Source organism: Seriola dumerili, unplaced genomic scaffold (assembly GCF_002260705.1).
Source record: "Seriola dumerili isolate Sdu_G_001 unplaced genomic scaffold, Sdu_1.0 BDQW01000478.1, whole genome shotgun sequence".
In the NCBI taxonomy this organism is placed as follows: domain Eukaryota; kingdom Metazoa; phylum Chordata; class Actinopteri; order Carangiformes; family Carangidae; genus Seriola; species Seriola dumerili.
In genome coordinates, this window is record NW_019174733.1 from 5801402 (window position 1) to 5873490 (window position 72089).

General features: G+C 41.4%; 3 protein-coding genes across 6 annotated transcripts in view; 1 reads left to right on the forward strand and 2 right to left on the reverse strand.

Annotated features, from left to right (window-relative positions):
- Positions 1 to 13093: 13093 nt before the first annotated feature.
- Positions 13094 to 16012, reverse strand: LOC111235233 (zinc finger protein 37-like). Its single transcript, XM_022763630.1, has 2 exons — positions 15705 to 16012; positions 13094 to 15084 (listed from the first exon to the last, which is right to left on the reverse strand). The coding sequence occupies exons 1-2, from the start codon at positions 15883 to 15885 to the stop codon at positions 14090 to 14092; spliced, it is 1176 nt and encodes a 391-aa protein (XP_022619351.1). The 5' UTR covers positions 15886 to 16012; the 3' UTR covers positions 13094 to 14089.
- A 3668-nt stretch (positions 16013 to 19680) lies between these two features.
- Positions 19681 to 45572, forward strand: adss (adenylosuccinate synthase). Its single transcript, XM_022763629.1, has 13 exons — positions 19681 to 20096; positions 30066 to 30168; positions 32468 to 32536; positions 32639 to 32689; positions 32854 to 32920; positions 36028 to 36135; positions 37588 to 37669; positions 37780 to 37906; positions 39897 to 40051; positions 40876 to 41000; positions 41209 to 41306; positions 41715 to 41864; positions 42430 to 45572. Exons 1-13 carry the CDS (start codon positions 19908 to 19910, stop codon positions 42480 to 42482), a joined length of 1377 nt encoding a protein of 458 aa, XP_022619350.1. The 5' UTR covers positions 19681 to 19907; the 3' UTR covers positions 42483 to 45572.
- A 20116-nt stretch (positions 45573 to 65688) lies between these two features.
- Positions 65689 to 72089, reverse strand: part of zbtb18 (zinc finger and BTB domain containing 18) — a 10427-nt gene continuing 4026 nt past the window's right edge. For 3 of the 4 annotated variants that reach the window (XM_022763626.1, XM_022763625.1, XM_022763627.1), the window contains exon 2: positions 65689 to 70354. In XM_022763626.1, coding sequence (XP_022619347.1) covers positions 68640 to 70337 — 1698 coding nt within the window. In that variant the 5' untranslated portion in view covers positions 70338 to 70354 and the 3' untranslated portion in view covers positions 65689 to 68639. Of the gene's footprint in view, positions 70355 to 71691; positions 71757 to 72089 lie in introns of those variants that run through there. The other variant, XM_022763624.1, reaches the window with a different exon arrangement.

Here is a 72089-nt window from a genome sequence, read left to right on the forward strand (position 1 = left end):
GAGCAAACGGAGCGTGAATATTGGACTTACATTTGCCTGGTGGCCAGAAACACTACTCCAGAAGAATGATAATGTTGTGGGTATCTTAAAAGGTGTGTCAATGTTGTGTTCACAACTTGTTTTTACAGTCTTAAAATACCCAAAAAAATGTTTTTAAAAAATCTGTTATTGCAGGTTTAAAGGCACAATTTTTAGAAATTTCAATATTGGTTCCCCACTCTGTCTTCAAGCATCCAGGGTTTGTGTAGAAATATTTCCACTTATCGCATCTTTAAAGGCCCCGCGTACCCACACAAGTGTTTCCACTTATTCTGTCTGATTAGAGCTGTACCTGAATCTGAGCAGAGCTAGAAATTACATTATGACACCAAAGTCCATGTGCTAACATAAATGGTAAAGGTGAAAGCCACCCCACTCTAACAGCTGCTACAAAACTAAAAGGAGAGTGAGAGAGATGTCAGTCAAGCTCAGTCTGTGCACACCCACACAGAAGAGCTCCAGTCAGCCAACATAAAACACCTGTGAGGTTTAACCAAGGCTGTTCCTGGATTTTAAACTGTTTCTCTTTTACAAATGTGCTGCAAAACCGCTCTGAATGAAAAAAAAAGCACATTTATTGTCTATGTGACCTTAAGTTTGCTTTTTTTTTTACAGACTGAGGTAACGTGATTTCAGAGGCTGTCACCAGATCCCTCAGCTGTATGAGGACCACAAGCTAGTGTGATAACCTTATGATTAAGAGATGCTTCTGTCAGCGGCTGCGTGTGAAACGTGCCACAGTCCAAAAACCCCAGTGAGCATCACCACTCTGAAATGGAGGGGGATGGGTTCAATTCCACATTGAGATCCAATAGTTTACATCATTAGGTTACTATTAAAGACATTTTACTTTTAAATACTTTTGAATTCTTATAAGTTCTCACGTCCATTCAAAGTTAGAAGACTGCATTTCAGACACGGCTTTATTGTTTTCACAGTGCTGTTTTTAGTTGTGTACTGTGTCCCTGCATGGCTCCAGGGTCATTATACGACACAATGAAAGGTGAAACCTCAGTTTACACATAGAAACCTGCCAGTGGTTGGTATTTACAGATAACAATAAACAGAAAAGCAAAGTAGCCTAACATGTGGCAACAGGATGTCTCTTAAATCTATTTTTGTAAAAATCAGCTTATAGCTACTGTTTAGTTTGTTTAGTTTGCATAATACTTCTTTGAGTGAGGTCTGTCACTTTAGATTAAAGTTACACTGTGGGCATTTTGACCACTATAGTGGCGCTGGATTATTTCATATTCTACCAGCACAAAAACACACAGTGTCTATGTGATACACACATAGACACTTTGCAGCACACTGCAGAAGGTGTTAACATAAGCCCCTATTCCAATGGTCAAAAAAATCGCTAACATTGGGGTATTTATCGGCTCTGGCTCTGATAGAAAACAAAACACCTGGGTGAACACACAAATTTTTGCCCCTTTTCCTGCTGTAACATCTTTCAGGATGTTGGTGTGGTGGAAAAAGGGCAATATAGTGTATTAATGGTTAGTGGCGGCAATGTGTGGTAAAAGGTAGAAATGCAGGAGTAAAACAAGAAAGAGGACATCAAGCTGATTTAACAATGTGTTTTGCAGATGTTTTCTGAGGAAGGAAATTAATTCAATATGTTTCCAAGGCCTTAAAGGAGAACTCCACTGTCATGAAGATCCTCAGCTCAGTTTTGTAATGTCTTCATTGGGTCTGGAGGGACTTGCGAAAGTTTGGAAAAATATCTCAGCTAAACTAGAATCTGAATTACACAGGAAAAAACTGCCGTTGTACCATCATTTACAGAGTGTGAAAAAAGGGTTAAAGAAAACTGTTGATTATGGACAGATTGTATTTATAGCAATTTGCCTGGAACATGGCAGAGACTGTCCAGCCAGTTGCATAATTGTTATAATAGACGATCATTAAACGTCTCAGGGCGCAGAAGCTGCCAGGAATAACCAAGTGAGCTGACTATATGCTGATGTTAAGTTGTGGTTGCCAGCTAATGTCATTAACAAAACCACAAACCTCAAAAAAACTGTGTGAATGTCTGCTTGTGAATTTGTGTTCCTCAAAAATGACACAACAGCTGTGCTGTGATTTCAGCTTGACTTGTAAAATGATCGCTCAAAGAGAAAGTTAGAAGTGACAAAATATCTTATTTTGTCTCCCACACAGTGCACAGCCTCTGTCTGGGTAACAATCTGCTGCTGCCTCTCTATCACTGCACAGAGCAGTCACAGAGGGAGGTGTACGGAGGCAGTACTGGCAACTCTCTTCTATGGAAAGTAGTTAAGATTTGTCAAAAAAGTCACTAGATTTGTCACTCGGAGCTTATTTTGAAGAAAAGTTGCTGAAGGGGTCTAAAAAGTCAGTAAACCTAGCGACAAATGCATTAAGTTTGCAAAACTACAGGCTATAAATGCAGCCCCACCACTTCATAGAAACTGTTTGCGCAAATTCATTTTGAAAGAGCAAAGGCCGATGGAGAAGCTCCAACACTTGACCAGCCAATGGTGTAACCTCATGACTCAGTCATGTGACATTCGGCGGACCAACGGTGTAACTTGATCACTCAGTCACTCAGTGAGTCATGGACATTCGTGTTTATAGGGCTGGTCCTGCTGTTGCAGTTCAGCCAAAAGAACAACCCCACAAGTGGTCTGTGCAAGCGGCTGAGTAATTAACCTAAATACAACCTTAAGCACATTTTTATTATTGTTACCTTGACACTGAAGGTCTGGTACGCCAGCCGCTGGTGCACTCCTATCTGAGGGTAGGGACAAATGACCAAAATATCTTTTAGGTAGGAGGACTTGTTATAACTTTTGCATTTAATTTAACTTTAGTTAATTCTTTTTAAGATAGATTAGGGAAAATGTGTTTGATTTTTAATGCCATAGAACACAGAAAACTTTGCCAGATCATTCTGAAAGACTTGTGCCTGTAATCCTTTAAGTTTCAGGACCTCCACTCTCTGTGTGTGGTCTTGGCTCTTTCTCACACAACACAAATTACCCAAATACATCTCACTATCAAAAGCAAACGTGACGTTTTTAGAAAACCTTTCCAGCAAAGGCTAAATCAGCTGCACGTAGTCGGAGCTGGCCAAGAGGCTGAGGTCCTGGTGTAATTAATGTCATTCTTGTGAGCTGTCACATTAGCTAGACTCCATTATTCTTAGTAGCAAACTACCCAAGTGCACAGGCCAGACAAAGCCACACATACAACAATATCTTTGCCACACAAGTAACGACACCAAACAATACAAGCTCCAAACCTCGGCAACAAAGTAAACAACCACAGACACTTGTGACAAAAATGTGACCACAGCTGCAGCCCTGGGGATTACATTCATTATTTATGTCCAATGACAATGTCCAGTGCCAGAACAGGAAATAGTGTGACCTTTATGAGGTGGGGCAGAAAGTAAGGGTGGAGGTCAGGTCGGTGGATGCATGGGGATGTAGCACGTCACTCCTGCAGGAGTCGGTTCATAGTTAACAAGCAGTTAATGTTGCCTATTTATCAACCGTAACCAAAATTAGTTCCCTAACCTTAACCATACTGTAGCTGCCAGATATTGTAGAAAGCAAAAATGTTTACCATTGTATTTTGTTGATATTATATGTGACCTTCCTTTCTCATTGTTTGGGGTCTCACATAACAGAAGCAATGTAGTAGTTTTTGTGAAACATATCATCAGTTCAAAATTCTCAGTAAGTATCTCAGTGGCAGGAGGTCTCCAGGACCCCAGGCTCAACATTAGGCTTGAAACATTGGCATTAAATCTGAAAGAACAATGACACTTAAAGAATTTTTTGGAATCGTCCAACATCAACGTTCTTGTCTGTTTCAAGCTCTCAAATATGGGTGTGTCAGGACCAAAAGCCACCATATTCTCACACAAAGCTCAACAGGTACACAGCAATATGTTGCATGCCTCCTACAAAATACATGCAGTCCGAATTGAGAGACCTTCCCATTAACTGTGCAAGTGCTCCTCCTGAATCCAGTTAGCAGTGCAATTGATTTGTGTTATACAATACATGTGTACTTCATTGTGTGCAGGCAGTTCATTTTGTGGACAGTATGTGAACATCACCCAACACAACAACACTGGCACAAATGACAATATACCAATTTTTATTTTAAAATGGCTTAAAATGGCAAACATATGTTTCTGATTATTCCAAGGCATTTCCCTGAACCAGTATGGGGAAGTTATGTAATCTCTTCCCCTTTCAGTCTTCATGCAGGGAACATCGTGCCACATTCTTTTATTGTGTAATATATTGTAATTTCAACTGTGTAATATAAATCTTATCTTGATAAAAGCCAAACTCACCCCAGTTCACCTCTGCTAAACTCAACAAACTCATATGTGTGTGTGTGTGTGTGTGTGTGTGTGTGTGTGTGTGTGTATAAGATGCTTTGTTCAGGATGTAAAAATAAACCTAAACTTATTTACTCATTGAAAGTTAATGAGACTACATTCCAGTGTATTTAAAATAAACTGATCTATAGCAAGACTTATTTTCTGAAGAAATATGCTCTAAATATTTTACCTTCGGGATTTTTAAAGTCAGCATTTTCTTTCAGACATGCAGCTATAGGAGCTCGACCATCTCTTCCTCCTTATCCTTCCCTCCACTTTTTATGCCTCTGGTTGGTTTATATGTGATAAAGCCTCACACTGCAAACAAACTAAATATCTGGACAGACCATGTACACACACATGAAAGTAACAAATAGGCAACAAAATATCAGAGACCAAGACTTTATGATACATTATCTGAGAACCATGAATGTCTGTACAAACATTCATGTCAATCCATCCGATATATGTTGAGATATTTTAGTCTGGACCAAAGATTGGTGTGACCTTACAAACTACAGTCTGCCGTTGTCTACTTCCCTGCTCTCACTGCGTACCTCAGTACATCTGCTTGATTCATCAGTATTCATGACCTTGTGTTCCAGAGGGCATCTGGTTATAAGCACAATGACGCTTTTTGATGATCCAGTCTTGGTCACCTGGTTTCACTCCACTGCATCATATTACCCTGCTACATGCTGCTGCCCCTGTCTGGTTTTCAGATGGAACTTTCTAATTATAGTCGTCTAGTTGCCTCAGGACACAAGGTCCTGGGGGGAGATCAGGCGTTTGAGAGAGCTGCAATAAGGGACAGAGCAACTGGGTGAAGATTAAGGCAGCGCTGAAGGCTTAATTACAAAGCTACACTAGGTTCAGATTATACTCAAGGTGATGCTCCTACGACACTTTCACACAACACCGTCAATCTCTTGCCTGAGAGGCCAGTTACAAGACTTTCTTCTCTGCACCTCTTGAGAAGCTATGATCTGTTAATTAATCCGTTAATCTTTAAACCTTTTGTATATATGTAATGTCTTCACGCATCTGGAGGAGCTTTGTCAAGTCTGAGAAAATAACTCCTGATGATGTCATAGTGATGTCATCAGGGTTATACAGGTTAATGACATAAGATGGGGAAAAGATGAAAACAATAATACACTAGATAAACTTGAAGTTACAATTATCATTTACAACCATTTACTTAAAACAATTAAGCAATTGTCAAAACTGCCATCTGTTAATCTTCTAATGATCAATTATTTGATTATGGACAAGTGTTTCATCTCTTGCAACTTCTTGAACCTGAGCTGAGCTTCTTGAACTTTCTCCTGTTTACAGGAGTAGCACTGCATCACTGCCGGTGAAAACTGACATCAACAGAGCAGCTTTCTCAAAGCCCCAGCACCGATGATAAGCAAGCAGCTTCAGAAGTTTTAAAACACACTCTACCAACATTGTATCAAGCACACTGTGGAGAGTTTGAAGATAGTGAAGATAGTGTGTGTGTGTGTGTGTGTGTGTGTGTGTGTGTGTGTGTGTGTGTGTGTGTGTGTGTGTGTGTGTGTGTGTGTTTGTGTGTGTAAGACAGAGTTTGTGTGTGTGATACAGTAGTGGTTTTCACTCAGTGGGTGTCTATTCTCGGAGCTCTTTCATGCTGTCCCCTGCTGTGGAGTGTGTGAGTGTGAGTGTGTGTGAGGAGGATCTATATTCTCACACTGTCACCTGCTGAGATGCCTCAACTCAGACTGAGTCTGGTACGCACGGCAACTTTAGAGTCCAAAGCGAGGTCAGCTTTCAACTTCCTCTGCAGCTAACACAACACGGCAAGCTGGATTACTGACAGAGACATTCTGTCAGTAAGAGAATATCTCTGACCATTAAGGTAGCAGCATTCATGCATTTATACTGTCTGATATCACATATCAGGCACAGCTATCAGCGATCGGTCATAGTCACACATCCACTGGCACACTTTCAGCAGCAGTGATGGTCCAGTGACCTCCAAGCAGCGCACTGCGACTTAGTGACCATTTGACCTTGTCGTCGTTTCTGCTCCACCAGCTCTGAGAAATCGGCTAAAAAAAAACAAACAAACATCTGCATTATTTGAGTTCCCTAGCAGAGAATAACAACGCGCACATTGTGGATATCCCATACACGCCCCCCTTCCACCCCAGCCAGCCCAGTATTTTAGACAGGTTTTATCAGTAGCCTGAGCAGCGTCTTTTTTAGTTCCTATCGCCGACGTATGAGAAACAGACTTACCCTCATACAACCGGCCTGCGATGCCCTCGCATTTGAGCAGCACGTCGGTTCGTTGGCACAGATATTCATGCATGCATTCCTCTGTTTTTTCTGTTCTCTCATTCAGCAGCAAAACTCAACTCAACGCTGCGCATTCACGCAGTTGGCGCAGAGAGACTGGGGGGGGGGGGGACTGACTGGTCTGACTGGTCCAGATTTCGACAAAATAGCAAGGCACTGATTATTCTGATTAAATTTTTGGACTTTTAGAAATAAATCACCAGATTATAATCCTTGTAAAACATGCGTCAGAGTCCTAAACCAGATACTGGGTCAGAGAGAGAGAGAGACGACATAGTTACTTAAGGTCATTTCACTCACTGCCTCATTTCTACAGACTGCCAGTTCAGATGAACGGGAATATGATCTGACTTTTAGTTTATTTTACAGCGTGCTACGTTTTCCACATCATTCAAGTGGTACGGAAGTGGTCAGAGTGGATGGTGGTAACACAAAGGTCAGCACTTAGATAAAAGCTGACTAGGGCCTGCATCCTGCAAAAGGAAAGCACACTGGTTAAAGTTAGGGAAGCATTGTGGTGTCAGTTAATATTAATAGGTTAATAAAGAAGATAACACCTGGTAGGGCACTTACCATTTAGGCTTAGTCCTTACCACAGCGGCGCGGGTTCGAGTCCGACCTGTGGCCCTTTGTTGTCTTCTTAACTTTACTTTCTCTCTTTCTCTCTCGTCTCAGTCTCTTCTCGTCTCTCTCTCTCTCTCTCGCTCTCTCTCTCTCTGTCACAGTAATAAAGGCAAAAATAACTTTAAAGAAAGATAACACTTCTGTTACATATGACTTTTTCACTATGTAACAGTCGAAATCGTGAAATGTGCCTTTAAGACATGCTGTGTTGCCTAGATACGAGAGGAGCGGCGTCATCAAAACGCGCTTTTGTTTTCCTTTTGTTAGTTGAGCAGCGCACCTTGCTAGAAGTGGATACCTGTTAATGAGCTCATTAATTCTTGTCGCACCTTAACTCAAAGTTACCTGTGGCTTCTGTTTTGTTAATGTATGATAAGATAGAGCCGTCCGTTGCGGAAGTCCCGGGCTTGTGTGGAGGTGAGTTTTTCTCCTTCCTCAACACTCTCCAAACTGTTTCAACCTAAATACACGGACCCAAACATTTACAAGTATCAGACCAAGCCCACTGTCAGTGCTGTCAGTGCCTAAACACAACCATTATGTTAAAAAAAAAACCAAACCCACTAAATTCAATTTTGTCATGCTTTAGTTGCTATGAGCAGACACTGAAAGAGAAAATGAGTTATGCAATGAAATGAGAAAAAATAGTGGATGGAGAGCTTCCTTCTACATTTTTATTAAAAACAATCTTGCAGTAAATTTGGCCTTCCTCTGGGGTTCCCTATAAAAAAGAATGGCTGCAAGCTTGCATCCTGTTGCCTCATTCATGTTCCTGGTTGAAATAATTTGGTCAACCACCATGTAAAAATAAGGCAACAGATGACAAGTGAGGCTTCACATGAGCCAGTAATCAGATCTGTGAAGGACAAGTGTGTGTGGGTATGTGCTGGACGCCAAAACTGCAGCAGCAGTGTCACTCATTCTCTCTGCTTTTAATAGCCAAGCTCCTCCCTGAATGAAAGGTCCAGCATGGGATTTATATATACTGGGATTAGCAATAGAAAGTAAACAATGAGGCAAATGTATCATCTGGCCTACATCAAGGTTTTCCACCAAATAAACTGTCTTTGAGTTTATGACATGGATTGAAAATATACTGCAGGAATGTCATTAGATGGACAGGACAGTAAAATAAAATGTGTTTGAGCGTCTATCCAATAAACGCAAAAAATTCAAATCACATTCATATTCCTGCCTGACAATGTGTCCCCCCACATTTTAACAGATGTGTGAAATCAATGTGAAAATATGAAAGTAACTGTTGTAATGCTCTGCTTGTCCAAAACCCAGCTTGTTCTGTTTTTTGAGTGTGTATGTTTCCGCTTGTGGAGGATGTCTACCAGATGTTTTTTGTCCTCCTCCACACCAAACCCAACCCATGAGGACCATCCTGTTAGATCGCCTCCTCAAGTCATCTCCTTTGCACCAGAAACTCTTCTGGATTACCTCCATCCCCACCCAGCTGTACATTTGGATTCCTCTCAAGTACGTGAAGCTGGCTCAGTCCTGCGAAAAAACTCTACTTGGTGGGGTGGTCAGTAACTCAATGACCCAGTTATGCAACCAAGGGCTCGTGAAATTCCTGACAATTTGCTGAGTGCCAGCATAACTCTTCGTAACAGCGTCTGACTTCAAAATGGCACTATTTACGCACATAGCACACACATGTACACGCACACATGCAAAGAAATCAGTGTAACCCCTCTTCTCTTGAGTTAATCTGTGAGACACAGTCTGACCCACATAAAGAAAATCCGTCCAGTTCCCTTGAGTAAGTTTCACATAATTTGACTCCACAGAAGATTAACCTCTTGCCCTGTTTTTTTTTCCAGAAAAGTGTGGGGTAGTTTGCTCAAATAGCTATAGTCTGGGTCAGACAGCTCAGGATAGTTGGTTTGTGCAGGTTAGGCCAGCTGAGGATCATGTAAACAAATCATCTGATTAGATTTCAGTTATTGAATCCTCACTGAGGCTAGACATGAGCTGACATGTGGGAAACTCTGCCCAAGGACTCAGGGGTGTTTGCTGGTGATCCTGTGTCTTTAGGGGAGGTTGCATAACCAGATTAGGGTAGTTGGTTTTAGGTTTGAGGGTCACTGAGGCCTGATTAGCTCTTTAGCTTTACAATCTGAAATCTAAATCGCCTGAAGCAGCTTCCCAAACACAGAGATTCCTGAATGAGCTCCTGTTTTGTGTGAAATTTTGAGGCCACCTGGGAGTGATCCAAGTTGAGCTTTTTAGGCCGTCATGGTCCTTTGATTAGACCACAAAGTCATGGTGGAATGGCTCAAACCATGGTTGTGTGGATGTAATTTTGAAGCTGCTGTTTTACAAGATTGAGAAGTAATAAGCAGCAGAAATAAAGTCTTTGAACAACAGTGTGTCAAAGCTGGTGCAAGCAGGTTAATAAAACACAGGGGAAAGTTGCCAAAGCAAAGCAAAGAAATTAACATAGTAAATAAAGGCTTACAAGATTGTGAGGAAGTCCAGGATAAAATAGCAAAGACAGTCAAAGACAGGGAAACAAATCAATAAGGATTGATTGGCCCCTGTCCACACCGACCCCTATCTACAGGGGCCAGTGGACAGGGAGCTGAAGAGTGGAACTGGGGATCTAAGGGGAGCAGTCCGAGGGCTGGGCAGGGGCATAGCTGGGGATCAGGCGGAGGCAGAAACGACCTTGGGCATGATGCTCTGTGTTTGTGCTGTACTATTAACATGTGTTAGGTCAATGTTGCTTTGGTGGGTAGGGGTTGTGATGGGTCAGTAGTTGCTTCAGTGTGACCCTAATGTTGCACCTACCCCTCAGAATGCATTTTATTAATTTGATAGATTGTTTTATTTTTGATTTGTGTTGTTATGATATGATCTTCAGTTCTATCTTGATATACACTTACTTGATTCAATGATGTAGTAATTTTCCTTATTTTGAGTGGGCACTTAAATGCTCAAAGGGGGAAATTGTGGTGGAAAAATATTATGATCAGCAGTGTTATGCAAATATGTTCTGGTTTATACCATATATGGAGTTATTTTTCTAATAAATGTAAGGAAATGTGGGGTGGAAGAATTGTTGGCAAGAAGTGTGGTGCATCTGTTTCCTTTTTATCCATAAAAAACAAACTTGAGGGAAGAGGAAGTTGCTCTCAGCCAAGCACAGACTGAAGGGTTGTGTGCCCGCTTGTCAAGTGTGACAATAATACACAGAAAGACATGTTCTGGTTTGTGAGTCTTTATTAAACAAGAATTGCCACCACAAGAATGACCAGACTAGTGGAGGATGACCTGGAGACAAATGATGTAGGCAAGGCTTCTCAGAGAATGGCAACTTAGGCGGGATTGCTCTGGAGACCGGCACCATAGGTAGGGCCACTCTGGAGGTCGATGAAGAGACTGGAGGTCAGCCGACACCAGAAGATTCAGCTGTTGGTTGGAGCTGAGAGCAAGACAGGCAAACCACTGGAGTGCTGAGCAGGAGGCGGCCAGCTGGAGATCTAGCTGGGCGTTAGTAAAGACGGCTGACTGATGATCTGGAAGGTTAGGAAGGGTGTCAGCAGGAACTGGAACTTCTAGGGGCTCCGATTCGGAGGAGTCCTGAAGAAAGGGGATTGCTCGAGTCTTCAGGAAATGCTTCCTTCTAGGGGCTCTGACCCCTACATATCTTGGGGCAATAGCTAGGTGAGTTTTGAAGAAAGGTTTTCAGGGTCAGGATCCAATAGGAAGCTGGTCGACTTAGGAGCAGGAAGATGTAGGTGGCTAACTGGCTCAGAGGTAGGATTCTGACTGGAGGCTAGCCAACTGGGATACAGAGTGGAGGATAGCAGGCTTGGAAGCAGGCTGAAGGCTAGCAGGCCGTGAGTGAGCTGACTTAGATGCAGACTGGAAGATAGCAGGCTGACAGCTAGCCAACTTGGAAGCAGGCTGGAGGCTTGTGGACCTCCAGTTAGCCAACTAGGATTCAAGCTGGAGGTTAGTTGACTGGAGCAGGTCAGCAGACACTGGAGCAAGCTGCTGGCTAGCAGGCTGGGAGACTGGCTGGGAATCAGGGGTGCTAATAAAATCCTTTAGCCACCAACGCATGCTTGATATGGGAGCAGCTTCTTTGTACTCCCTACTAGAGCTTCTTTTGAACTCTCCATAAATACCCACAAAGGTATAAACCAAATCTTCAAACAAAACAACTGCTGGGTCCATAGTGGCCAGAACACACCGTCAAAGCCAGTGCAAACAGGGTAACAAAACACAGAATGACTCAAATGCTGGAGCACATGCAGTCCACTGATTTATTTAACAAAGTAAACAAACGCTTACAAGATGATGGCACTCCAGGGTCAGAAAACAGCAAGGCCAGTCCAAAATAGACAAGCAAATCCAGTAAGTGGTGGCAAGAATCCAAAATTCTGGAAACAGGTAAAAAGGGTCGATATGTAGGTAAGAGAGGTGAACACTAAGTCATGACGCATGCATTAACCAAACATTATGTTCTAGCAACTGAAAAGAGGTAACACAACACCATGAATACTCAGGGAACTTTAACTTTAACTAATTAAGTTATGACACACAAATACAACAGAAAATAGCGGAAAAGAAACCCACAAAAACAGGAAGTAAAATGACAGACAAATAAATAAATAAATTTCTAAATTAAACAGGAAGTTCAGAAGGAAGAGCAGATCATGACACTGGACCTGCTACCAGAATTTGGGGCAAAACATGGAGCCTGTGGTAAAAATCCTTGCAGGTGCAGCTTCTTCCAGTGCAGATTTGCATGATAACGTACTGTGCTTTGTTAATAACTTACACTTTTTAACACTCAAGGTCTGTGATAAAAACACTGTCAAATGGCAAAAAGTTTCTTTTTAATAAGCTTACCTCATGTCAGATGTAGTTTGTGTGGACACTAAGCCCTCACTGATTTGCTGGATAGATACATAGAGGCTCCTGCAGTGCCACCTACTGGTCAGTCATATTTTAAAGAACCAATCAAACTTATAGGTTAGGTCAGTTCATTCAATAATCATTTAAAAATACATTAAGCTATGCTAAAGAAAAGATAGATTTGTTTGTGTTTACAGTTTACAACATTTGAAGAATTTGCAGGGTGTGAATGGGAAGGGTTTTAATTGTGTCAAGTTTTTTGTCTCAATTGGACAGATTTGGTCATTGTGTAATACAGTTGGACCACAGACTCAGATGACCATCGGACTTCAGGAATGAAGACATGATGCCAAAACTCTGGTTTTCAGTACTTAGTATCACAGCTTTGGTTTTGGGCCCTCCTGTTATTTTTAGAATCCCTTAAAAACATGATATTTTTTAAAAATCCTTTGGAGCATTTGAGGTCAGTTTGACAGGGGTCACAAAAGGTCAGTAACCATTTTTGATTGTTTTTAATGATACTATAAACAGATTATCCTCTTTGTAGTTTGCATACAGCTGCCAGAAAAACAAGACATCAAGATGATTTTCTGAGGTCATAGCTTTCTTTTTAGCCTCTTTTAGCGAATTGTTTTGGTTTTATGCCCAAACATTAAACTGGTCCAACTGGTGTTGTTTCTTTCCCACCAAGAGAAAAAAAGAAACAACGATGCATCTTTAAATACTCTAATACAAATTCAGTTAATGCTTCCTATTCCAGTTTGTACTTGGTTAACTTCTGTATCCATCAAATCTGAGCTAAACATACAAAACAACTCACAGATTTACCATCATTCAAATTATGTCACTGAAAAGGAATAATGACAAAGACAGTGTTTATTCTCTTGATGTTGACAGCAGTGTTATTGTACACATTCCTGTTAGATGTTAATGAGTAATGATTTCCCATCAGAGCAAAGGTCATGTCAACAATGAAGAGGAACGAATGTTAAACCTCTTGGCCCGTATTTATCAATCTGCTAACAGTGAAATTTTGTTCTCAAGTGAAAGATGATAATACTTCCCTTTTACTCCCACTCACGAACTTATTAACATTCTTACTACTTAAAAGTAGTCTTAAAGTAAAGAGAGCTCTGCAGGCCTTCAAAGTTTGTTCAAAGTAGATCCTAGATGATTACGATAAAGAAAAAAAAAGTGAGCACACACCATCTGAGATGTGTTACTGTGCAATATAATATACATGTAATATCATTGGTCATGATGAATTATGTTAGGGGAAGCAATATCTACAATTTAAAGTTGAGTAGTTTTAGCCTACTATTTGCACTTTTTCTTTCTATTTGCATTTATCAGGGAGGAAAACAACACAAATAAAGCTGGTACTGGTTTACGTTTGTTATTACGTCTCATGCATCTTCATCATCTGCACCTGTCAGTTTGTTACTAAATTGTTCTTATGATTTTTAATGACAGAAACAAGCTGCAGAATTTGTTTCCCGCTCAAGTTTTTTAAATATTTCAGCCATTTTTAAAGGACAAAGATTTCACAGACACATATTTTAGTTTTTTAAAAAATAACAGCATTTTTCTAAGTAAAAGGATTTTTAAGAAGAATGAATGTATGAATATGGCAGATGTTGGGTAAATTGCTGTTTCCGATTGGCTATTCCTGCTCTGAGCATACACGTTAATAGTCATGTGATCACTTAAGAGTTGCTCCTAAATGTTGGTAAGTCACTTGATAAACGTGTCTTAGTGCTCACACTCAGCAGAGTTGGCTCTTTGGAACATTTTTAAGTGTAAATCAAAAAGTTTGATAAATATGAGCCCCACCAGATGAAAAAAAAAACTAAATTAATATTTCTGAGCGTGAGTCCCTAAGTGGTATTTTAGGTGTGTGCTCTGTAGAAACCCCTTGCCGCAGACATTACAGCGGTGTGGTCTCTCTCCTGTGTGGCTTCTCATGTGCTTCCTCAGATGTCCGCTGTGGGTGAAACTTTTACAACAGTAAGAGCAGCAGAAAGGCTTCTCGCCGGTGTGAATCCTCATATGTATCTTTAAATCACCTTTGCGGCTGCACTCTTTCCCACAAACGTGGCAGCGATGCAGTTTCACCCCGGTGTGGCTGGTCATGTGTTCGGTCAGAGCGGTGGTGCTGCTGCAGTGTTTCCCGCACACGTGACAACACCTCGAGCCCTTGTGTGATTTAAGGTGCACATTGAGACTTTCGGTGGACTCTAAGGTCTTTCCACACACAGCACACTGGAAACCCGCGTCCTTTAAATGCATGCGAAAAGCGTGATTGATCAAGTGATGACTGAGGGAAAAAGATTTCTCGCACAGATAGCAATGATAGTCAGGTGCGACTGAATTCAGATGAGATAACTCAGTGGACTCTCTGGGGCTGATAATGGAAGTCTGGTTTTGTTCTGTCTGAGTTCGGTTTGACATAAAACTTGCAGCAGGTCTTTCATTTTCTCGACCATCTTGGATCTGAGTTTGTGAAGAAGGGGACGAAGCGAAATGTAGCATGAACGCTACAGTTTTAGTTTCTTGCAGCTCCTGAAACTGCTCCTCGCTTTCACTGTTTTGAGTCTGAGGTTGCAAAGACGGTTTTGAGTCCTGCTGGTCGTGTTTCTCCCAGACAGATGACTGAGGTAGGTATAAGACATTAGCATTCTTAAACTCTTGAACCTCTTCTTGTTGCTGACTGGCCCAGAGCTCCTGATCTTCCTCTTTAATGCGTGGAGGCTCCCGGTCCGTCTGATCGGCGCTGAGGCTCGGCTCCCGCTCACAGTGCTGCTGCTCGGGGGGAGTTTCCTCCTTAAAGATGGACGACTGTGAGAGGTCTAGAAACAAAGATGGGAGAACTTATAACAAATGCCTCTTTCATTTTCTTAAGTCTTTATCAATTTTATCACAAAAGTAGTGACTGAATTTTGGATGCTGCCAGACAGAAGATGACCATGATAACAATATGTCGATTACGACTGCAACTACTATTTCTTTCATTCATCAAAATTAAATTGACAAATAGTTTGCTGTCAGTTAGTTCATGAAAGTTTCAATGTTCAGTTTTTATTCAAACGGTGTTAAAGAGATGTGGATTCAACTGTAGGATGATTTTGGAGGCTGTTGAACTGTATTGCATTATGTTGACAGGCATCCTTATTATTTTGTCCATTTAGTTTTAGCTAGATGTTCCTAATAAAGAAATGAGTGTTTACATATTTCATTCAATGTGTCATGATGACATTATATGGAAATAAAATACAGAAAGTATTGCTCTGCTTTTGATCCCACGAGTCTCAAAGGCAAAAGAAAAGTGTCTCTGAGGGGGGTGCTGTAAGTGACTGAATAAAAACAGCCCCCCCCCCCCCCCCCCCCCCCCCCCCCCCTCCGGGACAATGACAGGTGTAAATAATAACTGTGATAATAATAATAATGATGATGATGATGATACACAGACCTTCTTTGTGCTTTGACACAAACTCCAGCAGCAGACCTCTAAGCCGTTCAATCTCCTGTTTGGAGGTGGAAGCTTCTTCTTCATATTTCTCTATTGTTTTCTCAAAAACCTGAAATATTTCCTCGGCTGCAGCTGTCAGTCGCTCCTTGACGAAAGCCCTGAGAAGCAGCGGGGCAGACATTTTGGATATCACTGTTATGTGGATGTGAATGACCCCAACAGGAGGTTTTAAGGAGCCACTTCTCTGTGGTGCTAGCGGGCGAGCTCATGGACAAGCTACGGAAGAAGCAGTCACTCCACAGGGCGCATGTCAGACATCTGCTGCCTCCTGCAGGAGCTCAGTGGCTATACAGGTACAGATTTGAGGTAGTTGAGTTTTTTTTTTTCTTCATGCAATTATTTCATTTTCTGACAAAAATGTTGTACTTTTTTATTTAATTACATTCATCTGAGAGCCAAGAGCTTATATAGTGTGATGGCTTATTGTAGACTAATCAACAGATTAAGAATAGAGATTAAAAAAATGGTCAATTGGCAGAAAATGAAAACTAAACTACTAATACTACTAATTGTTTGAAGTAAGTTTTCATGTAAAAATACCATTTCATAGCTCCAGTTATTAAATGTGAAAGTTATTTGAACTGTTGGTTGGAAAAAAACAAGTTTTGTGAAGGTGTCATCTCGGGCTCTGGGTAGTTGTGACAGCATTTCACACTGTTTTCAAAAAGTTTTTACAAACCCATTATCATTTATTTATGAATAAGAAAAAAATATCAATGAAAGTATTCATTAGTTGCAGTCCTAAACAGAATAGTTCAAATTAGCTCCACCTCAACCAACTACAACAGTAAAATGCTACTTTCACATTAATGCACAAGTACTAATAATACAATGATATAATACATAACAGTATAATACCCAGGGTCATTTTTCTGCTTTGAGTGCTTTTCATATTTATACACCAAGATCGAATTACTCCCTCCACCACTATGTAGGCCCACAGTGTTTTTTAGGAGAGCAGTCAAAATGAAACCGGGAAATCTGGGGCAAAGAACAGATCACAGTTGTCAGACAACAACAAATAACACAAGTTCACAATCAAACAATAAGAAAAGTGACACAGACAGTTGGCAGGCCTGACGAACAACCTGAGCAAACAGTAAAGGGATTTACGGGACGGGGGGAACAAATAAAACAGTGATGCAAAACAAACAGTAAATACCCATACTCCTGTTTCCTTTGACAATTCTGTGAAGAACAGCTGAGCTGTAAAGGTTCAGCGCACTGTTGGTCTGTTGCCTGGATAAACACAGACACAGGTAAACAGGTAGATTTTCACCCAAGCTCTCACATGAAATCAGTGTTGCTTAAATATTGTATGACCTTAACCTTGACTTAGAGCACTCCTCAGCACACACATAGAGATGTTAGATAGATTTATCTGATCAAACCAAACTGGTGTGAAAAGTCTGTAAGACTGATGTCAATGCGTTAATAAAAGGCCCTTTTAATATTGGCCCGAGTCGTGACCTGTGCCCACTGCTCCCTGCACTCGCTCCTGTCCACCCACTCGACCATCTGTCCCACGCTGAGCTCAAAGGAGATGAAAGGGCAGTCGTGATGTGAGCTGTACCTGGCACAGTGCATCTCCAACTGCAGGAGGTACATGAAGGCACAAACAAGACGGACACGTCTGCAAAAAATAAGGAAAAAATTATGTTGACTGAGAATCAATGGATCGTCAAGCATTTAGCTTCTCCTGTTTAGACAAACAACATTTCGTATTCTCCACACCGAAAATCTGTGGTTTCTATTGTTTTATGTTTCATGCCAATGTTAAGGAAAGAGTGAAACCATGTCAAACTGGTTCAAGTGTAGATGCAACACATTTTGAAATAATGCTCTGCAATGTAAGCAAAAGGGCACTTGCATGCATTGTTGATTACCACCAGAGGGAGCCAAATAATTTAAAAAGAGCTTTAATAAGTGTGTTTGTTTAAATCAAATGCCTGCTGCCCACTGAGGGAAAAGTCTATTGCATGTTCAATAATATAAAAATAATAAAAAAAATTTAAACTGTGGTTTATGTTTGATGCAAGTGTTTGAAAATGTCAACCTTGACTACTTCAAATACTTTAATAAATATTGTCTTACCTTTACATATTTAGAGTTATTTGTTGCCTTTTCTTGTTTTATTGCTCAATGTGGTTTTGAATTGTTGTTACCTCCAATTTGAAAATGAACTGAATCTATGAACAGGTTAATTACCAGTGGCAGACTGTAACTAAGTACATTTACTCAAGTACAATTTTGAGGTACTTGAATGCTTTATACTCCTACTGCACTAGTGAAATACTTTTAAGTCCATTACATTTATTTCACAGAGATTCTTTTGAATCATGACTTCACATGTAAAACCTTTGATCAGTTTATAAAATAAAACGTATTATAGATTAAACTACCAACAGAATGAAGAGTTGTTGAAATTAATCGGCTGGCAGAAAGTTAATTGAAACAATTCAAATAATTGCTTAATCATCTAAGTCCAGTTTAGATTTAAATTCAAGTAAAAATGCTCAAAAGACAAAAGCTTCTCAAATGTTAATATTTGCCAGTTTCTCAGTTTTCTATGACAATGAACTCAAAATCTTTGTGTTTTTGACTGTTGGTCAGACAGAAAAAGCAATTTGAGTATGTGCACTTGGGCTTGCAGGAGTATAATGATGGGCATTTATCACATATTTCAGACATACATATTGTATATATACTCCTGGAGGTTTCCCATGTGTACAGAAAAAAGCAATGAAAGATTTGAAACTAGATAGAACACTATTTAACAACAAATCAGCATGATATAAATCAAATATATAATAAACTGTATAAACTAAATCAATAAATAGACTTATTCAAGCTAGATGGCCCGTCATAGCTGATATTGTACCTCAGTGGTGCAAATTTATTAAAAAAATAAAGAAAGAAAGAAAGAAAGAAAGAAAGAAAGAAAGAAAGAAAGAAAGAAAGAAAGAAAGAAAGATTTGTTTAATCAAATGATGTAGACACAAATGATTTGGAGTAAACTTGAGACTTTTGGGGGCCCTGGATGTCAAACTGGATGTTACAGTCATTGGCTGTAGCACTCCTCCACAGTGGTGGGAGTGTCTTCAGAGATCGTAGAAGCGACCAAGATGATTCACCTGCTATCTGATTCCAGAAACCTATCGGCTGCACAAAATTACAGTATTGATTACACATGTGGTGAATTTATCATTTTATCTCATTCTAATTAAGGCTGAAAGTGACTTACATGACTGAGGTGTAAAGCTGCAGGTGCTCAGGTCTTTCAGGGGTTTTTTTCTGTTCATATTTGGGGACAATAATATTAGACACTTGTACGCATGTGCGAGGTACTTCCTCGCGTCTAACGTTGCCTTGGAGTAAGCGCCTTCAGTGACTCTGAAGTCTGTTTACCATTCGACAGTTAAAGGGAACGTTAAGAGAAACTTGAATTACAACAGAGAGACCGATTCTCTGTTTTATGATCCACTTATTGTTGTGACAGGGTGTTAGACATCCTAATTAAAACCTAATTACTGTTTGAAACCCACCTTTAGATTTGTGAAACTTTTATTTTATTTATGAAAGTACTGCAACAGCGGCTTTCACTGTGTGTTCTCCATCCACACCACTAGAATAAAGATATCACAAATCTAAATAGTGTTTTAAACAGTTCTTAGCCATTCTGTGTTAATCTAGTCTAGGTTTGACAAATCTATGTGTAGTGGTTTTTGATCTGGTACAGCCTGAATGGGGAAAATTGTTTATTTTCACAAATAAAATGGAAAAAACTGTGTTTCAAACAGTGTTTATCATTTCTGGATTAATCTTGGCCAGGTTGTTTTTGTTCTAGACCTGGTCCAATGTGGTCTGGACTAGGGGAAACTGTGAAATTGCCCTTTTTGTGTTTCCACTAATAAAATAATGACACACACTCACACTTGCTGGGATGTGTGACACCCTTTCACAACAAGAAGTGGAAGAACCAGAAACGGAAGAACCGGTCGCTCTGTGTTGTCATTTGTTTCCCTTAACTGTCGAACCATAAGCCAACTTCAGCGCCCTCAGTCCTCTCAGCTGTCGTTGGTGCAGCAGCGCAGCACCGTGCGAAAGGGCGCACAAGTGTAGTCAGTCAGGGACCCAGCTGAAATGTCGGAAAGTGGGAGTCAGGAAGCCGCCGGGGCCCCGAACGGCAGCGGCAGCCCAACGAAACGGGCACCTCGACCGGACGTCGGCAACAAAGTGACCGTGGTGCTCGGTGCTCAATGGGGCGACGAGGGAAAAGGAAAAGTTGTGGATCTGCTGGCACAAGACGCGGATATGGTGTGCAGATGTCAGGTTGGTTAGCACTCGTGCTGCGTTCACTTGTTATGCGTCCGTCCCCGGTTAAGCTAGTTACCGGAAATCCTGCAGGTAACGTCCAGCGAAAAACGCCGCGTCACCCCGGTGTGAAGTTAGGTGTTAGACCCAGATAGCTAATGACAAGTCTGCTAGCTAACCAAAATCTACAGTCGGTGTGTTGTTCCCAGTGTTTTGCTAATGTCACCTTGAATTCCTGCTAGCTGCTTAGCTCTTCACACCTAAAAAACTGCGTTGAATCGTCTCCTGTCGTGTGCACATGACAAGGTAACTGAAGGTACCTTTTTCTAACTGAAGTGACCAGGTGCATCACTTCAGACCCGGCTTCTCTGGCCACCATTAGCGCGTTAAATCAGTTAACCTCGCTAGCAAAAAGATGGACTCGACCAATGTTGGCAGCAGGTTGGCTTTTTATTCACTGTGGCTGAGCTGTTCCTTACATGATAAGTTTAATTAATCACTGTCATATTGATATTATCCTGTACCATCTGGGTTTGTGGTTATTGCAGTACCCAGAGGCTGCATTAGCTCCAGCGCAGGTTGCCACCGCTGATAAGGCACCGTTTATTTAAGGGTTTATAAACCGCAATTAATGGTTGATAATCTCTTTACGAAAGCTTTTTATTTTTGATACAACTTGGCAACCCAGAAGTTATTCTCATTCATGGCTTATAACTGGTTTATAAAGCATTAAAAAAATCCCGTTCTGTTATTTGAATAGGCTCTCTTGCATCACTTTTGTGCTGAAAGAGGATTTTGCACAACCTGGCAACCCAACAGTTCCTCTGGCTTATAACTCATCTATAAAGTATTAGTAAAAGCTGTTTTAACCATTAAAAATCCATTAATTACAGCATATAAAGCTTTAATAAATTGTGCCTTATCAGAGTGGGATGTATTAAATTAAATTTGAAATATATTGTAGCTGAATTAAATAACCAGTGAATGCCTGTGCTTGTCCTCTACATCCACATCAATAAATATTGTTATTTTTCCCCGGAGTCCACTTCCACATTATTTTAAATATCACACTAAAATGTCACCACATTTGGAGTAATATATTGTCCAACTTGAGTTTGTCAGTGGCAACCACTTCTGTTCAGTTTGGCCAATTATTGACCAGTCTGTGCACTGCGTTTACACTAAGTCATGTTTCCTGATCCTGCAGGCTGCACTTGGACATACCCATATATGTACACCATACACAATGACCTGCTTTGGAGGGCCCATACATACACCACCTTATCATTTCAAACAGGCTGGGAGGGGGCATGTTGCAAAACATGACAACTGAGTACATACAGTAAGTGTTGATAACATACACTTGACTATTGCAGAGTGGTCAAGCAGTTGTTGCTTCTTGCCAAAGCAATCTGACACCAGGATGTAAGGCACATGCAATATGTATCAAGAGATGTGTAGGTGAATGTCCATCCGATGGCGAGTTGTTATTCACCTTCAGTGTTTCAGCACACATGACGATTTTATCTTATCAAGTTGTAATTTTCATTAATATCCATGTGACCCCTCCACTAACTCTTCGTCTGGCCTTGGTGGTTCAACTCCTGGCGCTTCGTGTTGAATTTGCACTTTGGTTTCCTCATGAAAAACGGTTGGATTGGAGGCTCTGAAACAGCACAAGTTGTTGTCTCGGACTTGTGGCTCTCTCCACTCTTTTCCCACAGTGTACTGAGAAGAGTCCTGTCTCCATCCCCCCTGAACAGGAAAAGGTGAGACAGTGAGTGAAAGCAGTATAGGGTGGACTGCCTAAAATGTTTAAAAAGCATCTGCTGCGATGGCCTAGAGCCACATACTTAAACCACATCTACTCCAAGAAAGCTGAAGTCCAGCCAGCTTGTAGAAGACTGGTCATATTTGGTAATTGATGTAAAACTGTTTACACTGTATTCATTCAACCTGTCTGGACTTAAAATGATGGTAACCTCACGTTTTGGCAGTTGTTAATGTCTGGGCAACGAAACATTTGTGAACAACTCAGCTGAGGTCACTTTGACCGTGTGTTCTTACTTCTTATTTTTGTTGCCTAGACTTCAAACTCTCACAGCTCTGTGGCTCTCAGTAGTTTCTATTGACGCTGCCTGCTGAAGAGTTTGTGCGTGTACTGTAGTGACAGACTCTCCCGACTGGGGAAACAAACTGATCTGTGCTGAAGCAAAACAGGCGACTGCAATGTTTTGGCGACCTCTCTACCGCACATTAGGTTGTCAATACTTAATGTTACTGCATTCATAATACAGTTTGAGTCAGCAGGAAAGCATTGGTTTCTATTCATTTCAGCATGGTGTGAAAATCAAATTTAGTTTATCTGCAATAGTTGTTTATTTGCACATCCAGCAGTTACAGAGAAACATTATCATTCATTTGGAGTCGTGTTTCTGGTCACATGATGAATGCAAGCTCAATATTTTCTCTCCTTTGTAACTCTATTTTGGTCTCCACCAACTCCTAAGGGAAGTATCTGGCTCTTTACCTGCTTAATGCTCCACTATGTTCACCAGCTGGTCTCTGACTGTGTCTGTCTTTTTAGCTGAAATCAGCAACAGTGACTCTGAGAGCAGTGAGAGTGAACCAAAACACTGAAGTTATGTGAAGGTAAAAAACGAGCCGAAACTCACCACAAAACTGAGAGGAGCTGCATATTCAGTGGATGATTCTCTGTGTGTCATTTAATACATTGTTATTGTAAAATATCAGTTATAGCTGAAGGTTGGAAACTCTCTTGAGAAATGGCATCCATTGAAGTTTACTTAATATGTTTTATGTTTTTGTCAGAGTTACATTGTAGTTGTGCGACAGATTGATTAACCTTTGTGATATCCATGCCTTGACCAGCAGTTTTGGCTTTTTTTTTTTCAAAACTTACCATTTACAATTAATCAATGGCGAATAATTGTTTGTCAAAACAGCGCGAGATTAATGTTTGTCAGTCGACTCAGGTCTGTAAATCTCTGCTGTGCAGCGCAGCGTCACAGAGCTCCTAACATGACTGTTGACCTTTAGTCTTAATAAACCAAAATGCCAAACTTCTCAAATATCAAATTTCTAATTGTGAACAGCCTAAATAAAATACAGTTTAGATTACTTTGTAAATCAGAAGCTCTTTGATCAAAGAAGTCAACAAAAGCAGGAATCTGAGCGAGGCCATCTCCAGACAGTCGGAGCTAAGAGCACATTTCACTCTGTACCAAAAAAAGTTTCGCACTAGAGCCGTAACAATTAGTGACTCTGTGAATAAATGAAATGTCTTTAGGTTTTTACATCTGCAGGTAGGAGTGTTGGTCAGACAAAGAAAGCAATTAAAAGCTGTCACTTTGGGCTCTGAGAAGTTTTTTTTAACTTATTTTTGACATGTCACAGACCAGATTGGTTAATCGAAGTTTCTGCCCTCTTTAAGATCATCTTCATTATCCTCTGCCTTAATTACACATCCAGTCTTTCTAATCTTCTGTCTGCTTGTTCTCAGTCTGTGGAGTTCAGAGGACTATTAGTTTTCTCTTTTAATAACAAGTTGACATAACCGAGATTTTCCTGGGCCTCAGAGCTTCCTTGTTTCCACAGTTTAAGGCAGGAGACATTTAAAAATACCCTGTGGTCCTGCACAGCGTCCCCTCCATACATTATAGTGTGTGTGTGTGTGTGTGTGTGTACGTTAGTTGGGGGCTTGTTGCTGCGTGAGTGAGCGGTGAAGTGCTGATAGTGTTGATCTTTTTATAAAATAGGCTTTGCCAGCAGTCTCGCTCGGTGTTCCTTACAGTCCAGACCTCTAAGATCCTCGAAGTCACAGCTGGGGTTTCAGTGGAACGAGGGGTGTAGCTGCAAACACATCTCAGCAGACTGATGGCAGGATCGTCAATAGTCATTATTGAGAAATATCATATAGCCGTATCATGCTTCACCATGTTCAAAAATGTAAAAGGAGATGGGACGTTTGTTCCCTAAAATAAACAAAATTTGTTTAAATTACAAATTTCTACATTTCTATCCTCACTCATTAATTTATCATTTTTAAAAGAAATCTATTGCATTGAAAAAGTATCATAGTTAGTTACAGCAGTCTCTACTATTGATAAATGAATGAATGTTTTAGAGGTGAATCAATTATTTGATTAAAAAAAATTGGTTTTCTAAGCAAAGATTCTCAAGCTCTAGCTTCTCGACTGTGTTTTTTGTCATACATCTGTTAGTCAATTGAATATTTTTGTGTTGGCTGGATAAAAAAACAGCAATTTGAATATGTTGCCTTCAGCTCCGGAAAAGTATAATGGGTATTTTTTAATATGCTCTGACATTTTAGAGTCAAAATAATAAATTAATGTAAAAAATAATCAGCTTTGGTGAACAAGCTATGTAAAGGAGACAGTTTTAAATTATCTTTGGCATTTGGCATTTGGGGTGGAAATGTCTGTCTGTTGGCCCTATGATATGGTGTGTGGGCTGATGTGACGTCTCCTCTAATCAAAAAAATACTGACAAGTTAAAATTATTTCTGTTAATTCTACTTTCATCTAACATGGGGAAGCGCATGTTCAACAAGATCTGGCTCGAGAGCAGTGCACTGTTGAAAATAACAAATTTGTGCCAGAAAATGCTCAAATTAGAAACTTTGGGTGTAAAGGCGTCAGAGTCGCATGGGAAGTCAAAAAACCATACAGCTGCCATAAAAAGCTACTAGCAAACATGCACACACCCGCAAACGCTTAAATGTTCACGTTGAATGTGAATAAATTCATTTACTTGGCAAGTAATTCTGGGACTCCACTTTTCCTTCATACCATTCATACTTTTTTTTTTGCGAGAAATGGCTCTTAAATTTCATTCATAATGCTCTTAACAAGGTCTTGAATTGAACTTGTTGAAAGCTGCAGGAAGAACAGCTGAAGTAGACGGGAACGCTGTGAAACAAGCTCATCAAGTTATATCTTGCCTGTAGGAGTAGCTGTGTGAGGAGGCCTGTCACGTTTACACTGTGGGTTTAGTCAGTGTTTTGTATTTGCCTGCCAGGAGCCACTTTATTGGACATGTTGTGTCATAATGATATACGGTTTCTTGGAGTCACCTATACCACACACACATTCAGGGCACTGGACTCGGGTTACTATGGAGATGTTTGCTTAAACCAAGGCTTGGTTGTTGCAGTGTTCGCCCCTTCACCGGACATTTTTGTAAATATATATTAAGTTCATAAGATGCTTCAAGACTTAATAGTGTGCAGATACAGAGCCCGGCCAATACTGATTATGATTTTCAGTATTTTGAGGGTTTAAAAATCTGATATATTGACTGATATTTATTTTTTAAACATAGCATGAATTCTGGGGGTTAGGGCTAAGGGGGTAAGCGTTACTTATGAAAAGGCAGCTTTAAACCTTTGAGACAAACTACATATATAATATCTTGGTGAAAATCTGACACGTGTTTCAAGTGCACTGACTGTAACTGTACTGACAAGCGAGTCGAGGATATATTATGTTATTTAGGCAGAATAAGTACGATGCAATACACTAACAGTTAATTAGCTGTAAAAGCTGCTGGTGGTCTTAGCGCTAGCTTCCCTGCCGTCAATAGCAGAACGCTGATATTTTGGCCTGACTGTCAGACGTTTGAGGTCGACATCTGTCCATCTTGGGTTTTAGAGGGATTTCTAACACTTGCTGGAAAACTTTCACCGCACTTAACATAAGGAGTTTTCAACCTGTCTCTCCTCTGTGTGCGGGGAGGGCTAAGACACACACACACACACACACACACACACACACACACACACACACACACACACACAGTGAAACAGAAAGCAGGAGGAGAGGAGAGAAACGTCACCGTAAATGACAGCAAAATGCAGGAGATACTCACACTGAGCTCATATGAAACAAGTGCTTATATATTAGGTAAATAGTGTAGATAAATTATTTAAGTTTTCTTAAATTTTTTGGGGGGGTTTGCCGCCCCTCAAAATAACTAAAGCAACGGTGTGGGAAACACTGGGTATAGATCAACCTACCAGAAATGACAGAGAAAAGACAAAAGACGCTTCAGTTTCTTTTGGAGTAAAGAGGTTGTGGTTGCCACCATACATCAGGGCTTGAACTTGAGACCTTGAACCTATTCAGGAGGCGGTTTCTGTTTTCACCATGGAGCCCTGCTGCTCAGAGACAAAGTGTTATACACAAAACATTTGTTTGATACCAGATAATGAACAGACATTCAGTCTGGTTGTCTTTGACACAAGAAAGGTCTGTAATGAATTGTAGTTGTAAAGTACATCTACATGGTGAATAGAGCTGCAATGATTAGTTGATTTAACCATTTTTTTTTCTGTTAAGCAAAAATGCCAAACAATGGCTTCTTCCAGCAGCTCAAATGTGAGGAATTAATCCTTTTCTTTGTGATACACTGATTTGTGACATTTTACGGATAAAGCAATTAATCAAGATCAGGAAATTAAATTTATAATTAAAATAATTATTGGTTTCCCTTTTTGGATGCAAATATATTATATCAAGATACAATCCAGTTTTCCCAAAGGAAATAAAACACTCACAAGAACAAGCTGAAAAGAAACAATACAGAACACAAGGGACAACACAAAAATCAACCACAGCAAGAGTTACTTAAAAAAAAGATCAAACCATAGAGTAACAGTCAATAAAACATGCAATTTATTTTAGAATAAGAGTCTAAATAAAAAAGCTTTTAAGTATGAGTTATAGTTTAAATCTGCAAGTAATCACCATTATTTAACTACAGGTTACTTCAAGTAATCATATAACATCCAGTGATTAAACTACCTGGGGCTGCAGCTAACAATTGGTTCATCACGTATTAATCTATTTATTAAACATTAGTATTCACTGGCCATCACAAGCTCTCAAAGCCCAGAGTGAGTTTGTCACGCTGTTTAATGGGCCTTTTGTTTTCACAGCAGACATTTTGACTCGTCACATTAGGAGAAGCACAGGTGTTGCTAATGTCATTAACGAGGTCTCCGTTCTATTCTAGTGCTGCAGCGCGCCGTGACAGTGTGACGACGAGCCAGTACGTCCAGTACCAAGAGCGGCTAAATGGAGTTCAGCCATCATTCATTTTATTATTTACACCTGTGCTTTTCCTACTGTGACATGTGGAAATGTCTTGTGTCTCTCCTGTCTGATGATCAATAAGCACAAAGGTGTTCAAAGGACAATATTAAATCACTATAGTAACCCTCGTATGGTATTTTTACTTTTTCTCAGGGACAGCGGAAACAATCTGTAATCACAACATCCGACTTATCATCACCTTCTTTTCATGTTTTCATCACCATACCAGTCGCCTGTTTACACACCCAGCATCATTATCGTTCACTCCCTGTTTCTGGCCACCTGTTGAATGTTAGTCTCCTATCGTCTCTGTTTTGGTTTCCACTAACGGCTGAGGGGAATTTCTGTGTCTTTAGCTGCTATCTCACCTGCTGGTTGCTAACTGTGTCTGTCTGCTGTGCGCTGCTGAGCAGGGTTACACAGCTTTTTCACTCTAAACATCAACAGCACTTGAGAGGTGTGTGAGAGGGAACCAGAGCAGTGACGTGACGAGCTGTGAAACCAAAACAACGTGCTGAACGCCGCAATGAAGCTCCACAGAGCCGAGGGTAATGATTATTAATGATTTTCTCTGGATCAGCTAATTAGTTAACTAATTCTAATGACTGGGATATTTTCAGCCACAACTGTGAACCATGTCTTCCCTTTCATACCAATGCCAGACCCATGTTGATCCCTGGGCAGGAGAAGGGTCACAGGTCCAGATCAGGTAGCATGTCTTGATCCTTTAAGAGCTACTAGATAAACTTTCATCAGCCTGTCATTCAGATTTCATACCAGACCCTTTGGTGAGGTATCTCTGCCCACTTATTGCAATCCCATCAACGCAGTGGATTATCATTGCTGCCATAGCAGTGCACAAGCCACAGTACAAGAGCAGGCGATTGAGTATCAGAAGTTGAGTTTCTCGTGATGGGAATAAGAGGCCGATCATGGGACTGTATGAGAGCTGGAGTTAGGTTCTGTGGGGGATGGGATGGATCGTAAAAATATCTAAAAAGGATAGGCATCTGCCCCCCACCCGCCAACCCCCCCCCCATCTGTTCCCCCCCTCTCCACCTTCAGGGTACTGCTGTGTCCAGGAATAACCCCCTTGTGGTCGAAGCACATGCTAGGCTTGATTTATATCCACAGGCTACAGCATTAGGAACGCATCCTGGTCACAGGACAGACTTGTTGAATTGGCACCTCAGGTAGTGAGCAGTGACGCAAGCTGCTGAGGCATGAGTGGATCTGCTGCTGCGCTATCATCATAGCAAAAAAAAAAATTATACTTGAAATACTTTCCTTCGCCCATCTGTCCTTTCCTTTCTCATCTCAGTTTTCCATATCATCCTCTTTTCCATCTGGATGTTTGAATGTTCCTGAGCTGCAGAGTGTAAACTCTGTGACTCTGAAACCTAAAGCAGAACGTCAACAGGAACAAAGCAGGGCGCTCATCTGAGAACTCATTCCCTCTCTAGGCCCCACTTTTGCATTTTTATCTGTCACTGTCAGCTGTGCTAAATCATGCGCAGGCCTGTATGCAGCATCCACATTAGCACCCAGTAAACACATATTGTCGGAGTTAAATACAGTCCTTAGTCTTTGCCTGTTGGAAAACTTTGTTCCCAGTGAGCAGCGCACATGTTCTCCTGTTGAAACTAAACTAATGTAAAGCCTGTGCAGTTGTTTGGCTGGTTATCACACAGAAATGGTATTACATTGACTCAAACTTTGTGCTTCACTCCCCTAATTAAGAAGCATGAAAATGTGATCGTCCTGGAGAAACACTGGATTAAATACATGATGTATGAATGCATGAATACATGATTTGGGCTGTAACAGAGACGCCATGAGGACTTTGGCTGCAACTAACACTTAGTTTCATCATTGATTAATCTTCCAGTTGTTCACTCAATGAATCCATTAATGGTTTTGTCTCTAAAAACATGAAAATTGCTAAAAATTTTCCCAGCTCAAGGTAACGTCTTCAGATGTCTTCTTTTGTTCAACCAACAAAGACATTCAGTTTATTATCATGTGTGACAAAGGGTTTGATAATCTGGAACCAGTTGTGGAACTCAGCATTTTAACTTAAAAGATTACTAAAGTTATTTTTCACTTTTGAAAAATAGTTGCTGATTATTTTTCTCTTAATCCACTAATGGATTATCAAGTAATTGTTGCATAATTATACGCAACAGAACTAGTAAGGTAATCTATATTTAATGTCTCTTGTTGTTTTTCTATCTGAATAAAAGGTAATCTTGTTGGTGGTGAGCCAGAGAGTTAACAATGCCAGTCTCATATTAAAATGCTAAATGTTGGAGTAGCTTGTTTACCAGCGAAGTGGTAACACATTATTCCTCTGATGGCTGGTGGCTTTCAGGCTGAAGTTTGAGAAATTCACTGACTATGAAGTACAGTTCATAGGGGGGCAGATAAAGAGTTTTTAATTTAATTTTTTAATGTATGTATGTGTTGGGAGCAGCATTCTTTTTAACAGGACATGTCTTTGGTTTTGGGACTGGAAGGATTATTTACATCATGTTCACAGAACCAACTCTGCATTTGACTTTTCCTCTGCTGACAACAGTTGTTAGTTAGTTTACACTTGAGCCAGACCTTAACTTGAGATCAGAGTGCACAGTGAGCAGGAGTCCCTAAGCAACAGCACCGAGCAGCAGACATACACAACTAACAGACAGTAGCCAGAGGTTTGTATATCTGCTTGTTGCTACTCGCCAAACTATTCAGCCTGTCGTGCAGCTCCGCCAAACAAAGTTGCAGAGCCCACATTGGTCTCACGCCTCTCTGCGTTCCTGTCTGTGTTTGTCTCTTCTCATCGCTCTCTGTCTCACCTCTGCAGGGCGGCAACAACGCAGGACACACAGTGGTGGTCGACTCGGTGGAGTACGACTTTCACCTCCTCCCCAGCGGCATCATCAACCCCAAGGTCACTGCCTTCATTGGTGTGTAATGCACACGGATGCAAGCACGCAGAAACACTTCAATTCACTCTCGCATTTGTGAGATCTACACACATACACACACACACACACACACACACACACACACACACACACATTTATACACTGTTCCAAGGCCATCTTCCCTTCCTATTTTCTTGATGAACTGATCGAGATTTCTTTTAGCTTGGCGCTCGTCATCTCTCTTACAGCCTCTATTTTGGCGGCTGCTACAGTGAGTGTGATCAGCTTGACTCAGAGCCAGACTGCAGGCTACGCCACATCCACTCATCTGCAGTAACTTCATTAGCTAATGGTGCCTTACTCTTTCTTTCTGGCTTCTATCCCTCCACACATCTGCATGCACTCTATAGCTGTATGATCCGTCGATACTTAATCATGTTTCTGCTTTTTCATCTTTGAGATGTGGCACATTAATGTTCCTCTTCAGGCTCAAACACAGATGTGCAGCAGAGTGCATCAAATGTGACCTGCACTTGGATCAATGGTGTTTCTTGTACTTTGCATTATTATTTTCATAGTTTTATTTTTACTTATTAATCTATTTGAATAGAGAGATAGGACAAATATTACAAACACACTAATTAAACGTCTGCACATAAAAGGTGCTGGCAGCGACACATACTGAGAAAAAGATGGCGGCACACTAAGCGCCAATGTTTTTATTACCAACACTTCAACCACACCTAGTCTTTCTCAAGCACATGTGTCAGATCCACTCTTGTATATATATATATATGGTGCATCCCACATCTGGTGGTAATCCACTGTGGATTGTGGTAATCGTCTTCTATTTAAACATTATACCTGCTTAGCATCAGCATGTTAGCATTGTCACTGTGAACGTGTTAGCATGCTGACGTGAGCATTTATCTCAAAGCACTGCTGTGCCAAAGAACTCTCTCAAGTCAGTGCATTCACTTTTTATTTTAAGTTTTATGTTTTATTTTGCTAATATGGACAAGTGCCACGAAGTAACAGAAAGATAACGTGATACAAACCCTGACCTGCACTCAGTCATTTTGACATCTTGTGTCATTTAGCAAAGAAAATCTAGATTACTTTTGCAGCAACAGGTGAGCATTTAGTATAATTCATATTTCTTGGTAGTCCTATTGATAAATATGTTTTTCAGTTAGACAGAAGAACAGACGAACGTTGATCATTTGCATTCATGTTATCACACTTAATTTATTGAGCCAGAGGGCAGACGTGTTTCTGTTTATTACACCATCACTCCTCTCCCGGTGTGTAAAAGCACATTCATGTCCTCCAGCGCTGTGCTCTGCTCTTATATCTGTATCTCCCACATTCACTCCTACAGTGCCACTGACAGAGGGTTTGTTGTGGGTTTTTTTTTTTTTTTTAAAGTCTTTTTCCACATTTCTTAATTTAATTTAATTTGATCAAAGTAATTACCACACCTCCTCCACTAAATGCAACCCAATTAAAAAGATAATTATGCCAGCTGTATGAATACTCTCATGAACGGGTCGGATCTGTCCAGCAGAGTTACAGCACCCGAGTGACAGTTTGAGAGTTGTAACTCTCAGAAGCCTTTTTCTGTCACGTTTTGACACTTTGTCACTAAAAAGTCACAAAATGGCATCATAGTTTTATTATGGAAATTCCACTGACTTATGATTATTTTCATTATTGATTAATCTGCTGAGTACTTTTTTGATTGCGTCTCTCTTAGTCTCTGACACATCAAAAGATAGAGAAATAATGCATCAATCAAATGTCTGAACCACAGATATGTTCAGTTTACAAGGATATAAGACAAAGAAAAACAGCAAATCCTCTTATTCCAGAGAATATTTGGCAATTTTCACTATTTTTGCTTGAAAGGTCACTGAAACAATTATCTAAATAGTTGCCAATTATTTTTATATCAATCAACTAATCAATTAATTAGTAAATGGTCTCATCTCCAATGAATATAACTACAAATTGGACAAGAATAAACTCTCAGTTTCCAGCTAAAACCTTTTACTCCACTTGATTTATCCGACAGCGTGAGTTACTGGTTAATTTGTAAGATTTTATATACAAATGATTAATGTCTAAAATATGAAGATTATGTAGAGACTGATTGGCCCAACAGGATATAAAGAATATAAAGACTATTTCTTTGGTGGAACTGCTCACAGCTCATTGATGCAGCTCTTAAGTAGATGTTGTTAGGCGGTTACAAACCAGAAAGCTCTGTAAATTATGTTCAATTATTGAGTATTATTTATGATCAGTATTCTTCAGTTTTATTTATTTTTTACCTCAGGCAATGGTGTCGTGATCCACCTTCCAGGCCTGTTTGAAGAGGCAGAAAAGAATGAGCGCAAAGGAAAAAGTGAGTGATGTGCAGTTTTTTAAACACACACTTCATAAAACATCATATGACTGTGCTTTCACGTGCAGCACGGAGACTTAAAGTGTATTTGTGTGTGTGTAGGTCTAAAGGGCTGGGAGAAAAGGTTGATCATCTCAGACAGAGCACATATTGGTAAGTCCTCCCAGATCCACCCCTGGACTTTTTTTTTTTTTTTTTAAATCTGTGTGTGAATGTTTGAATGGACGCATGCAAAAATGTGTGTGCGCGTGGATGTGTGAGCCCTGCTTTCTCTGAGGTGTGTGAGCGTGTGTGTCCCCTCTCTCCCGCCTCCGCAGTGTTTGACTTCCACCAAGCGGTTGATGGCGTTCAGGAACAGCAGAGGCAAGAGCAAGCAGGCAAGAAGTAAGAAACCTGTTGCTTTAAAATTGGCTGCAACACGCGCACACACACACACACACACACACACAGATCAGATCAGATCAGATCAGTTGTTGCATCTTTCTGGGGAAAAAAGGGTTGAGTCATTTTCCTGGATCTTGATTCGTGTGAGTCACCTCCAACGCCCTCTTCAACATCCAGTGATGTGCAAACACCTTTTGATAATGATCAAATATTTAGTTTGTGTTTGTGAACAAAACTCCAAAGAATGAAGCAGGTCATGGATGAAGAAAATAGATAATTTCTTCCGTTGCTCTGCTTTGATTTTGCATTGTTAAAGCATTCATGCTGTGATCTTACTACTTAATTCATTACAGTCACAGAGGCCATGCTACAACAACACTGTGCCATATATTATACACTAAAGCTGGACAATTAACATATAATAAAGGTTGTCTGCAAATGCAATAATTGTCATTTCAGCTTAGCAACTGGTTGGTGAATATAATTAAGAGTTAAAAAAAACTCTTAATAATGATTAAGAGGTAAAAGGAGAGTGAATGTTGGACTTGCTTTCACCAGGTGAACAGAAACACAACTCCAAATGAATGATAATGTTGCTCTGTAGCGGTTGGATGTGTAAATATACAACAGTTTGCAAAAAAAGTTCACTATATCAACTCACAATATCAGCTTGTTTCAGCAGGTTTGAAAAATGCTAATCTGAGTTAAGTTCTGCACCTTTTACACTTTACTGTATGATTCCGTTATTGGTTCAAAACAAATCCAGTAAACAACCAAAGTCCTCTGGTGGCCGGTCTCTGACACTTTTGGACCCCACTGTACATGAATGTCTTTCCACAGTGACACACATGCATATAATCTGAACACTGCTCTGCCTGGAGGCGTCCTCAGAGAGGTCAGAGGGCAAACAGAGTGTATCAGCCCTCGAGCAGATGGAGGTTATGAACAGAATAAACCAGATTTTTAGCCTCTTCAGAAAGACACATGTGTTTCCAGTAGTAAATCCAGGTATTCTATATTCTGTTTTATTCCACACCATTTCAAAGCAAAATTTTGTTCCGGTACATTATTCGCTCAGGCAGTGAACCGTACCATATGTGAGGAATGTTAAGCCGAGTCTGAAGGGCGTTCAGAATATTAAGCTCAAGAGAGACCGAGTGTATCCCTGTTCAAAGCTGGGTTGTCTTTACCAGCTCAGCAACCAAAGCCCCAAACACCCAGCCAGGTACTGTGTATGTGTGCGTGTGTGTGCGTGTGTGTGTGTGCATGTGTGTGTTAGAGAGACAGAGAGAATGCATTTTCACCAGGGTGCCTTAATGGCAGAGTCATTATAAGCTTTCAGCAGATTGCTCGACAGGCTGGGGGATTTGCAGTCCTGCTGCTGGAAGTCAGAGCAGAGTTTAGTCACACTGGAGTCCAGATTTATGGAATATCATATCAGTGCTTGAAAATATAGTGATCTTAGTTTTGTAAACTTGTACATTAAAGCTTGTACCTGTTAACTCTGTACCTGTTAACAGCTTTCGGGCGTAATTAAAGTGTAAACATTTTTGTGTCTTCCTGTAAACTCTATTTTACAAGTTTGTGCGTTGAGTTCCAACGTGAAGGTTTTATTTTATAAATTGTGAAAAAAAAGCTGCTGGCCACAATATAAGTGGGTTTTACAGAACCAAATGAAATGAGCATTTACCTAAGAACGCTTCAATGTTTACTGTGATGTAAATACAAATGATAAAATTCAGTGTACAAACTTGAAAATCAGAGTTTGCAGATTTGAAAATGATCATTTTGCAAGCGCTGACTTTAATGTTCAAACTTAAATGTACCATTTACAAAAACGTTCAAAACTCAAAAATAATTGGTCACACTCATAGAACAATTGAAACCAGCTCGTGTTAGTTGATGCATCACTCAGGTCATTCATAACACCCATTCTCATAGTAGCTGTAGAAACATAACACATACACAGGTGTAAAATATCCAACACAGAGGCTTTTACTCACTCAAGTCTGATCCTAATGGACAATATGTTCATTTTATATGTTATATTATCATTATTATTATTATTATTATTAAAGACATAATCAATTGATTCCATCTCTGCCCTGAGATCAGTGTCATTTCTGAAAGGAAATCATGTATGTTCATTTTAAAGGCACTCTGTATATTATATTTCATGTGTATATATGTGTCTGTGGATCCATTCCTTCTGTGACAAAGTGTAATGATGTTTTTTTTAAATTATTTTTGTTGCCACATTTTAAATTTGAAAAGTATGATGCAGTTTCTGTTTCATTCTACTTCCTACTTCTGTTCCACTACACGTCAGAGGAAATGATTGTTCTTTACTACATTTATCTGAAAGTTGTACTCTACATGAAAAACACACACAGCTGCTTACAGAATACAATGTGGGTTCCCTTAACTTATACTAAAGTCAATATCTGAATGCAGGACTTGTCATTTGTATTGGTACTTTTACATTCTGTAGTTTGCATGTGGGGTTGAGCAGATTGTGCCGCGCCAGGCGAGTTACAGGAGGTAAACGTTGACTGTGTCATATGTAAATGGTTAACTACTCTAGCATGTTATTTGAGTAGTCCGTCTCTGTTACGTGAAGGGACAATACTGTGTCCATAAAAAGTCGACTGAGTTTCAAGTGATATATCAGTGTGAAAACTTTTAGTGTCAAGGCTATAAAGAAAAGGTGACAGTGACAGTGTTGAGTATCAGCATCCGGCTCTTCAGATAAGTTTCTCTGTCACTTGTTTGCACACACTGCTCAGTTAACAGCTCTGTCCAGTTTAACAGTAATTTAATATAATATGCACCCATTTTGGTGCTGTGAGAAGGTGGATGTAATGCCCGCTGTACACTCTTACAGTCAAATCACAGCTCCAGAACACTTACATGAGCTTTTTGGTTCTGTAAGACTCTGCTTTTCCTTCAAGTTAAAACTCCTGGGTAATTACTGTTGTCTGGAGGTGTTCAAAAGTTTCACAATAATTAGGTGGATGACGTGATGAACCTTGAAACTGTAAAAAGACGTGTTGTAGATTGAGATCACATGCTAATGCTACGTCTATTTTTATTTTTTCCCTGCGCAGTCTCGGGACAACGAAGAAGGGGATTGGTCCGGTGTACTCGGCCAAGGCTGCGCGTAGCGGCCTCAGGATATGTGACCTGCTGGCTGACTTCACTCAGTTCTCTGAAAGGTCTGTTCCAGTAGCACAAGATTATATGTCGGGAGTTCTAATGAAATCTGCATCTGATTAATTAAAGTCTGTGTATAATGTAATTTTTTTATATGTCTTACCATGCCCCTTTCGATCAGTGAAACTTTTCCTTGAACCGAGGAACGCAGAAGCTGTGCCTGAATTTCAACCTTCACATTCCTATCTCAAGTTTTATTGCCTGTTTTAAGCAAAGGAACTTTTTTTTTTTTAACTCAGGAACTTTACCGGCATTTTGTCCAGAAGAACTCAGCTCTTAGCTCTGAGGTGTTCAGACCGAAAACAGCCCTACGAAATACGAGCCAAGAAGTTCCAGTTTGAGTAACAGATTGGTGAATTTAAAGGTTTATCAGATGCCAACACACTGAATAACACTTTGCAATACTCAAAGTCTTGCCAGATAATGTCATGTTGCAGACCTGTGTTTTTTTGTTTTGTTTTTGTTTTGTTTTTTTGCCGGAGCCCTCCGCTCTGGCATCCCCGCTGCGTCGCCAGACTGGCCTCATTCAAATGAATGACGGCTCTGAATTATTCCACTATGTAAGGCCATCTGATTCAAAACAGGTGAATCACCACAGGCATTCGGTCAGAGATGAGACTTGAGTAAATTATGGTTCAGTGCATTCACTGATGAAATGCCACCAATCAGCATACTCTGCTGTGTTATGTGCTGCTAAAGGAAACAATGGAAAACCTGTGACGAGTAGACCACAGGAGGCACATGTGTGGCAGTGGCAATTAAAACTGCACCATAAACCAGCTGCTGCTAAACATTTCTTACACAGAGAAAAGAACTTGAACCAACTATAACCTAAACATCTTCACAGCATGAGTAAAGTTCCTATCAGGCGTGGAGACTGTAATACACAGCAAAGAAAGAGGTGCAGACATTGAGGCGAGAGCAGCACTGGAAACACCTTTTATTATCTACATAAATAGTTCAGTCAGTCCTTAAAATGTCAAATCTTACATCAAAACTGATGATAAAGACAAAACTCACTCTTAGATGCACGTACACTACACAGTGACTTGGACTGTGCAGGTTACTAAGAGACTAGTTGAATAACACTAGTCACCTCTTCCACATCGCAGGCCTGACGTCGGTCTGAACGTGATTCTTAGGGTGTAGTTCCTGTCTGCTCCAGGGGTAGAGCTTTCTGTTTGCTTAGGAAATACCAGGATGGAGCTTGACTGACTTCTCAAACCAAACACCACCTTGCAGTGTCGTAAATAAGGGCCAATTTGTTCCAGGGTTTAATTCCTGGCACTTGTGGTTGATATGGGCCAGTGAATCTCTAAGAAATGGCATGAGATGTTGTTTGTGTGCCTCCTGTGTTTATAATCTCATTGCAACATGATGTAGAATGATATCATAACAGCCCAGCTGGTGCGATAAATAACAGTGAGAGGACTGATCAATGTCACCTGTTACAGGTATAAAGTCTTGGCCCAGCAGTACAAAGCTATGTACCCCACTCTGGAGATTGACATAGAGGGAGAGCTGATCAAATTAAAGGTAAGAAAAATGAAACAGAAAAATATTTCTCACATATACTGTATGTATATATATATTTGTCATTCAACATCATATTGGTCTCTTTGCAGTAATGTTTGTATGATTTTTAGGACTATGTGGAGCGGATCAAGCCCATGGTGAGAGACGGTGTGCACTACATGTACGAGGCTCTTCATGGTCCTCCTAACAAGATCCTGGTGGAGGGAGCCAACGCAGCGCTGCTGGACATAGACTTTGGTCAGTACATCGCTGTGTGTGCACGTGAGAGGGCGCATGTGCACCAGAATTAAGCACGCCTTACTACTTAACATGTTTGCTTCCGGATATTTTGCAGTTTATCCGTCTCATACTAAGCCAACATCTCTTTGCTAACCTGAGAATAAATGTCATTTCTACTTGCAAAGCGCTGTTCAGTGCATCTACAGTGACCCAGTGATGTTACCCTCAAACACTTAAGCTTTCTGATGCTCTTTACAAAAGCCTGCTTGGAGCTCAGACTAGGAATGATGGTAAGTTTGCTAACTGCTACTGACGTGCTCTGGCATCTGGGCTTGATGTGCACGCTCACAAGTTGAAACCACTCAATGCCACCTGACTGTGCATGAGCACGAAGGCACCCTTTATCAGCAGTCAGTCAGTCAGTCAGTCAGTCAGTCAGTCAGGATTACAGAGCCATCATTAAATCCAGAAATATGGAAGCATGACAGCTGTGTTTTTCCTCTCAGATAATAACACACCAGACTAAATTTACTAATCTTTTACACGTTGTAGTGTGTGACTGTAACAGTCCAGGACTGTCATTACTGAAAGCAGTGACAGCACAGAGCAGATTAAATTACAGTCGAGGTTCATTACCGGTTATTATCAAAGCACCATGCTATATGCTAGGTAATAACTCTGCTGGTGTCCTGCACACTCTCTTACTGACTGACTATATCTATTCTTGATTAGAAATCCTTAACGTTATCGGTATCATCACTCTTAATCAGGACTTATTTTGAGTTAAGGAGCATGTAGGGCATCAATCGTTTAGCTACAGAGCACTTTGACAAGAGACATGGCCGCTGATGGACACGCTGGCTGCTGCAGAGATCGAACCCCGTTCTTCTTTGATTACACAACAGTCTCTGGGATGATCTGCATGTGGGCAGCTTCCAGCTTCTAAGTGTGGAAACTCACTCCTTTTTTTTTTGCTTTTTATTACAGTGGTTGAAACACACTTTTAAAGCTCACCATTGTTTGAATAGCTGAGGCAGAGGTGATTTAGTGTTCATGACAGCCTGTAAGTGGTTATCACCTCAGGGACACATTCTGGTACGAGTAGACAGAAGGCGTACCAGTTTAAAATTGCTTTCACCTTCTCGGAGTGAATTGTTCTGTCAGATGGGCAGTGTCCTTTCTTTTCAGGCAGCTCAATTATCATTTTACGCGAGACGAGCTCAGTCACAGATTCACAGCGAGGTATTTCACTTCATTGTGTGAAGGTGCAGGTTTTGAACCAGTGAGTGTATCCAAAGGTATCTGTCTAATCAGGTGTATTGTGGAGCGATTGAAGGAAGAAGCTGGACCAGTCAACCAACTATATAATGGAAAGTGCTCAAACAAACATATCTGACATGTGTGGGAACAACTCATCACCACCACCCCACACCTTGCCAAGCCCACACCGCTCCAGGTGAAAAGAAATTAAATACATTTAAAAAAGATGAGTGAGCTGAGAGGATTACAAATGAGCTTCCTTCCTCTCGATCAAGGGTTTTCAAACTGATGGAGAGAGTTGGAGGGGACAGGCCGAGGAGAAGACACTGCGTGAGGTGAGAGAGACAGGTGCATGCAGGTGTTGGCAAAACATCAGGAAGTTAGGTATTATGTAATTGGACTGCTGATTTGACCGCTCACACAGCTCATGGAGGCAGTTAAGGTGGTTTTTAAAGTACATTGATTCTATACAAGAAAAATAAAAATCTGACCTGCTGTAGCTGTCATGTTTTTTTTTTACTTTACTGAAGCTGTAAATGTCCCATCGACATGGAGAGATGGGGGTCAGACGGGGTGTCGGAGGCGGTTGTCTCGATTTCTGCGGGGTCCACAGTGTGAGGCTTTGAAAACCTCTGCTCCAGACAAATCCTCCCACTTTTCCTCTTTTTTTTCAGTTGCATGTTTGTTCGAGCGGTTCTACAGTATAAAGGAAAGGTATGATCGGTCTTCCCTCTCCGTGTCATTGCAGGGACGTACCCGTTTGTGACATCGTCCAACTGCACGGTGGGCGGGGTGTGCACGGGTCTTGGCATGCCGCCTCAGAATGTCGGTGAAGTTTACGGCGTCGTCAAGGTGTACACCACCAGAGTGGGCATTGGAGCGTTCCCCTCAGAGCAGAGCAATGTAAGAGGATACACACGCAGTAACTTACAACACCCATCTAAACATTAAAATTAAGACCCTTAAATCCTGTTTTTAAAATACCGCACATATGATGTGGATTCAGTGGAAAAAAATGTCATGTTCAAAAGTTTCTCCATTAATTGATTCACTGTTTAGTCTATATAATACAGAAAATAGTCTAAAATGCCCATTATTACTTCACACAGCCCAAGGTAACGTCTTGTTTTGTCCAATCAACAGTTCAGAACCCAAAGGTATTCAGTGTTCTGTCATGTATGACACAGAAAAGTTTACAGCTCTCACATTTGAGAAGCAAATCTTCGGTATTTCTGCTTAAAAAAAAAAAGAGACCAAAACGACGATTTGATTTTCAAAATAGTTGTCAATTAACTTCCTGTCAATAAACTAAACGATTAATCGACTAATTGTTGCAGCTCGAGTTGAGAAATCAAGAACATTTGTTCAGCCACACCTCATACTGTCAACACGTTCATGTGAGGTTCACACTGTCTTCATGCTAGGAACATGGTGTGATGACTTGTTGAGTAGTTTCGTTTTCAAACAGCGCCACTCAGAGGAGGTTTCGATCCACTGCCTCCAACAACCAGCCACAGTAAACTTTTAAACGCAGTAAACGCATTTGTTACGCTCAATAAATCTGTCTGTGACACCTGCTCCTGACTGGAACTGAGGCCTGAACACAGAGGCTGATGTTTAATGGCTGAATATTTTTGGCATCTGTTGCTGGTTTGCTCCTTCAAACGTTTACAGAAAACTCCTCCAAGGACTGAGACTGACGAACAATCTGCACTTGTTGTCTGCAGGAGATCGGGGAGCTGCTGCAGACTCGGGGGAAGGAGGTGGGCGTGACCACAGGCAGGAAGAGACGATGTGGTTGGCTGGACCTGGTGCTCATCAAATATGCACACATGATCAACGGCTTCACCGCGTGAGTTTCGAAGTGTTTTTAGTTTGTTTGTTGTTGTATTTTTGCAGTAAACATTGTAAATTTCTATTGAATATCCTTTTTTTATATTATAAATTATATATTGCCACTCTTTTGCAACTTCTATCTTCATTTTGAAAGAAAGAGGGAGAGAGCTAAAAAGTCTGTGACCCGTCTCAGCTGTTGAAAAGCTGTTCCTGTTCTCTTTCAGTTTAGCGCTCACCAAACTTGACATACTTGACGTGTTCCCAGAGATCAGAGTGGGCGTAGGGTACAAAGTCGACAACCAAACTATACCTCACTTCCCAGGTGAGCTGATGTGTGAATGAGTTCTCCTGCTTGTGTAAGTGTTAACGCTCAAAGCAAGAGAATAATCATGAGGCTGTTTTGTCTTCTTTCCTATTCTCCATTTTTCACACTGTCACTGACCTTTGAAATCAGAAACTAAACTGATACTGGCAGTAAGAAAAAAAAAAAAGAGGGGCGATGATGCATCTCTGTCTTCAGTGGATATTGTCTGACCTCCGTTTGGCCGGTTTCCACCTTCTCCTCTCGCTCCAGTCTGTGTGATTATTTATAGAGAGCTCCATTTTAAGGCAGAAACATATTGATCTGTTGTCGCAGCCGTCTGATTGCAGTCTCCTGTAAAGCTAATAGTGTGATATCACCCCCCTCCTCCCCCTCCCCCAACCCCTCTTCTTATTGATTCTGTGCCAGCCAATCAGGAGGTACTGCAGCGTGTTGAGGTCCAGTATGAGACGCTGCCCGGCTGGAACAGCGACACCTCGGCTGCTAGAAGCTTCGCGGAGCTGCCTGAGAACGCGCAGAAATATGTCCGCTTCATTGAGGAGCACGTGGGAGTGCCTGGTACGATACTTTGATTGATAGATTATTTGATGGATTGATAGCTCTGAGACCTTTTGGATAACATATACCAGTGCTGCTTTATTCATTTATTTTTTTGATGTGTGGCCACTTGATTTGTTGGTAGTTTTGCCATTAATGGTGTAGAGTCCAACATATTTCCTCGCATTGCTTCTCAGATGCTTCAGCGTCGTGATGATCTGATCAGCACGGCTTTGCTCACTAGTGTCCTTCATTTTTATTTAGTTTATCTTACTGAGGTCAACAGGGCATGAACAGGGCATTTAGGGAACGCCCTCTGCTGGACCACAAAGTGAACCACTCTAAATGGTCTTGAATTTGAACAGGTCATTACAGATTAAATACTTTTTCCCAACTTCAAACAGAAGTTCAGAGACACTAAAACAAAAAAAGCCAGGACTGGTTTTCCATTATTAACATAATTAAAACAAGTAAACCATGACTGCCCTACTGCATGTACACGTGCTGATTGACACAGACCTGAGACCTGCGACAGCCGCCACTGAGGAGAGTTGAACCCCTTTCCTCTGCTTCTCTGTTTCCTCAGTCAAATGGATCGGAGTGGGCAAGTCTCGGGAGTCCATGATCCAGCTGTTCTAGACGGAAGGGAGGAGAAACACAGGCAAAGAAGATGCACAGCAGCGAAATCAACGGCACCCTTCTCCCCCTCAGCCCCACACACAGCCTACCTACCTGTCTCAGCTCTCCGACAGAGACGCGACCATCATGTCTGTTCTTAACGCTTTACACCAGTGTGTCATCAGACTGTCCCATGTTACAGACCAGACCGTTCTGGATCGGACTCCCATCAGACTGACCTCCCCGTGCGAGTGGTTCCCAACGTCTCCATCTGGATTTTTAACAGTTTTAAACTTTAGGATAACAGCTCCACAGTCAAGTCCCTCTTTAGTTTGTCCCTGTTTGTATCGTAGCCGTTTATTTCAGACATACAACTCACCAATCGGCAACACCAGCTGCCCTCAGGTCTGAGAGAGGACATGAGGGAATGGACTCGACACACGCAGACGCAGACAGGGGATCACTGCCCGGAGGAACTGTCCACAGATGTTTGGTCGGTCAAACTTTGTTCAAGTGTATTTTTGTTAATCTATGCTGTGTTTTAAATGCGCTGTGCCAGTCCGGTGTAAACCAGTTAATAAGTTAAAATAAGTTTTAACCTCGGCACTTAAGATGCTTTGGACTATTATCTGCTTTATGTTTTATTCTGCCAAGTCAACAACACATCCTGACTTGATAAAGGGATCCTTTAATATTTTAAAAAGTGTCTTTTTGTGTTTGTTTTTTCGTCATCAGACAAATGTGAGAGACTTCTTATATTGCCAAAAAATTAGCTTTGAAATTTCTTGTAGCTATAGCGATCGCTTCCACGGAGCGCTGTTGATGAAATGTTGACGTACATCTTCCCGTACTGCGAAAAGAAAAGGCTCCTGTTCCTCAGTTTAACTTTAGCAGGTGAGTTTTTCATGAACCAGAAAAATAACTATCTCTTTTTCAAATGAAAATCAAATCATCAGGCCAGCATCTGTGATTGTTTATCTTATAATTACCATTGATTACTTAGCACTTTTCAGTACAGTATTCTGTAGTGCAGAGGAAGGCAAAGGTTACAGCATTTACACAGAAAGAAGAAAAGTGTAAACACGGTTTGATAAATACTGAATATCTTTCAAATCTTTCAACTTCTTTTTTTTTTTTGTCTAGTATTATGCCATTGTTATAACACACTGTTACTGTTCTTGTAGTTTTGTAGTCCCATAATTTAAATAGACTAAATTTGGGGTAACTCGTGTAGTTCTTTTCACCAAGTGAGAGAAGTTCTACGCTGCCAGAAAATATGATATCTCATAACTGAAGCAACAGAAGCCGAGATAGCCTGAGTTTTACGCTCGGTCGCGGGTTCAATCCCCTTAAACGCTGGATCCTACATTTCCCATAATGCAACTCAATGGCATTTTTCATTATGCTACGTTCACACCATGTGAGATGGATAGTAGAGCGAAATCGAGATTGTTGTGTGGTTTCTGAATTCATCTTGTGAGAGTTGAAACAATAATACAGTGCATTGACAATATAACGCTCCACTCCATTAAATTTGGGTCTAATGACATTAACAGTGGACTTTGGCTGACGTGAGTTGTCCATGTTTGGTTTTAGGCACGTCCGTATTAAAAAGTTGGAGTCATAGCTATCAGAAGAATCCAAGTTTCCCAGTAGTAATTATCACTTGGATGTTGACATGAATGTTGTTTACAAGGCGTAAACTAGTGATTACTCTGACTTTTAAATGACATGAATGTGGCATTGGACCCGCCACAGAAGAAATACAACTGTTATCAACTCTCAGTGAAGCTGAACAAAATTTTGGTGCCATAAATATTTCACAAACACTAGTTTTACCAATGTATCACAAAAGTAATGTTTCCGGTTTTGACTTGAATTCAGCGGCAGATTCTTCATATTCTGTATTTTCTCATTAGTGCAGCCAGGTGTGCTCTGAGTGTGATTTTGTTTCGGGAGTTTAAGTTACATATTTTTATTGCACAATACATCAATTAAGTATAAACCTGGTGACATGAAAGGGGCGCGATACCAGAACTTCTTCATAGAGTCAATTTTGCTGGGAGGCATTTAGTCGAATGATGAATATGTAATTTTGAATAAATAAACACTCTTGTTTGTCAAAATCAATTATAGAACATTTTATGTAATGCATCTCTTCCCTGATGACCTAAACATGGCACTCACGTACAGTCTGAAGCACTTCTCTCAGGACATTTTTTTTACAAAATGTATTAACTCAACAAAAGCCCAGGTATAGTCTCAACAACTTAAAATAACTCAGCAACTTTACTTAAATTTGTGCACTTGCGTTTTGCATTTGTTAGAAGCAAAGCTGCTGCCATTGATAAACAAAGTAAATCATTCAGAGACTGATTCATTCACATGCTGTTGCTCCTGTCTGCCCCCTAGTGGTGGGCAAGAGGGATGAAAACAGTGAACCAGGATCATTCACTCATCTCTCTCTGCTTTTCTGAACAGTATCCGTTTTGTATCAGTGACCCTGTATCTCCTGTTTCCTAACACTGTATTTTCTTTTCCTCCTGCTGTGTTAATTGCACATTTATCCCTTTACTTGCTCACACTGCCAACTTTCACTGAAGCCCCTTTCACAGACTCCTACCTTGGCATCTGATTAAGACTTAATGAATGTTTTAGGCTACATACGCACAAAAAAAACTCAAGGCATATCGTGCTATCTCTTTTGTTTTTATTTAACCCTCATTTTATTTCCAGTTAAGTAATTTTCAGGTTGGAACAATCATCACATTTACCCTGACGTGATATTTTGGTGTCTTTGGAAACTTTGGGATCTCCACTAGAATTTAAAATAAAGTTCTGTGGGTTTGAACAACGTTTGGCTGCAGAGCATGAGTTTGTAATATTGGTGTTTTGAGATGCGTAAAAAAACAAACACAGCTCCAACAGAACAGACACACACGCACACCCATCAATGCAAGAAATAAAAAAATAAAAGGTTCCAGCAACATGCACACTCCACACTTTACCTCCATACATTCAAGAGAGCTGGAATAACAACAAAAGTTCACCAGAATGTGCCGGAAAGGAGGTGAACATTTGAAAAATCTGCACTTGTGTTTATAAGATTTTGGCAAAATAAACAGGTTGTCAAACAGAAATGCAGCATTCTTGTCCTGAAGGTCTTTTCAAAATAAATGTTCAAAAGATACAATGCTATTTTTGAGAAACACACGTAAATAACAATCTGAATTGACATGTTTATATAGGATATATATATATCTTCTGATGCTCTGATGTATTATCTCTACAATGGTTAGTCTCTAAGGTATTACTCTATAATACCTTTCCTCAGTAGCAGTGCTGGATCTAGCTCTTTAGTCACTGCACCTTTAACGATTTGATTATCACATTTCTTGTAAATGATTTTGATGTTAACTATTGTTACAGGTGGTAGAATAGCTGCAATCCTTGTTTGTGTTAGAGTCTTTCACAAGATTAATAGAAGCAGAGGTGAACTGTCTGACTGAGCAGCTCAGATCATTTATCTTAATGAAACTGTCATATTCCAAAAAAAAGCACTAACGTCATCCACCAAGACCAGGTGCACGTTTGTTTCCATTCATCATTGTACAAATCTCTACCATGAATAATATGGAAAGTGGAGTAAAATTATGTTTATGAATAAGTTTCAAAAGCATTTTTTTTTTTTTTTTACTGTAGAGAATATTTTAATCAGTCAACCCATCAACACAGGATTTTAACATCTGATTCTTATGGTCAATGCACATTAGTGAACCTCCAGGAAAAACACGGTAAAAGTGTGTTTTTCACAGTGTTTTCTGAAAAAGTGCTTTATAGTTAAAAGGTTTAAGGATTAGTCATCACTGGCAAAATTGTTTGACTTTTTAATATAATTACGTCCCATTATGCTGTTACATCTGGCCCTGACACCACCCAGCACCTTCAGATCATCTGTGTCCTTTGACAGTCGGCCTTCTCCACAGCACACATTTTCACTCGTCACTGTGGGACAAGCACAGGTGTTACTGATAACATTAACGGCCTTGTTGTATTCCAGTGATGCAGTGAGCCATCGCAGTGTGGCCGTCATTATATCATTACATGAGGGGAGGAATGAGAGGACTATAGATGTTAAGATGAGACCGGAAGCGTGGAAGCATCACGGACAACCAGGAATACGTTTGACAGATGTGTGTCTGAAATGGCCTCATTTGTTTGTCAAATGTGAGGACGGATTATTTCCGTCTGGTCCACAAACAAAATCTGTTGACAGTGGTGTGTTTGAAGCTAAAGAGTGGCTCTTTGGCCTGTAGCTTTCTAATTGATATATATATAAAATCACATCAACATTCATTTCCATAAAATGTAAATGTCTCAATAACCCAACTTAAAGCAGACAATCTAATAGTAATGGCTACAAGAGAAGGAACGTTTTCATTTTACCAATAACATAAATACATGCTGTAGTGAAGGGCCTTACTTAGATAAAAATATAAAATACAATTTCCTTTTAATTCATTTTAATTCCAGTTAATATAGGCACATTTGGAGTCATGATTTCTTCACACAGTAATTATTTTCACACACATTTTCGCAGAGGTATTTTCAAAGACAGCATTGATTCTTTTGGTGTTTTGCTTTCCACAAACACCACACAACTAGAACTTGCAGAGTCAGAGGGAATCAGGCCAGCTCACATCCACGGTCCAGCTCGAGCACAGAAGGAATAAACACCACAAAGCTTTAGTGGTGGTACATCAAATACTCTGTATGAAGTCTTACACAGATAATACAGCATGTGTTTATTAAAACAAAACGCACATCTGTAGTCACGGCCCAGGAGATACATATAACCCGTTCGTGACCTCTCATTCTATTTACAGAATTAATTTTAGCCTTATAATATTGTTACAGTTGATGTGTTTTGACATTAATATGTGTAAGAAAGGACAAATGTATGTGAAGTGTGTGTTTACAGCACTGCAGTCACACTTGGATAATGTTAATATCAACCAAATTTTTACCTTAACAATATTCAATTAGCCTGTAACAATTTGTTTTGTTTAATTAATTTGTATTTACTGTAGTTTTGCCTTTTCATATATCAATTGCTTGCAATGAGTAAATATTAAAAAATAATTGCTATTTTTTTGTCTGAATTTGTTACAATATTGGTTTATTCTGAGAGTCTCACCTCAGATATTCTCAAATATGAATGTAGAGAGTAGTTTTCTTCATGAGCACTAGAGGGAGGCCTTTGACTGCAAACGACTGGGCGCTAAACGCTTATTAATGAACTGCCAGTGTGAGAGGTTGGTTGTTCTCTCCTCAAGACTTTTTTTTGTGGAAGATGTCATGAAGTCCCGGACACTGAGATGGTACAAATGGTTTTTATAGATTTTTTCACTGACAGCCGATCAAACCATACACACTTAAAATCAGGCAGAGGAGCGTTTTCCATCAGCATTTCTCCTCGTTGTTAGTGTTTTCCATTAATACCCTCGGTTGGCTTTAACCACAGCCTCACCTGCAGCTCATTTCCCTGCCTTCACCAAGCTTCCTCTCCCTATTTGACTACATCTGAATGCGCCAACAACCTCTGAAAACCCACAAACACTCACACATGCAGAATTCACCCAGATGCGTCCGGCTTTCAGAGCGGGACAAGCACAAAAACATCTTGCCTGGTCTTCCGTGAACTAGCCTAGTGTACCGAACTCCACAGCTGTCCAGAGTGAGGTCGTCTTGTTGAATAAACGGTGTCACCTTGAAGCACACACAGACGCACACAAGAAAACACACACTGGAATCTGGCATGAAGCCTCGCCTTCCCAAGTACTGTGTGACTATGCTTTTGAGAGGCTGGACGCCACCACAGCAGGCCAGAGGGCACCACTGCCCCATGATTTGGGGTCGGAGCTGCGCTAATTTAGTGACCAGACACCCCTCCCTCCTCTTTACCCCTCATCATCTATCACCTCCTCTTCCCCCCTTCTTGTACCTCTCATTCAAACCTCTCTACCCTCCAAACTCAACCTCCGTACCCCACCAACAACCCCCTTCATCCTTTCTGTGCGCTGCTGCCCCCCTCCCTCTCCTCCACCTCCTCCTCCCCCCTTAATTTGAATCCCACAGTGAGGCCTCTTTGTGCAGTGGCTGCTGCTGCATTGTGCTGCAAAGGGAAGCAGAGTAAATGGACAAGCAAATGAGTTTTTCTCCTTCAGCCAACTGTGGTGTTAAGTCACACATGCTCTGATGCACTCACCTAACGTACACAAACACAAACATAAGTTACATGCACCCTTTCAGGATGCCTTTAATCATCACGCCCATATGTTGTCCTTCAAATTCTGAGTTCTTCTCTAGAAAATATTTGTTTGTTCAGTTTTTATTGGTTTACTTTCACTGCACATTCCAGGGAACTCTTGTGAAATCTCATTTATGTAAACCTTTTTTTGGCATAATTGATGCAACTGTAAACACAACTTTGATATGTTATCACCATATAAAGTTAATATGGCTACTGTGTTAGCAAACAAGAACAAAAAAAGAGATGGAGCAACATTAGCATTCATTGAGGGCCATATTTCTGGCTACATGATGAATGTAAGTTCAATATTTGCTGTCCTTCTACCTCTGTGTTGGTCTCCACAAAGCTCTTTGGGGGAATATCCGTCTCTTTATCTCTAAATATGGACCAAAACTGTAAAGTTGCGGTCCATAAAACCAAAACAATGAGCTGAAAGATGCTAAAATGCTCCACAGAGCTGAGAGGAACTGCAGAATTGGGTGATTATTCTCCATGGGTTTGTCACTATACAAGCGACTTGTTTCACATTAGGCATAATTATTTGATCTTTTGTTAATATAAAAATATCGATTAGTGCAGCTTTAAAATCAGAATCAAAACAAGAGATAAAAAGGCAGCGACTTAAAGACACTAAAAGAGTAGTCAATTAAAATGAATAAGACCTATTTAAAACTATCAGTAAACAGTAACTTGAAACAAAACACAAGTAGATTTTAATACAGCCCAAAACATCGGCAGCCAGAGGAGAAAGCAGACAATTTCTGTGGCTATTGTTACGTTAGCAGTGGGACGAGATTTCTCTGCACATGTACGGTAGTTAAAGGAATTCTTCAATATGTTTGGAAACTTATTCACTTTCTTGCAGAGGGTTAAATGAGAAAACTGATTCTGCTCTCGTGTCTGTACAGTGAATATGAAGCTACTGCCCAGAGACTGTTACAAAGACTGGAAAAAGGGGGGAAACAGTTAGACTGGACTCCAGGAAGCTACTGCTCTCAGCCCAGAAATAGTCTCGCACATAAATCCCCATAAAACTACAGCTTGTCGTTTTTACACTAATTAGATTTAACATGTTAATTAGTGAGCTTTAGAGGTGCTGGTTGGCAGATTATTTTACCTTTGAACAGAGCGAGGTTACGGTAGCTGTTTCCCCCGTTTCCAGTCTTTATGCTAAGCTAATCTCCTGGAGAGTGGTATCCATCCTCTCCAATAAATGTGTTTCCTACTATGTCGAACTATCCCTTCAAGATTGCAGAAGTGACTTCTTTCATGCTATTTGTTTTAAGGTGGAAATATGCACTTGTGTGACCAGTTTACGCCCAGCTCATGTTACCTTCTCTCTGTGTCTGTTAAGGTGGTCTGACTTGTGAGCAAAGGTCAACAACTAGTAGTACTTAGGTCACACGTTTTTATGTTTTTTTTTGTTCAGGCAACACATCTGCCACAGTTCCAAACATTCTCACATTTAAAAGGGACATTCCACAACAAAGCACAGTGAAGGTAAAAGTTTAGCATCTTGAAATATTATTTTTGTTTTTACTGGCGCTCGGAACATTTTACTCCTTTGCTCGAGGCCTTGACCCCTCGTGGCACCCGAGCCGCAAAAAACTCCAGAGTGAGGATTAAAGGTCAGGTCAATGTCAAGCTTTAATGAAATTCAGCACTATCCTTCATTTCCCATGTCTCATCAAGCGCTACCAGTATCATTAAAGAGGCTGGTTCACCCCCAGTTATTATTCCTGAAGTGATTTAAGGCAGCCCTGCACCACTTCTGCAGTGCTCTTGAGCAACCCAGTGAAGCTCTACCTGATCTGCTCTGCCACTGACCCGTGACTCTAACCTCTCTGTGGAATGTGTGGCTGTAAAAACCCACAACGTTGTTTTTTACTCACTATCTCACTTGACCGTCCCTCACCTGCTTCAGTTCCTCTCTCCTCCTCTTTCCAGCCCCTCCCCTCCCCTCCTCTCCCCCTCCTTCCCTCCCCTCCTCAGCCCCTGAACTGTGGCCACTCTGTAAAAGAGCCCATAGGCAGCAGATGTGTGACGGCCGACACTGTTAACAGCTGTCAGCTCTTATATCAGCTCCTGGTAAGTCTCTAACCCCACACGCCAACCTGAATGTCCCCCTAACAACAATCACCAACAGTTGCAGCCCAAACTTCAAGGGGGAAATCCAGCCTGCCAGTTGGCAACGTCAAAAGATTTTTTTTTTTTTGCATGAGAAAAATATGATTAAAAACAAGAGACAAACAATCAATATTCCTAATATCTTTGGCTATATGCATATTTGACTATCTTCTTTGGCCTTTCCAACTTGATAAAGCTACGGCCTAAATGCACACAGGATCACCTAACCTTTAATTCAGTCTTTAGTCATTCAAATGAAGGAGGAAAAAGCACAACACCTGTGAACTGATTTGAATATTATTCAAGTCAAAGTTTGCTTGATTTGAAAATGACTCACGTAGAAGTGCAGCTTTTTCAAAGACGTGAGCAATGACAAAAGACAAGAGCTTCAGCTTGACCATATTGTGAACATACGTTGCCAACCACTTCAGCACTGTCCTCTATACTGTTGTTTAGAGGAAGCCCCAGGAGGAAAGAGGTTCTGGGAATTTTAAAGGAATATACTCCTTTGTGGAGGACATTGTTATTCCAGCTTTACTAAAAATACTTCAGTGCAACAATTCATCTGTATTGATCTTGGGAACTACAATGCTGAAAAGTATTATCTGAGTGTACTCTATCAGTTGATGTCATCATCACTTCCTGTTTATTTACCATTTGTCCTGATGAAGTTTTAAACCTAAACACCTGCATTTGCCCTGAGTGTGCAGAGCCTTCTTTTGTCAACACTGGATTTGTTCATTTATTAAAATGTCCTTAAATGACCAAATGTAAACCTAAATGTAACACAAAAAAACCCAAAAAGTACTTAAAACATTGTCGCCTGTTCGTTGTAACTAATGGTCTCATCTTCAGGAGAACTAAATATCTGCCTCATCAAAGAGAGCGTTCTTCTTTAAAGGTCCCACATTGTATGAAGTAAGATTTCCACATCTTTTTTGATTGTAAAGCAGGTTTAGGTTCTATATTAATGCTGTGAAAGTAGTCTGCATCCAACAATTGTTGTAATTTTCAGTAAGTTCATGCAGTGGTCAGCCAGCTGTGTGAAAAGTAGGCAGGGTTTGAACTTCCATCAGTTTTTACAGACACAGCATGCCACAGTACCCTGAATTCATTTGAGGAGCAACTGTCGACAAAAGTCATTTGTGATTCATTGCGTCTCCTCCTTCGCTATGACGTCTCTATGAGGTATGGCCACTGGTATCAGCTACAACACTTTTGCCTTTAGACATGTTCAGTTGACACTTCATATGTTCTAGTTTGTTTCAAACATACCCCGACTCAGACTCTACGTTTCTTTCTGGCATCCACACCCTGCTCAGCATCTGGACGTTGTCCAAAGCTTCTCTGCCCATCTCTGGCAGCTCCATTCCTAGCCTGTCACCCCTACTGCCTCCCTTCCCTCTGCTGAAAACTCATTCATGTCTGGCTTTTTCAGCCGCTCAAAACCCCAGCCTCAACCCTGCTCCCAGCCCAAGCCTGTAAGCTTTGACCCCCCCCCAGCCCCGACCTCGGCTCAAACCCCAGGTCCCAGCCTCTGGCCCTGAGCTTTTACCTTCTCCCCAACCCAGCTGCTGTCACCTTCCCAGCCGTCCAGCCCAGCATGAGAAGCCTAGCAGCTGTTGATCAATGGGCAGCCGGAGCCAACGCCTGCCTGTCCCCTCCCCTGACCTCCTACCCTTACACATACATACACACACACACACACACACACACACACAGATGCAGTGTCACACTCCCCAGGGAGGCAACAGATGGGGGTCAGCCAGAGGAAAGGGGTGTGGTGGGCTCCAAAGGGCTGGGTTAGGTGTATGTCCGGGTCTGTATCTGTGAGTCTTAATGTGTGTGTTTGTCACATATCTTATTCCACAATGAGAGAGATAGATTCATGCATGTTTTTATATGTGTGTGTGTGTGTGTGTGTGTGTGTGTGTGTGTGTGTGTTTGAGGGGCTGTGGCTGGACATTTGCTAGCCGCGTGTCTCCAGTATGGACAGGTGTTGGTGTCAGCAGTGTCCAGACTCATTTCGGCAGCTGCTGCCACCCCTCTTCTCCCCCAGTTCTCTCCTCTCATGCCCCCCCCCCCTCCTCCCCCCTGACAGATGTAGCCACACCACACCACCACCTCTCAGCTTTTTATGGGCCCAGCCTGTTTTGACTTTAAATATTTGCCCAGGAGGCGCTTGTTCTGTTTGAGCGAGGAGGGTTTGAAGAAGGACGGGGGTGAAACACACACATAAACATTTTCTCTGTGTATGAATATGTACACCGATGTGCCTCCCCCCTCCACACCTATGTTTACACACACCTGTATGGCAGAGATTGAGTGGTTTGTCTTGTTTTTGTCTCACCAGAATAAAAGCCTGTTAGCGGACATACAGAAAGAAAATAGATCCTCAACTGATCTGTGGCCCTGATAGTGAGGATCAGCTGGCAACTGGGAAAAACACCAGGAGCTGATGACTGACTTTATTGCACCTCAAAGAAACATCACCTGAAGAACCACAAATCTCTAACGTGAAGTCAGTTAGTGTCAGTGTGTTGTTAAGTTACTGCTAAACAGCAATGACACATTAAACTGCAATTGCTCTGAACAATGTTTTAGTCTTTGTAAGTAGGTTACAATGATGGTACAAGGGTGCAATGACTATAATTAAAGCTGCATTTATAATGACAATATATCAAATGACTACATGTAATTTGAAAAGAGTCACTCATGACAAACCCAGAGAATCATCACCTGACCCTGAAGCTCCCATCAGCTCTATGGAGCACTTTATAGTCTTTTTGCTAATTGTTTTGGTTTCTGGCAACTTTACTGTTTTGGTTCACTCTCACCACTCTCTCTCTCTGTCTCTCTCTCTCTCTCTGTCTCTCTCTCTCTCTCTCTCTCTCTCTCTCTCTCTCTCTCTCTCTCACCAGCCTCATCTCCAGCAGCAGCAGGCAGAGAAAAAGATCTGTGATAAACCCCCTGTTCACAGACAGACAGAGTCAGCGACTATAGCTGGTGAACACAGTGTAGCATTTAGCAGCTGCAGATCCACATATTTCCCTCAGGATTTGGTGGAGAGTAAAAATGAACTAAAGAAAAGTTAATATTGGACTTTAATTTATTCATGTGGCTAGAAACATGGCTCCAAATGAATGATGATATTGCTCTGTTAAATGTGTGCCGTGTCAATACCTTATTATAATAATGATTTCAATGTTGTGTTTACAGCTTGTTCTGCTGGATCTATTTATTTCTTTTAACCAATTTAATCAAATAAATGTACAAATCCCTCTCCTGATTTGACAGAATAAAGTCCCCTTACTTGCTTTTACTGAAGCTTTCAACAGCATCTGACGGGCTTCATCTGTGAATGAAGTTGGCTCAGTTGTGATCAAGAACGTCGGTTATATGGAACTTCCTGTTTTTGTCTCAAACTAAACTATATAAAAAAAATGCAATGATTTATCACCTTATGTTGTGCAGTTTTACCCTTTGTGCATCCAGTCAGAGTGAATTTATGGTTCCCTCTGATTCTGCACAGTAGTTTGTGGCATGTTTTTCCAAATAATTCCACCTAGGTTTGAAGCAAATGCACAGCAGAGGCACCGAAAATGGCTCCAGTAAAGTGGACTCAATTAATAGCTACACCTGTAGTCCTCATTTTCATTTCCTACACAGAAACAACAGCAGAAACACCAACAGCCTGAAACTATGCATCAACAAACGCTAATCTCAAGGTGACACATGCACTGTGAAGTGTCGTGTTTTTCAAAAAAAAATCTCCATTGAGCAACTGAAGCTTCCGCTTGTGATCCATCAGAGAGAGAGAGAAAGAAGTTAGAGAGGAATGTGGATATGAAAGAATGATATACAGTTGGGGTTTGGAGTTGAAAGATAATTAGAACAGCAGTGAAGGATTCTGCTGCTGATCCCAGAAAAAACACCTCCACCAGCTGGGTTCAAAGTCCAGGAGGGAGGAAAGACAAGGAGGAGAGAAAACAGAGAGAGAAAGAGAGAGGGCCACAGGAAGGGAGAGATTTGGGGATCTAGCAGAAGAGTGGTGGAGCGCACCTTGTTGTGCCATCTGGGCCAACTCCCCCACCACAAACACACACATCTCTCCTTCCCCTTCTCCTCCTCCTCCTCCCAGCCCATTAGGACGGAGGATTAAGGTGGTGGCAATTACAAGACGCAACCGACAGGAGCGTACCTGGCAATACATTTAACTGTCCAGGGGAGGGAACTGGGAGGGTGAGAGAGGGGAGGAGAGGGAGGCAGATCGAGAGGGAGGCAGCAAAGGAGAAGTAATAAATGAGATGGGCGGGAAAGGGAGATAATTAGAAAAAAAAAGACAACACAAACATGCGTCAGGATTGTTGTGATAACAGCAAAAAGAAACTTTTCCACATTGCCAGCTCGGCCGACTCGTCTTCAGAAATGGCAGAGTGAGCAAGTGAGTGCCAAACAGATGCTGTTACAATTGCTGCCATGCCCCCCCCCCCCCACCCCCACCCCCCAACCCAACACCACCTACTCCACGTCTCACCCCCTCCACCCACCCAGCCAGCCAGGGGGGGCTGCAGCTATGGATGGCGCCCATATGGCCGCAGCTGATGGGGGTGATTGTCGGTATTGTTCACTTTGTCAGCGATCCTGGGGATGCGGGAGAGAGCTAATGATAATGCAGAGTGCAGATGTGCTCTGGAGCAGCCCAGTCGTTAAGCAACAACAGCTTGTGTTTTGTGTGTGTGTGTGTGTGTGTGTGTGTGTGTGTGTGTGTGTGTGTGAGAGAGAGAGAGAGAGAGTGCGCGTGCGGGTTCCTAGGTTTGTGTGTGTGTGTATGTGTGTGAGAAGGAGAGTTACAACCACAGCTGCTTGCCAGCCTGTCTGCCTTCTTGAGAAGACCTTCTGGAAGACCCTCTATGTGCGCACACAAACTCACAACCATACATGTCACATGCATACACACACAGCTGTTGTGTGCTTTAATGTGGGACTGCACATTTATTCATCCAGAGTGATTCCTGTGCTTGATGTACACAGCTCAAACTTTGCATTTTCAGTTTTATGTGAATAAAAGCTGTCTGGGAGAGTTTATAGCGCTTACATTTTCAGAGTAAAAGCGATTCAACCAACTTAGTGTCCGACCAGTTAGCTCTGTCCACTCACAGCAAAAAGGTCCCGAATTCTAGGGATGCATCGATCAGATACACTGGATTGGTATCAATGTGAGCTTGGAGATGCTCTAAGAACTGTGCAGGATAAATAAGTACTGAAAGTAAATGGTGTGAGTGAAAGCTTTCCTTTCATCTGTAATACTGGAGCCATGACCTCATTCAAAATAACAGCTTAGATGTATGAGGAAAGAAAATTGGTCATCAAGACGACTCTTTGGGTTAAGACTTTCCGTTCAGGAGAAAATCCTCAAATGAACCTTTGTGACAACTGAGAACTGTCATAGTCAACTGGCATTGATACTGTCACTGAATAGATCTGATATCGACTAGTCATAATTGACCAACAATGAATACTCTTTTTTAGTCACAATTCTAATAATAGAGTAGCCTACTTCCTGTAAACACATTGTTGGGTTGTTCATGCTGGGTCAAACAGTTGTGAAGGGCTCCTTTGCAGATAAACACTTGGTTGGGTTATTTTGACCCAGCAGATGGTTTATTCATTTTCCCGCTTCTCCACTTTCTGGAAGTTCTGTATTCATCTGTGGCGGGCAGGATTTTATGGTCTAGGTTAACATGCATACTTAACCTATATTTGTAATAATTTGTAGTAACAGCAGGACCGTAAAACTCATTTCAGTGTAATTATACAATCTGGGGTAATGAGTGTTGGTGTTTTTTTTAATCCCTGTTCATATTTATTTTTATTTTATTGACATTTATTAACTAAACTAGCTACCAACTTTTTATATGTGCTGGCTAACTTAAAACATCGCTTTAACTTGCTAATCACCACATAATATCTGAAACCTTTTTAAATTTTACAGTTTAATGTATGGCGGTCTCCTGGCTTTAGTGTTCATTTGACTTTAGCTGCTCATTAGGTAATGTTAGCTGGCTAAAGTTACATACTAGTACGCGGTAATTACACACATAACTGTATTATGCCGTTCAAGCTCACACTTTAATATGTTGTACACTGTCAAGTCAATTTTTCAATTTTTAACAGAAGTTATTTCAATACACACACGGGTCGGGTGGAGGAAATTGTGACCGTAACTAAGGTAGTGGCATACCTAAATAAAAAAAAGAAGAACAAACACCTTCCGGTAAAAAAAAAAAAAAAATCACAACGGAGGCTAAGGAGACAGGTAGCAAGCGGAGTAATAAAATGCGGTTCGAGGTGAGCACCAAGACACTGTGTTACTCACACAGTCGCATAACGATATTGTTGACAGCATGTCGCGGGTTGTAATGAACTTCTTGATTTCATGGTAAAAAAAAAAAGTTTGTTGAACTTGGCTAGAAGCCAGCCTCCATATCGCTAGCTCAACCGCTAGTTCATCTGCTAGCTCGGCCGCTAGCTCATCTGCTAGCTCGGCCGCTAGCTCAACTGCTAGCTCGGCCGCTAGCTCATCTGCTAGCTCGGCCGCTAGCTCAACAGCTAGCTCATCTGCTAGCTCGGCCGCTAGCTCAACTGCTAGCTGTTGTGCTAAGGTCTCTGGGTTATTTGCTTCACTGAAACCATCTCAGGTGATCTTGAATGACTGGCACCACAAAGCTGGTTATCGCCTGTCTCTGTTAACAGTGGGGTTAGCGGACAGGATGGGAACAGGTTGTTAACCTAACCTGACATTTCGTATATAGGTCATGAATTAGTCTGAAAACTTGAAAACTTTATGAAAGCAATTTACCTGGCTTGCCTTACTGATCTCTTAGTATTCTTTCCTAACAAGTGCCACCTGCAATCATGTCATTTCTTCAAACACTTTGTTCTACTTACATTGTTTTCCATGTTTTAAAAATGCATCAGATATCACAAGACTTCAAACCACTGCATCCCAAGGCAGCAGAAAAGCTCTATGAAAACTGGGCAGCTATCAGTGACAGGATCCTGGCATTTGCCCAGCAAGAGGGAAAACTGCAGTCAGTGCCCAGTGACATGACACCAGGTAAGCTATTTCTTATAGGAATATTTCATAATCTATAAAAAATAACAAAAGGCAGTTTTGATATTTTTTAAATTAGAAAGTCTTTCAGACTTTTCTAACATGGCATAATTGCCAATCCACACAAGGGCAAAAAAGTCAGAAATAGTGCTTAAGAAATATCAGTTAGTTATAGTTAATGCGACACCCAACCTGTAAGTTTTGCTTTAGGTTTTCAAGTTCTATAAGGTGAGACATTTGTACTGCTTGATATGCTTGATGAATATCAAAGTAATTTAGGGCCAGAATATTTGAAAGCAAAAAATAACAAACCAGGAATCCAAAAAGAAAACCCACAACTGATCAAATTAAACTGTAAATGTAAAACCAAACCTGTAAATGAGAAAATCAAACTGAAAATGAAACCAAATAATGTAGAAAACGGAAATGTTACCAAAAGCCAGAAACAACAACAACAACAAAACACTGAATATTAATACCAGAAGGTTGATATTACCCTTCTGGTATTAACATTTAAAACATTTATTGTCATTTAAAACATCAAATGCACAATTATAAAACACACAGTGAGAATTTAAGTTGAAAAGAAACAAGGGCACTGGGGTCAGATTTGTACTGTGTATTGGTGTGTGTTTTGTAGTTAACCTTGACCTCAGACCTTCCTGTGTGAAAATTTCACCACACACTCACATGTATCACATTTAATCATGTTGAGTGACTGCGTTACTGATAACCCTCGTTATACAATGCACATGTCGATGAGTTGTGGGCAGTTTAACCAAACAGGATTCCCACTTTTCAGATTGATTAATTTGAACATTTTTTCAAGGCCTTGAGTAGGCAAACTATCCAGTATTTTACAAGTACTATGACCAGAAATAAGAAATGATAGCAGATCCTTGAGGCTACACTTGGGCATGATGGTGTGTTAAGTTATAGTAGTGCTAACATCCTGATGTCTAGTTGGTATAATGTTTACCATGTTTAGCATGTGTTTAGTATTCTAACGTTTGCTGATGAGGTCGATGGGAATGACATTAGTTTTTTTTTTCAGTATTCAGTCATAAACCAAAGTATTGGACATTTCTGACCTGATGATGTGCTTGATGAAGTTAAGCGATCACCGAAATGATTAAAATTCATCCTGTTGGGGACATGAATGTCTGTTCCAAATTAGAAAGTCTTTTCACTCAAAACGATAAAAGTTGTCAGGATACACAGAACCATGTCTGCAATATACTGTGCCAATCCATCCAGGAAATGTTGAGATTATCCATCCTCTGGAAATGGCAGCTCATCCAATAGTTGTTAGGATATTTCAGTCTGAACCAAAGTGTGGACAGAGCGTCGGACACGGAGCCACACTAGCATGTAGTTAAGTGTAGCAGAGCTGTGATCTTACTTCCTTCTTCTTATTCCAAGTTACTGTTTAGAGGGTTCCTGACCCACATGAAGGGATCAGACCTGACAAATGTACAATGTATTCATGGTGATGAAACTGAGACTGGTTATTCAGTTCTGTTAATTGCACAGAAACAAAGTAAGGGAAAAAAAATTAAAGATGCAAAAGGAAAGACAAAAAGCGTTTTTTTTGACGACTCACTTTCGCTCTTTTGGTCTGTCTCTCCTCTCCTCTCCTCCCTTCGCCTCCTTCTCTACTTCTTACCCACCACCATACAGATGGTCCCAAGCTGCCTTCAATAATCCAATGCACAGCCATGCCAGTACACCCCGGGCTACACCCCTGATGCTACACTACTCACACACATATACAGAGACAGTGCCAGTTCCCTAGGCAGGACCCCTGTCTCTCTAGCCCAGATTGGATCAGTTTGGTTCAGCATGGAGCAGTAACACTGGGCCTTAGGGCTCTACATGGGCCTGCAGGGTCCCAAGTTGGCCTCAAGTAGCTGGGGCTACAATGGAAAAAAGCTCTGGGCCTTGATTGTGTTATCTTTTGATGATGACTATTAGAATTATTACACAAGCTGGAGTGACCAGATGTTTTCATTTTCATCAATTTGAGCCTGGTCATCTAGAGGCACATAAGAGATGACACAGACGACAACAGCACAGAGAGAGAGGTGGAATAAAAGCAGTGAAGGGGAGATGAGCAAACACTGAAAAGGAACTTCTTGGATGGAAAGAGATGGAGAACAGAGACAGAGGGAGAGAGGGTGGATGGAGGGTGACGGAGGCAGAGAAAGATGGAGGGATGGGGGCAGATAGAGAAACAGGAGGGACGGAAAAGAAGGATGGGTGCGCAGAGGGAGGGATGGACAGAGCGCGGCGGATGGGGGAGGGATGGAAGAAGGGATGGAAGGAGGAATGTGACAGATGGGTCGTGCCTGGCCAGAGCTGGGAGGGAGCGGAGAGGTTGGCATCACAGGGTGAGAGAACACACACACACACACACACACACTCTCACACACTCACACAGAGAAACACACAATAACTGCACGCATACATGCATGTTCGCCAGTTAACTCCTCTCGTGCACATTCTCTGCTGTCAGGAGTGTTTTCAATGTCTTTCCTTGTGTCAAGAAAACGTCGACCATATGATAAATAGACAAATAAATGGCACCACGGACATGTTTTGACATATTGTTTGCATAAATTTATTTTCTTCGCTCCTGCATCATTTTCTCCATTGGCAGAGTGAGATGATACTTCAACATGCTGAGTCTAATTAAAATTGGTTCGACTGGATGAAAAACAAACTCTAATGATTTTTATCTGATTAGCCAAAAGAGTGAACTTATACTTGCCTCAGTAGTTATTGGATTGTAATGTACCTTATTGCACCATATTGTGGTGTTTCTCACTAGGCTATAGTATCGTATCTGTGCTGTGTTGCAAAAAGTAGTTCTGTTCTTTGCCCCCATAAAATTTCAAATTCACTGCTACTGTGTTTGTTGGTGCTGCCACATCAAATGATACCATATCAAACTCCATCATATCATTGTACTGTATTGTACTGCAATGCTAATACACTAAGCAAAGTCTAGTAATCTACATTTAAGTAATGACAAGACTAAACTTGTCTCTGTCTTTGTCAAAGTTTACTGTTGTATCATAATGTTACACTATGTTTTATTGTATCATATTATATCATTTATATTGGCATATCATTATATTGTACAAATATTGTGTCATATCATATATCACATGATTGGCCTACTGTAGCACACTGTACTATCTCATATGGTATGATATGGTATCATACTGTACTGTATTGATTTTTATTTTGGTTCATTCATTCATTTATGTAACATTGATCAACAGGGAAAAAAAAGGAGCTGTAAATGAGGCAGAACCAGCCTGTAGGTCTTATTTTAATCTGTCGTCTCTCGCCAGATATTAAAAGGGCCTAAACTTAGAGTAAAATAACATATCTCCTAAAATGTATGGTGCACAACATAATTAATGTGAACAGATTAACACAGTACACATCCATCAATCAGACAATGTCACCAATTGCACCATATCGTGTCATATCGTGTCATATCATACTGTGACAGCTCCCCCCGCAGCCACACAGACAGGTGACAAAGTTCGTAATATGGTGCTCACCTTCACCTTTCCACACTTTGTTTGACCTTTTCCCTCATCTCATGTTCGTTCCATTTCAAAGTTTCAAATCTTATACTTCTATCGAGTTAAACCTTATTGTGAACTGACAGAGACACATACTACTGCTTATTTTTGCTGATTTGAAAATGTATTGCAGCTGGACAGTGGAGTGACACATCGAACACAACTGTGAATTTTATGATTTGTTTCACTCCCAATAGTAAAATACAGCACACAGCAACAGGGATATGAGCTATTACCCAGAATACTGTGTGTGTGTGTGTGTGTGTGTGTGTGTGTGTGTGTGTGTGTGTGTGTGTGTGTGTGTGTGTGTGTGTGTGTGTGTGTGAGTGTTTGTGTGTGTGTGTGTGTGTGTGTGTGTGGTGCTTACACATGTGTACAACTCAGCAGGCAGGTGCCACATGTCCGGCACACACATCTCATTCACACACACGTACAGTAACGCAGTTAACATCCACACAGCAGGTCGATTTAGTGACACTAAAGGACCCCTCCCTGCATGACCCTGTCAGGTCAGCATGGTGATGATAAAGTGCTGAGTTGTGCATATGTGTCCCGGTGCCAGCAGTTTCCAACAACACCCCGAACACGCCCTGGTAATGCCCCTTATCTGGCAGACACACACACAGCTGGGAGAGGATGGCAGAAGTACGGAGGGCAGAGGAGGTTTTGTTTCTTTCTGCAGAGTTTCATTGTTGCTTTAACCTTAAATCCAGTTAATGGCTCTTTATCCCAGACACATCTTCTTCTAATGAGTCCCTCTGATTGAAAGATCTGCCTCTCCATTCCTTTCTCTCTTCCTCTTTTTTCTTTCTATATTTTTTTTCTCACGTATGTGGAGAGTTCATAGCTGCTCTCCTTCCATACAAGAATCACACAAAGGACAAGTACTGTTCAATCCCATCGTAGCCCAGCCCTAAAGACAGACCAGCTGGAGGCCTTTGTGTTTGTGTATGAGTGTGTGTGCGTGTGTGTGTGTGTATGTGTGTGTGTGCACTAGATCACAGGTTATATAAACCTGTGTTCTTCGTGTGTGTGTGTGTGTGTGTACGTGCAACCATACTATGTTCTATGGAAAACTGAATTGCTGCTGGATGTCATCCTTGTCTGAGTTTACATGTAGACATGTGTAGATACATATGTGTGTATGTGAAGGGGTGTCTGTGTAAGGGGGGGGGGGCTACAGAGGGGTGTTATGGGTAAGTAGTATCTAGGGGGCCCCCCTCTCACAGAGACACACAGATATTCAAGTTCGAGTTGTGTCGCCTTTTGTTTTCAGGGAGGGGGGTGGGGGTGGCTGGATGGTCTGCTGGGACACTGTGCCTCCTGATTTCCCCAAAAAAATACCCCCCCCCTCTTTGCCCCCTCTACCTCCTAACCCTCAACCTCCGCCCTCCTCTCCCAGCCAGTGTAGTGCCACTGTATTGTCTGCTTGCAGGCGGGCCGCTTGTTGCTTGCCTTCTGTCCTGCTGTGCTGAGTGCCTGACAAAGGGGCTCTTTTAAATATGAAGACAATCCTCGATCACTTGCGCACACGCACACACACACACACACACACACACACACATACACACACACACATGTTTGTCCCTGCTTTCCTCTTTCTCTCTCCGTCAATTCTTCCGCGGCTAGACCTGGCCTGGGAGCGTTTCCTTTTTCACAGAGAATCAACAAGTCTCAGACATGAAAAGGATACAGGAGGCTTTTCTGCCCAATAGTGCAGTAGAAGCTTTGAATGAATGCTTTGTGGAGAGGCTGTCTTGTCAAGGCTAAAAGCTGGAATCCTGTTTTTTGAGGCCTTTGTGACGGAGCTTTGTTCTTACTGTACATTTAACCACATTGATTTTTTTTTTTTATGCACAGGAAAATCCAGTCTGAAAAAAATAAAACACAGGTATTCCTGGGTGTGACATAAAAACAGCAGTCCTTTCTGTGTGGATTTCTGTCATACACTGTTACAAGAAGTTAAACACACAAACACGTGTCTGATGTTCTTTAAAAACTCTGCTTTTATTTGGAAACATCTGTCTTGAGCCGATTTTGGAAGCTGCAACAAAGTTATGGAGAATGCTTTCTCAGCCAAACCTGCAGATGTCAGTTTAGAGAGACGAGCTGGGAGCTGCTTTGAAAATAAGACACAACAGTCAAACATCAGGGCGCTTCGAGTCCACATGACACTTTTCTCTTTATCTCCTACTCCCCTCCCCACCATCCCTCCCCTGGTACGAGAGCCCTCCATGGCAGCTTGGCAGAGGCTTCTCCCTCACGCGAAGCAGCAGCGTGCAGGGGCCCGGGCCCCAGACAGGAGCCCAAGCTGGTCTCAGCCTCCCAACATGTTGAGCTGGCCCGCCTTGGGCACAGCCAAATGGTTCTGCAGCTGCCCCTTTGTCCCCCTTCCTTAAGTAAACAAAGGACAGAAACAAATTAATGACCTACATTCACAGCAAACCTCGCACGGCCTCCTCGCAGAGAGAGAGAGAGAGGGAGAGAGAGAGCAGTTGTCTACAAGCAGATGTTCACTTACAACACTGCAGATTGCAATTAATGATCACCAGGCAGCGCATAACCAAAGGAGAGGGTTGCTGCATCTTCTACAGCAGTTATCATAATGTCTGCTGTCTGTCTGAAATGACGATTGAAGGCAGCGGTGAGAGCAGCTACTTCAGCAACACTGACTTGTCACATAGTTAGGACAGTTTTATAAAAAGGAGACATGTCCCAAAACTCTAAAACATATTTAATAATAAGATGAATATATTTCAAATGCTACATGAACGTAATCCAATGAAATATATGTAAGGTTAAAGGCTTAAAATATTTGCAAAACCGAAATAGACACCAAACTGAAATGTTTTTAGTGATTCTAAGTTTCTTAAACCAATATTAGGCATTCATCAAACAGAGGACAATGTCATAAAGATTAGGAGTGAGCTTATCGCGTGAGTGTGCGTTGGGGGCTTACTGGAGAGACCATCTGTGGCCTAATGAGCGCTGCTCCTTGGCCTCTGAGTGCAGGGGCTTTTAATGCATCTGTAAGAGCAGGTTTACTGAGCAACAAGACATTAGCTAAAGCTGATTTCTTTACTGGAAAACTGCACTTGAGGAGCTTTGGAAGGAGTGAGTGAGTGTGTGTGTGTATGTGTGTGAGTGTGCGTGTGTTGCTGGGGGTTTGGATCCCTACAAGCTGCTGCACATTTTCTTCCCAAATGCAGCTCACACCTCAGCCAGTGCAGTCGATAATATCAGGAGTTGTGCAAAAGAATACAGTGAAACCACACAAACACACACACACAAATGTGCATGCGGTCATGCTGTGTCCAAGCAAGCTCGCTGTACAGCTTGTCTCACACACACACACACACACAAACACAAACATGTATGCACACATACTTCCACCCACATCACAAGTCACGGAGGAACAGGATGTTAAGACCTCCTGCACTGCAACCTGTAACTACTATATGTGTATGTGTTTGTAAATGTGAGCTGCAAATAAGACAAGGTCACACAAGAAATGACTTAAGTTTCTAAATCTTCCACATACAGACGTGCTTAAAAATTTATTAAATTTGAATATTTAATCATCGATGTGATTTTAATAGCAGTGAAGAAAACAAAAAGCAAAACACAACTTCACACTCAGGTTGAATTTCAAGATTCTTATAATTTATTGCAGTTTGCACACAATTTAAAAATGTCAACAACAGCACACCAAAAAATTACAAAACTAAACACAATTAGAATTCACTCCCCTTGAGAAAAACAAAAACAAAATAAAAAAAAAACCAACCCAACTATGATTGTCAAAGCTAAAAATGACTAAATCTGAAATAGGAAAATAAAAGAAAAGCAAAGAAAATTTTTAATCTCAAGGGGGAGCAAATATATCTCAATCAAAATCTGCTTGTTTTTTTTCCCCAGACAATGATTGTCCTTTTTCAAAACAGACTCAGTCATTTCATGCCCCCCACCCTCCACCCCCCCATCTGTCTTTTCATAAACTGTCTATGACATTTGAACATTTTATTTTTATACCTTGATTTAAAAAAAAAAACAAACAAAAAACTCCCCCCCTTTGTTTTCAAGTAAGCACAGCAAAAAGATGAAGATGTCTCATCAGGGTGGTTACTTCACAGCGTCGTGAGCGGTTGACATCACTCTCACAACTCCACCCTACACTCACACATTAGAAAATAAAAATAAAAAAAAAAAACAGCCCGGACTACAGCAGTTTAAGGCGGTCAAGTACAACCAGAAGAACAGAACGGAACAAAAAAACAAAACAGCAGTAATGATGAAAACAACAGCAGGATGGAGTGAGCCCATATGCAGAGATGCTGCCAGTGAAGAAATAACGTTTCGAGGGAAAAAAAAAAAAAAGAAAGACGATGCGGTGCAAACTGCCGCAATGTCACCCACACTGTTGCACTGGCAAAGCCTGTAGGTGCCACCAGATGACAGGGCGGCACATACAACCACCTCACCCACCACATGCATATCAGTGGGGGCATGCACACATAAACACACACACACACACTTGTACACATACACACACACACACACACACACACAGATGTCTGAGTGAGGGAAAATGTGGCGCTTTCACTTTTCAGTATCTCTATGTTGAATGTGTTTGGATTGTATAAACGCTTGACCATTATTTCGAAATTTACAACAAAAAATTTCTGGTAGAGAGGTTAAAAAAAATATTAAACCGATGTAGACCCAACCCAAACACAACATACAAAAAAAAAAAAAAGTTTTCCAATCACATGAGCAAAATATAATAAGACATCATTTTGTGATAAATTCAATAAATTCCTTGAATTTATACATTTTTAAACAACTATTTCTCAATGCTCTACAGTATCAAATACTTCCATAGCGTCAGAAATGTTTTTAATAAAGGCATCTTTTCAGCAAAAATCTGATTTCACATCTTTTTAGCTTAAAAAGGTGCATTCAGGCATGCCAGTTCTCTCCCATCTATCTCAGAGTAAGGATTACGTTTGAAGTGGAAAACACACGCACACATACAAACATCTCATCGCATTCACACGACTGCGTCTAATGTGAGACGCACTGCACCGAGCTGGGTGGGTTACTGTACTGAATCAGCATGGCTTCGCTGAGCTCAGCTCAGCTCAGCTCAACGTGATGCAACAGTGTGACAAAGATATCTGACCCTTCAACTTTCCTTTGCAGGACAGCTGAGTTTCAGCCTCTCTCCTTCCTGTCTCTCTCTGTATCCTTCACACTGTAGCCAAGCCAGGGCCACAGACCTGCACCCAACAGACCTGAAATAAGTGCCCAGTGAGCAGATGTAATTAAGAAATGGCTTGACCACGTCTAGAGCTGGAGAGGACGGAGACGTGAGAGGTGGAAAACAAACATGCAGCAGTGGAGAAATGTAACGCCTGAGGAGGAGCAGGAGCAGGAGGAGGAAGAAGTGCTGGGTGGACGTAGGTCTTCAGTAGGTTAAATTGACTGGTAATAACCAAGTCACACGCTCATAAACACACACACACACAGGCACACGCACACAGCAGAGATCAGTGCATATAGACACAGGCTTCAAATGCTTCATCGTATCGCTTCAACACCCGACGGAAACACATTCGGTAACATTCTTCTTGGAGCCCAGCGACAGACGAGAAGAGTAGAAAAAAAAAATCCAACTTTTCACTGTCAAAAGTGTAACGTTCAAACATTTCCCCCCTGACGCAAAAACCACAACTTAAAGGTTTAAGACAAAATCAAATTTTCATGCATTTTTTTCCCATAGTCGTGAGAATAATATTCAGTTTTTCAACAGACCGCACCCTGGAGTAGTATTCACAAAGAAAAGAAAAGGAAAGCCCATTGTCAAATATTTGATCAATTACAATGTGTACAGTAATACAGCAAATTCACATTTTATTTTAAAATATACAGGTTTGGACGTCATGCAACAACAGCAGGTCCCATTACAAAAAAAGTAACAAAATAATAATAATAATAATAATAATAATAATAATCATTAATTTAAAAAAATGGTAAAGGATTAAAGTTTTAAAACTATAGTAGAACAATATACAACAACCTTAAATTAAATACCTTTTCAACAAGAGATGGTTTAAAGACTGCCAGCTAGATTTAAGAAAAAATTCTATTAATAACAATAATAATAATAATTATAATAATAATTTGTAAAGGTCTTTTCATTTTTAGAAAATACTTCAAATTGATTGGAAGTGAAAAAAGGAGGCTGTGCATTGCATGAGTGCCATCAGTTTGTCTGTCAGTCAGTCAGCTTTCCCCTAAACACACAACACCAAAGAGCTTAACAAGAGAAGCGGGGAGCGCTTCGCCAACGACACCTCCATGCCAGTAGAAAATAAAATTAATACACACACAACTCACTCATACACACTCACGCACGTCAGGTGAAATTTTTGCCAGAGTAGTGCAGTATTGCACACGCACGCGCACACACACACACACACACGCACGCACGCACACACACTTCTTCAAACTGTGTGTGTGGTGGTATCGACTTGTGATCACAGTACCCGTTTAGTGTATTGTAATGCTTTTTCACTTCAGTGTGTTCGACCTGAACTCCTGCAGTGGTGTTTGCTGTCTGTGGGACCGGGACCGATACGCTGGCCAGCGTCGGAGTGTTGTGTCTGAGATGAAACACATACGGAGTGAAAACTTTTCAGAAAGGCAAGACATTCTCACTGGGACCCATGTCCTTAGACGCAATGAAAACCACCAAACAGAACTTACGCCAAATAAAAATAAAGAGTTCAGAATAAACTAGAATAAAACAAAATTACCCCAAACAGCAACAACAAAAAACTCAGTAGTAACATTTTCATGTGCTATTAAAGTGCAATTGAATGAGATTTTGCGACACACAAGAACATGACTCACTTAAACCCCGAATATCAAACTTTACCACCTCCCTTCACCTCCCCATGCCTCTCTTCCTTTCTTTCACTTGACATTTTTTCCCCTTAATCAAACCCAGCAGTCTGTTTCTACTTCCACAGTTCCTGGGAGCTGTCCTCAATCGCCCAATCCCTGACATTGGGCAGTGCCAGTGGTTCGCTCTTCACTGACAGCGAGTTGACCAGTTCACAATGGAACTTGCGGATGTGTCGGTAGAGGTCCCCGGACTGCGTGAAGCGCCGTTCACACCACTTGCAAGCGTGCGGCTTCTCACGTGTATGCACTACTGCGTGGCGGCTGAGGTTGTGTGAGTACTGGAAGCTCTTGCCGCATGTGGTGCAGGTGTAGGGTTTCTCACCAGAGTGTGTCCGCTCGTGGCGCTTCAGCGTGTACATGCAGGAGAAGGTCTTGCTGCAGATGGTGCAGGTGGGCACGTTGACGTCTCCGGCAGGCTTAGAGCGGATGCCCTCCTGCTCCCTGAAGTGGGAGCTGAGGTGAAGCTGGAGGATGTGCGGGGAGGGGAAAACCTTGTTACACAGCGGACACATGAAGATCTGGGTGTGTTGAGCTGACAGCATGTTGGAGACATAGGGCAGCAGGGAATTATCCATGCTGGCCGCCTCGGCCTGGGCGCGCTCGTTTTCACCGCCCAGTATGTCCTCGTCGTCTGCCGTGGCTGAAGGCTTCTCCTCCCGCTCCAGCTCAGAGGCCAGAGAGGCCTCTCGCAGAGCGGACAGGTGTGCTTCCAGGCCAAGCCGCCGCTGGGCTGACAGAGGCCCTCCGACCCCATGGTGGGTCAGGCCCCCGTTGGCGCTTGGAACCGTCGCCTTGGTGAGGCCACTGTGCTCCATGTCATAGTCCCCACCTCCCAGTTCCTCTTCCTCGTCGGAAGCCACACCCCTCTCCACCTTCACCCTCACAGCCAATGGGCTTTGGAGGCTGTCTGGTGTAGCTGCTCCGCTGAAATAGGACTGGTGGTGGTTACTGTGGTTGTTACCGGCAATCGGCTTGACAGACAGGTCCAGGACACAATCAGCCGCATCATTTGACACCCTCCTGCCCCTGTGCCCTCCACGAGAGCTCACGGAGCGGTGGGACCTCTGTGAGAGGGATCCAGTGGAGCTGGTGGGGCTGCCGGCCGGGGAGAGCAGCTTCGCTCCCTCCCCGAGCCCTTCCCCACCCTGCGTCTCCGCCTCGCCGTGCCCTGGGCTGGTTGTAGCCATGGCGGGTGTCCCTGGTCTGTCTGCAGATGGCAGCCTCATCCACAGCGGTCCACCCTCTGCCTTTCCCTCTTCCTCTTCATCACTGTGCAGCAGGTCGGCAGTAGCAGGCCGGCCGGTCGAACCATCTGATAGACTGTCGGCCTTATCAGAGCAGCTGGACCCACCATCATCCTCTCTGCGCGTGCTGTCTGCCTCTGCCGTGGCCTTCTGCTTCAAACGTTTCTTACACACCTTGACAATGTCATACATGTGCAAGTAGCTGGCTGCTGCCAGCACATCCTCTACGGGAAGGTCCTGGAACTGCAGCTTGCCCTCATACATGAACTCCAGGAGCAGGGAAAAGGCCGGGGCTGTGACAATGTCGCTGTTGAGATGCACCACATCTCTCTTGTCCAACTGGTCCTTGTAGAAGAGGTGAAAGTACATGCTGCAGGAGGCCAACACAGCACGGTGTGCACGGAACTGGGCATCGCCCACCAGCACCGTGGAGTCACACAGGAAGCCCTGGTGCCGCTGCTCACTCAGACACTGAAGTAAATGTCTGCTGTGGTCTGGGAACTCCATCCTGCCGTCCTCATAACCTGCAGCCAAAAAGAAACACAGAAGCAGAGTCAGAAGTTAGGTACATCTCATAAAAGTGTCAGTATCTATGATGACAGACTTTAAAATTATAACTAATGTGGGTTTTTAAAGAAGTTTTGTAAGGTTTTAATAAACTAAAGTGAAGCTAAATACACAAGAAAAAAGGAACAGACGTGTAGACGAAAAGCAAAACCTCCAAAATATTTAAATTGAGAGACATCAAAAACAGAGATTCTGTGTCTGAGTTCAAAATAAAGCGTTGATCATATTTTTTTCATTATCACTTAGGCGTTTGTGTTAACACAATTTCTGCACACAAAATTATGCTGAACGAGGCCAATTTAAAAAAAACAGAAGACAAAAAAGCGAAAAAAATCACACCAGGAGAAAGTTGGTTAGTAAAAACAGAAACAGAGAGAAAGAACATTTTTAAACACATAAAAAGTAGATTAAAATAAGACTAAAAACTCAACAAAATATGCAGAACAACATGCACCATATATATCTAAAATCCTTTTATATTTGTCATGATCTTTTTTTATTCGCAAATCACATCACATCAGCAGAAATATTTCTGCTCAAATTCAAAAGCACCAAGCAGCTAACTCTAAAGTCAAGCACACATTCCTTCATACAACATCGCAAAATCTTCAGTTTATTTCTCCACTTATTTACTCAGTTTAAAATTAATAAAAAGAAAAGGGGAAAAATAAAAAATGACAAGGATTACAATTTAAAAGTGTAATTAAATGATAACCTCTATTGCAGTTTTTACCTAGAGAAAGACTTAATCAGTAATTGTTAACCACCAGCGACAGATTCTTCCACTCTGTCTCTCCGCTCTCTCTCTCTCTCTCTCTCTCTCTCTCTCTCTCTGTATCTCTCTAACTCCTCTGCCTGCACTCCTGGATTGTCGCTGCTCCTACGCTGGTTATTTTTATTAACCCACTTTGGCCTGGCCTGGCACAGCCCTTTTAGGTAACCGGCTTTCAGCTGCACACACTGTCCTCACGTACACAACACACACACTTAGTACCAGCCTACCTACCAACCACCTCCACAGGCTAAGTCGAGCAGGAAAACTGCCCAATTGAAATAGCACTGTTGAAAACAAAACAGCTTGTCCCTTGTTTAACCTGCGAGCACCAGCTTTAGGTGTAAGATTAGACCAGAGGAAAGAAAAAAAAAAAAAAGGAAAGAAAACTTGCACCAGTGCTCTTCAGGTGTAGTTAAAGAAGAGAGAATTTATCTAGTTGATAAAAAGATGAACGACTAATAATTTCAGATGGCATCTGTCGATAACAAGAATGAAATCTGTAAAATCATTAAGTCCCACCTGTTAACCAAGTCGATTTGTCCTGCCTGAGAAAATACATGGGTCCCGCTCTGCACTGTGTTAACCAAAGCAGTTAAATCACCTCATTTGAATGAAGCTAAACCAAGAATGTCAGTGTGTGTGAGACTGTGTGTGTGCGTGTCTGCGTGTTGTGTATATGTGTGTGTTCGCTCGCCCTACAGCTCGTACAGACTGCTTTTAATGAGGGGGCTTACGGGGACAAGGGTGTACCACCTCCCACCTCTCCACACCCCCACCCCTCACCACCACCCCCACCCCCTCTGTCCGGCCAAACCCCTCTTCCACCTCCTCCTTCCACACACACACACCATCCGTCACTCACACGCTCCGTTCTGAATCTTGCAAGAAAAACCCCGCACATCCGCCCCACAGTAGAA

Coding starts and splice junctions, on each gene's coding strand:
- adss (XM_022763629.1), top strand. CDS start 19,908: ATGTCGGAAAGTGGGAGTCAGGAAGCCGCCGGGGCCCCGAACGGCAGC. Junction 32,537..32,638: donor GAATGAGCGCAAAGGAAAAA/GTGAGTGATGTG, acceptor GTGTGTGTGTAG/GTCTAAAGGGCTGGGAGAAA. Junction 41,307..41,714: donor AACTATACCTCACTTCCCAG/GTGAGCTGATGT, acceptor ATTCTGTGCCAG/CCAATCAGGAGGTACTGCAG.
- LOC111235233 (XM_022763630.1), bottom strand. CDS start 15,885: ATGTCTGCCCCGCTGCTTCTCAGGGCTTTCGTCAAGGAGCGACTGACA. Junction 15,085..15,704: donor TGTGTCAAAGCACAAAGAAG/GTCTGTGTATCA, acceptor CTTTGTTTCTAG/ACCTCTCACAGTCGTCCATC.